Source organism: Cheilinus undulatus, linkage group 7, assembly GCF_018320785.1.
Source record: "Cheilinus undulatus linkage group 7, ASM1832078v1, whole genome shotgun sequence".
Taxonomy (NCBI): Eukaryota; Metazoa; Chordata; class Actinopteri; order Labriformes; family Labridae; genus Cheilinus; species Cheilinus undulatus.
The window spans coordinates 18,523,173-18,575,854 of NC_054871.1; the positions used below are offsets into that span (position 1 = coordinate 18,523,173).

General features: G+C 38.6%; 3 protein-coding genes across 4 annotated transcripts; 2 read left to right on the plus strand and 1 right to left on the minus strand.

Annotated features, from left to right (window-relative positions):
• The first annotated feature begins 7,565 nt into the window (after window positions 1-7,565).
• On the plus strand, window positions 7,566-9,625 carry LOC121512142 (transcription factor jun-D-like). Its single transcript, XM_041791234.1, has one exon. The coding sequence runs from the start codon at window positions 7,742-7,744 to the stop codon at window positions 8,573-8,575; it is 834 nt and encodes a 277-aa protein (XP_041647168.1). The 5' UTR covers window positions 7,566-7,741; the 3' UTR covers window positions 8,576-9,625.
• Window positions 9,626-11,959: 2,334 nt separating this feature from the next.
• On the minus strand, window positions 11,960-42,959 carry rab3ab (RAB3A, member RAS oncogene family, b). The gene is made up of 5 exons (XM_041791235.1): window positions 42,895-42,959; window positions 24,408-24,632; window positions 19,325-19,443; window positions 16,626-16,750; window positions 11,960-16,171 (listed from the first exon to the last, which is right to left on the minus strand). The coding sequence occupies exons 2-5, from the start codon at window positions 24,630-24,632 to the stop codon at window positions 15,981-15,983; spliced, it is 660 nt and encodes a 219-aa protein (XP_041647169.1). The 5' UTR covers window positions 42,895-42,959; the 3' UTR covers window positions 11,960-15,980.
• A 4,323-nt stretch (window positions 42,960-47,282) lies between these two features.
• LOC121512334 (mpv17-like protein 2) lies at window positions 47,283-52,393 on the plus strand. Of its 2 annotated transcripts, none has more exons than XM_041791554.1 (6): window positions 47,283-47,386; window positions 48,546-48,766; window positions 48,895-49,056; window positions 49,300-49,376; window positions 50,370-50,498; window positions 51,128-52,393. In XM_041791554.1, the coding sequence occupies exons 2-6, from the start codon at window positions 48,577-48,579 to the stop codon at window positions 51,227-51,229; spliced, it is 660 nt and encodes a 219-aa protein (XP_041647488.1). In that variant the 5' UTR covers window positions 47,283-47,386; window positions 48,546-48,576; the 3' UTR covers window positions 51,230-52,393. The 2 variants fall into 2 exon arrangements, with proteins under 2 accessions (XP_041647488.1, XP_041647489.1); XM_041791555.1 differs by having other exon boundaries at window positions 47,382-47,519.
• The last annotated feature ends 289 nt before the right edge of the window (window positions 52,394-52,682 follow it).

Below are 52,682 nucleotides of genomic sequence, written 5' to 3' on the forward strand. Positions count from 1 at the left end.
CTACCAATAACCACTTGGTATCTCCTGAAACCAATCAATGAATGCTGGACAAGTTAGCAATTATGATATTCTGCACAGCATCCTATCATCACAAAAGTTATACAACAGTTTGCATGTTATATATATAGTTTTCTAATTAAATAAATAAATACGTAATATTATGCTCCAGAAATACGGTTGGTTTTCAAAAGACACTCCGCCTCAAAGGTTAAATTAAAATGGCATGAGACCGTTATATTTTCCTCCATAGAAATTAATTTACATTTTTCTGTTTCATGTTTTTTGTTCCTTTTTGTCAAAAAATGGATGGAAACAACCATGAAAAACAAATCTGAAACCACTGATCATGAAATACTCATTCAGTGGATCATTTACACTGTAGCAGTTAGAAACCAGGGCTGAATACATGAATATTCTAAAATTACTACATTTTTTTATTGTAAATGTAAAACAAACAAATCAAAGCTGAGACAGATAACCAGGCTGGTAAAGCAATAATTTGGCTAATGTTATGAAATATCTTGGTGCAATCTTGGGGTAAAAGAGAGATTTGAGGAAACCTGCTACCAGAAATACATGTATTTAATTCATTAGTGGTGATGAGCTTTGAGAAAATATGACTATTACATGTTTTATCAGGATTTTTACAGCAAATTTTTAACTGAGACAATGTGTGGGCCTGGCAAAGTTCTGCAGTCAAGTATGTGAGTGTCTGTGTGTGGGCAGAATTTTTTTTTTTTTGTTTTTTGCCAACCAACAGAGAGCATATATTCTCATTCACACGCACATAGACAGTTTATGCATGGGGTTCCCACATCCTCTACGAGTATGGAACTTCACCTACGCAGTGTAAAAACGTCATGAAGCACAGTGGAGCAGGTTAGTGGGACTCACGCAAGGATGTGCATACTCCTACTACTCAGGATTGATACTGAATACTGGAAAACCAATGATCAAAGACAAAATTCTGTATTTTCTAAACATCTAACCCTGCATAAATGTTGTTCAGACAGGCATTACATTACAGAAATTTCCAGTCCCTAATGTTGGCAGTCTGGAGGGCAGATATTAAACAATTCAGAGGGTGAAAATTCCCCGTTAATTTAAAATCATGTGGTGCATTACAACAAAAATAAAGAGATAAGATAAAATTAAAAAAAAAAAAGTAAACTCAAAAAATATGTTAAAGGCGCTGCAAAGGAAATACTATCTAAGACAGTCATTTGTTTTTTATTATATTATGTTCATTAAAATGAGCAGACAAGCTCACACAAAGAAGTCACATTCTTTAAATTCTGGCAGTGTTTGCAGGATCAGGACACAACGATAACCACTCTGTGGAATTGTCCTGTGAAACTGAGACAGCATTAATGTACTCTTACAAAACCAGCATCCAAACTCAAACACCAAATTTGCAATGAGCTCTGTAAGTCTTAAACCCAACCATTTATTTAAACAAATGAAAATTGGTCAAATTAAACCAAATAAAGGCTCTGAACAGTGTGGCTTGTTTTCACTATTACCTTGGAAGATCTTTATTTGCTCTACTTCCCTCCCTTAATCATAAAGATGCACAAACCACCTACCAACCACATGTTGCACCATTTAGTAAAAAACATTCCTGATCTTTTTGGGTTTGGCACAGACCAAACTGCTCCAAGTGATGCCAAGCATTCCAGACAGCTCACTGTTCTCTGTCTTGACTTGCCACTTAAACCCAACGTCATTGAAAAAAAACAAATTGCTGGAGGCCTGAGATTACTCCTTAGTTGATGCAGACTCATGTTTGAAAAATGTAGAACATTTAGCTGTATGACACATCTACACTGTGACACACTACAGGATGATTCAGTGAGTGTTTTCAGCAAGATTTCACAATACCTTGTCAGGAATCCTCATCACAACAGATTGAATGTCAAACTTTATATAGAAGGTTCAACTTGTCCTTCAGTGCCCAACATGCATATTCATCAATACCACTACTGGAAAGTAATTCAAATGATACATGTTTAAATTGTCAAACCCAGGTAACATTTGGGCCTAGTATAGCTTAAAGGAATTTATAGTCCACCAGCTGGCATCAAACATAATGAAAGCTGACAATACGTTCTACTTTTCATAGTGAGAATCTGTCTAGCTTTGGACTAGAAATCTATTCTGTTTTATCAGTAAGTTAAAAGTGTGTGTCAGTTATTGGAAGAGGCGTGGCATCCTTATCATTAGACCTCAAAGAGTGATTCAGTGATGCTGTATATTTGTACATTAAGGTTAAAGAATATTCTTCTGTGGTTAAAACAGTTTATGACACATGCTTTGTTCATCAAGATTATCTTCAAAATGAAGACTAATTTTTCCACTTCCTTAGTATTTTTTAAGCATAAACACTGTGGCCAGAATCAAAAAGTGAACGTTTGGCTATAAAGGAAGTACACAAAGGTAGACTGATTTCAGCATCACCACCATTAAGTCTCACACCTTTACTCTGTAACAGACTTTCTTTTTGTGTCACCTGATCAGGTTAGTGTGGCTGTTTGAAATGCAAGTCCAACATTGTTTTTCTATAAATAAGTTTACATGTTTGGTGTGATGACATTTGTTGTCCCTGACTAAGTTTGACATCTTAGTTTGCCTCTTGTAGCAACCATCTTTTATAAGACATGAAAAAAGGTTGAAATATCATGGGACACTTCCAGATGTATTTTATTAAGTAGAAAAGGTGTCAAAATTAAGATATAAAATAAAGATTTTATATCAGTGATCATCAACTGGCAGACCAAGGGCCATATAAGGCCCCCAAAGCTCCCGATCCGGTCCCCAAAAGATGATTACATTCAGAAAATGTGAGGAAGAAAAAAAGGTGTTGTTTTTTACGGCATATTTTGTCTTTAAATCCCTATGGCTATCAAATCAACTCCAAAACGATCAAGACTACAAACGTGTTTTTTTTTTATTAGGAATGTCTTAATGCTTGATCCATTTTTTACAGAAATCCACCTGTCAGCTAACCTTGCAAAGCAGATGGATACACCCGTTTCCTTGTTTCTCACTGGCAAATCCATCTTGCAAAGCTCCGGTCTGAACTGTTTGGGACTGGTTAGAAAGTGACAGGACCAATCACTGACAAGGGGCAGTACTTTAGGGGGCGGCAGAGTCGTGACGTATGCAAGCAGCAACAAGAGGCCGGTGCAGATATGGTGGAAGACATTAGTGTGGATGCTGCTAAAACGTCGGTTTTATCAGAACTTGACAACATTTCTTTGTTAAAGGAAGAACAAGTAACAGCAGTAAGTTGTTTTCTTTTTAAAAAATGACAGAAGTGGTGTACTGACATGTCTGCACTTGCTATGGTTCGTGTTACGCAGTTCTCTTTTGATTTACTCCTTGGTAGCGGCTACGTCATGTGTTTTGTTGCTCTGATTGGCCTGTAAAGATGTGACAGAGCATTCATCCAATCACACTCCAAGTTTTTTTCAAAGCCTCTGTCCTTTCCCAAGTCTACGAGAGGTTCGCCAGATGGATGTGTTTCACACATCCATCTGGTGTCAGGTTACCTGTCAGCCATTATTACTGAATATGATGCATAATAAATGTGTACTCATCAGTCCAGTCCTGATTAAACCAGTAGTTTTCTGTTTCAAGTTTTCACTTCAGGCTCTTGGAGAAGTTGACTTTCCTGCCTGAGAATCAAAACAAAAAACCTGTTTCCTCTATTTGTTTTTCACCAATCAGGTCGCTGCATATTAGCAATAAATCTAGAGATGAAAGACATTGTAGTCATAGAAATATGCTGCTAAAATATTTTGATTGCCTGCAGGTGATAGGGACTGATCTCACTAAAACACTTACATTTTGAAGGAAAATACAAATACAATCAACTAAAATATGTCATTCTGACTAAATTATTTGTCTTATTTTAGTTGACTTGAAAGTCTGGCCCTCAAAGTGCCTATCAAGACCAAATCTGGCCCTTATACAAATGTTGGTGATGACCCATGATTTATATAGTATCCACTGTCTTTGTCGCTTTCACTTAGGAGGTGCAAAAATAAGAAAAAGATATTGAGTTTTCCAAGTTAATTTATTGACAATTGATATGATCATATTTGAGCAATTCAGCCTTAGTGTTAACATGTGAAAATGACCAGGAATATCCACCTTGTGGAAATAGCTCCGAATTCTATCACTTGCACAATTTATAAGCCCCGGCGTGGAAATTTCTTGGCTTAACTTGTGCAATGACAGAGACATGTTGTTCATATTAATGTACAGTCAGAAGTCTGACCATAGAGTAAATATGAAGTATATCTCTCTTTTACACATTGATGCAGGGTAAGGTATACAAAAAAATCATCTGAAAAATCATTCAGCAATTAGTGAACAATCATTTAAGAGAGCTAAATCTTAGTCAGTTAACTAGCTTCTAATATTTTGCTTACAATTTGATTTGATGTTAGAAATGACAAGAAAGTGGCCGCTAAAAATGTGATGTGTGAATGTTACATCCCTTTTCCAGCTACTGCCTGCCTTTTTTTCTTGACTTCAGGCTCAGCACCCCCACTCTGTCTACGCTGATACTGAAGACAAAAATATCTCTCCTCTGTTGGTTTACCCCCTCCTCCTACCACCATTTCCGGCACAGAGTTAGGAGATCTGACATCACAAGGTTGGTCATGTGATCCACCCACAAAGCTATGCAGTAAAGGATGGGGTCTACCTGTGACGCACATACCTACTCTATGTAACCCTTTAGAAGCCAGACAACTGTTAGGTGAAGATGTGTATGTATGTGAAACCAAATCAGACTTGTCAATAATTTGTTACACATTAAAGGACCAGTTTATTGGTAACTTATAATATTTTATGTAGTACCATATTAAATATTAAATATCTCTTGTGGGTTTTTCCAAAGTGCATTTCTGGTGGGTCACAGTGATAAGGATGACATTTTGGTAGCATTGGCCAGAAAATAAGAGATTATGGAGAGAACTTTCTGATCCAGTTGGATCAAGAGGCATAATCTGAAATCTTCAAATCCTGTATATTTCCATTAAAAGACATGACAACCAAAATGAGGGTTTCCACCTCATTCACAGAGAACAAATATACTTGAAGATACTTATTTTCAGATTACTGTTATTGACTCTAGTGGAAGTTATATGGACTGAAGTCAGCATTGTGCTTGCTAGCTTTCCCACCACAGGTCACAGTTAGCATCCTGGGTGTCCAGGTCAAAATGGCGCTATAAATATGACATACAGGAGACTGAATCTGATTTACAAGCTGCTCTAAAGTTCAAAAGCTTTTAATATGTTATTAATTGTTGAGTAAAATGTACAACATTTGTCAAAATAGGTTGAAAAGTAGCCTATTTAGATTAGCTAGCGGACTATATTCACACAGTCGGACAGCAAGAAGTTAGCAAGGTCAGCCAGCTAGCTGTGGTAGCTAGCTATGGTTCACAGATAGACTATTAGCCAAGAGTGCCTTTTTATTTAGGGATGGAGTAGGCCTTATAGATTCATGAATTGGCTGATAAAGTCATTCACAAGGTAATGAGTAAAAGGCAATGTGACAGCAGACCATCACTGAATCCTAATCACATACTTATGTACTAAATACTAATTATTTTAATCAGCAAGTGTGCATGGTGTGGTTCCACTGAGAAGTATCCTCAAAAACAGTATACTACTCACACACCCAAAAAATTGAGTGTCCAATGAACAATGGACACTTCCCACCTTCAATGAATGCCATATTGGTGATGTAGCAAAAACTGTGCAATTAACACGCTGGCTAAGGTTAGTGTTCACCAGCTAGCTAACAGTAGTAGTAACCGCAGCAGATTTCAATCAAAAGAAGCCTTTAAAGCAAAATAAGTTAATTTTCTTTAATGATGTTGACCTCATATTCAAGTGACTTAAATTCAGTAGTGAGGGAAAATGTCCAGCAAATTCTGATTATAATTCTTTAGCTTACAGTCATGTAGCACACATGTGGGTCATGCACCGTTTTGATTGAGGCGCAATCAAACCATCACAACTCTGTTCACTTTGCTTGAAAGAGCCAGATCACACCGCAGTGTCATGCAACTCTGGGGAAGCTGTGTGATGCAGCGATCACCATTTTATGAAAAATAAGCAGGACCTCCAGATATTTGTTTTCCAAGTTTCCAAGTCATGAAAGGGAGTGACAAACATTAAGAGCAAAGACTGGTTCACTGACACCCTGGGCAACATTCAGGCTAGAGCACACACCTTTAGAAGTCAAACCTAAGTTTACCTGCATAAAATAGCATCAGGTATTACAATAAATGACAGACTGGGTTCTAAATGCACTTATTTGTATGTCCTTCTTGATTGCTTTCCATGGAATTACCTGTTCTCTTTATATGCACATATTCTCATGGCAGTGGGTCACATTTTGTTGTCAAGGAAACGGCAGTAGGTCTTGATGCTAGACCAGCTGAGAACCACTGATCTAGATCACAAATGAGTTGCCACTTTTAACCGAGCTGAGGAAGTGTTGAAACAAGATCACTTTCATTTTCAACTTCTCCTATTTCATTACATGTGAAAAGAAGAGGAATCAGGGGCATAGATGGCCGAGTGGTTTAGGTGACACCCAATGTACGCAGGTGGCCTTGGTTCAAGTCTGGTCTGTGGTTCCTTCCTGCATGTCTCTCCCCAAATCTCTCATTCATGTTTCCAATTCATCCACCGTCCTACTCTCTGAAGAAAGATATAAAAATCCCCAAAATATATCTTAAGAAGTAATAAGTTTTACTAGCTTGAAATATACAATGAAGATATGTACCAACAAGCCATATACCATCATGGAATCAAACCTCAAAGAACACCTCAATGTTTGTAGTTCATCACTCTCCATGGAGATAGAAGAGCTACCAAAGATCCTCTATTGAGAAACAATGGTTGCACTGCCTAGCTCAACATCACAGTCTCTTCTGTCATTAGTGATTGTATGAAGATGCAAAACCATAGAAAGTAGAAAAACAAAGCTCATATCAGTTGTTTCTTGCTTCATTTTATCAGCTTCATTTAACTGATTTCATTTCAGTCTCAAAATGAGATGATATTTTGTGATCATGCCAGATTTTGGAAACTGATTTGGAGGCTATAGACTCAAAACTGTTTTAATTTTAGTTTGTGCCAATACTATGTAAATACTCGTGAAGTTTCCAACAACTGTTCAGAGAATAGAGAACATCCATGTAGACTAAATATTCATGGAAGATGACCTACTATTTCTACTGTAAATATACTCACTATAGCATGTATATATAACAGCATGTTTAAAGACACCATATTTTGGTAAATGTTGATAAAAGAACACAAAAGTAGCTGGTTTAGTGTCGTTGGTATTCGTAAAGCTATCGTGCTGCCTTCAGCGGCACTGCCTCCTGTTTCAGCTCCTGCTGGACACGAAAAAGCAGCACGGAGTGAGACATCTTTCTTGCTATAAATGCAGTTTCTTCCCCATGCGCGTGCTCTGATATGACATAATGGAACGCCCGAGCCTTGAAAAGCTCGAGGCGGTGCGAACTGACGTGCAGTACACTGTGACCGTGCTCGTGAGCAGAAGACAGCCAACGGATCCGTTACAGTGACAGCGATAATTAAACATAGGGTAATCCATACCGCGGTTTATTTCTGTGAGGTTATGGGCAGGGTTTCGCTCTGACTGTGTCCTGGCTGTGCTACTCGTCATTTAGAACACGGAAATAATGATGAAGAAGGATATTAATTTAAACATGGCTGAAGAGTCGGACCTCAAACCGCATCTCCGTGACGCCGAGGGCATCCTCAGCTCCCCTGAACTGGGACTACTCAAACTGGCCTCCCCGGAGCTGGAGAGACTAATCATCCAGTCCAACGGAATGGTCACCACGACACCCACCAGCTCTCAGTTCCTCTACCCAAAGACGGTGACGGACGAGCAGGAGTTCGCCGAGGGCTTCGTGAAGGCGCTGGAGGACCTTCACAAGCAGAACCAGCTGAGCGGAGCCGGACAGACAAACGGAAGCCTGGATCTGGGGGCTAACATCGCGCCGAGCTCTGTACAGCCGGATCTACCGGTTTATACGAACTTGAACAGTTACGGCAGTGGGCCTCTGGAAACCACCGTCAACTACTCCACAGATACAGTTCCCTTCCCTCCACCTCCTCCTCCTCCAACATCGCATCATCTGGGGGCAGCCCCGCCGCAGCCAGATATCTCTCGGGTCCAGCCGCCGAAGGAGGAGCCTCAGACGGTCCCTGACGTTCAGAGTTTCGGGGAAAGCCCGCCGCTGTCTCCCATCGATATTGACTCACAGGAGCGCATGAAAGCCGAGAGGAAGCGGCTAAGGAACCGGATTGCAGCCTCCAAGTGTCGGATGCGCAAACTGGAGCGAATCTCCAGGCTGGAGGACAAGGTCAAAACGCTGAAAAGCCAAAACACCGATCTGGCCTCGACTGCGAGCCAGCTCAGGGAGCAAGTGGCTCAACTGAAGGAGAAAGTCCTGACCCACGTCAACAGCGGCTGCCAGCTGCTGCCACACGAAGTTCAAGTGCACTGAGAGAATCAGAAATTATGAACTGACCAGCGTATAAGCTTCGTGGACTTCTGTTTATGTGGTTTTTATGTAGCTTAAGTTAGCCCAGATGTGTGCCGTCCACAGTGGGATGAATGACACGTAGACCAAATCCTTTACCAACAATTGACTCTTGGAAGAGATGTGAGCATCCGCAAAATACAGCCATACCTGGTAGAATAAGATCGAATAGATGAGAGGATTAAACTCCCCTTCTAAAATCGGCGAAGAAATGAATTGGATTTGTGACATTTAATATGTAAAAAAGTATTTGTAAAGTAATTGTCAGCATCCATATTGCTTCACAGTCGCCCCACCCGTCTGTGGGAACAATCAATATATATCATCCAATTTTAACCCGGTTAGCTGATTGATTTAATGCCGAAATTAAGATTAACTGGTTCTGATGTGTATCATGTTGGAAATCCCATTCTACCACGTATGTGCTGATGTGTGAACAAAAAAGTGTTATTTGGATGTTCTTTAAATGTGATCTGGCTCTCAGTTATCCTTGAGGTGAGATAGGGAAGTACCTTTTGGGGCTTATATGCTTAACATATCTAGATTTTTTTTCTTGTAAAAATGTTTACAGACTGGCTGTGTCTATTTACAGTCTCATGGACCAAACGAATTTACATTTCTACACAAATATGCACATTTATGACACAGATATCCTCGCAATATGAGGATTTGTGCTGTACAAACAATGCCACCCACATTTGATATGTAAGAAATCTCTAAACAAGTATTTACAATAGGGATCAATTTGCATGTTGTTGACATACTCGAATGTTGCCCACTGCTGGGTGTCAAAGGGTGCATTTAATCAGTGTTTATTATTTAAAAATATTTACTAAACACATATATTTATGTATTTTTTACTCTACTGTGTCCCTATGTCAGTGAGTTCTTGTTTTTCGTGAGAAGAGTCGTAACCTTTCGTTGCACTGACTGTTGCTGTCTCCTCTGGCCTACAGTTGTTTGGCTGTACGCTGCTGTGTTCTGAATTTAATGCTGCTCGGCAATAAACACTGTTTCCTCCATTTTGGCAGCTGTCATATTTTCACAATTGTAATGGCAAAAAACACTGTAGGTCAGTGTCACATTATGTTTGTCACATTAGAAACTGAATTTGGGCTATAGGCCTACAGTTCTACAAATATGTCACTGGTCAGTTCAAGGAAGACATGAATATTCATGGTATGTTCATTTACGAGAATGCTCCAGCTAAAAAAAATCTATTATTATACATAATATGTCAATGCTTTAATGGCAAAGCTCTAATTACATTTTTAAACTGATGTGCTTTTATCAAGTGGCCCTAAATAGTGTGAGAGCAGCAGTTAAACGTAGGTTTAAAGCCAGGTTTTATGCAAATAGAAATATCTAAAGGCCTTTATTGTTATACAGGTTCTTTATATTTGATCATTTACTGTTGCTCATTAGGGAATTGATAGTAACTGTCAGGATGGAGACTAAATAACTAAATTCAGCTTCAGTAAGAACAGGGTTTGGAAGTGCTTCTTTCTTTCTTGCTCCCCTCATTACATCCTGGTGTCTTACTCCCTCTGGTGGTAAATATAGATACTGCATTCAATTTTAATGCAATAATGCTTAAATGGACAGTTTGATGAATGTCTTGAAGTCTTAAGTTTTTTTTAATCTGAATCACCTTTTGGTGGAAACGACCCACAAAGCAGTGTGATGTACTGGCTGGTACTGAATCCAAGAAACTTAATTTTGGAATCAAATTAATTTTTTTATTCACAGGATGGCGTAAACCTGTTTTTTTTAGGTCTTAAATGAGCAGAGTTGGAAAAAGTACACAACTATTTTACTCAAGAAAAAGCACAGTTTATCTTGTTAAAAATTACTTAAGTAAAAGTAAAAGTCCTGGTCTACAAATATACTCAAGTAAAAGTAAAATGTATTTTATATGAAGTTAACTTTAAATACTGAGTAGCTACTGAGGACTTGTACAGTACAACAGGATCTATCCTTATTGGCAGAACAAGAGAAAAGATCTCTGACCAGGTTGTTCAGAACCCCTCTTTAATAATGTAAAATACAAAGCAAAACTAACAGTGTTAATTAAACTCATATAGAGTCAATTTTAACTCTTTAATAGTGTCTATAGATCCTCACTATGTATAGTTAAACGTTTGAAGTGTTCAGTATTTTAAAATATGACAGAGCCTCATTAACTCTTGCAAATCTGTTGCAAAGTGGTTCTCCTATGATAACTTCACTCATGGTGAAAATGTGTCTAACATCAAAAACAGTAACAGTATACTGAAAACATGAGCAGAAGAGCTCTAGCAGGGATGATTGTACAGCAGGCAATATCCAATAACACAAATAAACACGTTAATATATTTTAACTCTCTGCTACAGCGCATGATTGGAAACTATGCTCACACATTCTTCAGGATTTAGAAATAGCAGTGGACAGAGTTTAGATCAGTTCTATGTTTACAGAGTTTAACCAAAACTGGTGGATCAAAACTGTCAAAAAACTCCAACTTTTTTTTTTTCAAGTTCTAATTTTGGGCCTTTTCGTGCCTTTATTAGAGAGAGAAGGACAGTGGATGGACTCGGAAACAGGGAAGAGAGTGGGTAGAGACATGCGGCAAAGGGCCACTGGCAGGACTCGAACTCCGGCCACCCGTGCAAATGGTGCGTGCCCCAAACCACTCAACCACGCCAAAAAAACTCAAACATTTAAGATCATGTCACACATAATGGAGTTAGACTGACACTTTGAAAGTTAAAATCAACTCTCAAAAATGTTTAACCCTGAGATATCAGAACTCCGGTTTTTGCTGTGCTTGTCGGCTGTTTTAGGATGTGATGTGGAGTCATCCTCTGGGTATGTGCTACTGTACAGAGGTGGAAAAAGCACAAAAGTATAGCACATACTAAGTAGAAGTATGAGTTCCTATTTCAAAATGCACACAAAAAAGTGCAAGTACCCCCCAAAAAACTATGCTTACTCTATTACAGTAGTTTGAGAAAATGTAATGTAGCAAATTTCCACCTCTGTAAATGATTAGCTTTCTACATAACAATCATTTTCAATCACAATTCCTTCTTCCAATTACTAGATTTTTTTATTGTCTAGCAACAAAAATTAAAACATCCCCGTCATGAGGCTTCAGAGAGAATAAGAGAGATTAATAGACTCAGCACCAAACACCAAAAATGCTTTAATATATTGAATGAAACCAGGAACTCAGCTTTAATGGGTCTATTACCACATCATATATGGTCTATCTCTGGGATCTTAGCTTTTTAAAAAAACAGCTGCCACAATCTCAAAAAGTAAATAAAATCAAAACCAAGAATCAAGTGCTTGTTAGTAACCTTTTATTGTTTTACCACAAAGTACAGATAAAAACATCCACAGCATATTCTCTCGTCTTAATGGCCCAAACTGAGGAGGATTTGTTGAGGCAGTGACACGAGACCAACATGTTTCTGCGTGCTAGTAGAAGATCTAAAGTCGGCAACCTCTACCAAGCTGATGGCATTTCTTTTTTTTAGTGTAGATACTGTAGTGTGTATTGCTTTGTAACAGAGTGACACATTCATTCACAAGCAGGCCTAAAAATGAATGCAGATACAGAACAACATGGCTCTTTTTTTCTTTAACTGTCTATTTTTACTGGGGTTTTTTTCTCTCTTGCAAGCCTGAGTCAATACAACACAATACACACATATGACTCAAAGATACAGTATTTACAGATCTGGTTTATATAGAGAGGAAGACGTTTTAGAAAGGAGAACAGTTTCAAAGTTTGGATTGTACTGGAAAAGAAACAGTCACAACCAGTAAGAAGTGAAATATAAACACAGGATCAGAACAGGTTTTCCATCATCATCACTCTCTTTCTCTAAACATTTCCAGTCTGACTAGGGACCTCTTTCTAACATATTCATAGACAGGTTGCTTGTCTGTGGTTTCAGGTTGAATAAAAGCTCATTTATGTACCCATAATTTAAAAAAAAAAACCTCTTATGCAGATTTTCTGTCATCACTAAAAGTCCACAAGCTGACGGTCATTATGGTTTTTATGGTGCTTTGCCCTCTCAATCTGTTTTTGCCATCTTAATTCATCATTTGCTGTTTACTGTGATCCATGCCCAGTGTAGTCAACCAGCAAACCTGGAACCACTGCAACATGAAATTAGTCTCAAAGTACTTCAGTACACAAAGCTTGTTTTATTAGGATTGTTTGACCCTGTCATACTGCTTATTCTGGCTTGTAAAGCCAAATCCAACTACTTCCACAGCAACAGGTGGTTAAGTGGAAAAATAAATACCCTGCAGGCCAGTTTGAAATGAATTAAAACAACTTTACACACCTAAAAGTCAAATCTGAACAAAGGCATTTGGCTAATTCCTGAGCAAAATATGTACTTATACGATACTATATACTTAAATATACTATATATATATATATATATATATATATATATAAGCAAAAAGCACCTCATAGGGCCAGATAAATATCTTATTTTTAGATAAATATCTTATTTTTAGATATAACTAATACATTGGAAGCTAGTTCAGTTGATTATCAGAGTTAAAATACTTTACTTATGGGCCCCAGTTTAGCTTGGATAGTAGAGCAGCGACCCATTAACAGAGTCCTTGCACACTTGTCACAGGTTTTAATCCAGGTCCTGGTGCAAAAGCAGAAATAAGTACTTTGGGGCACTGGTAGTCTAGTGGTTGTATCTGTATGCCCCATGTACAAAGGCTGCTATCCTCAAAGTGGACAGCCTGGGTTCAGGGCTGACGGGTCATTAAAAGTAATAAACAGGAGAAATCCGTGCCAGAAAACAGTAAATTTAATCCCCAACTTCAATCTCTCTGCTCTGGCACCGAGCCAGGCAGCTGCGCTCTGACCAGAGTTCACAGTCAGGAACATCTTATTTGCTGAAGGTGTGTTTTAATCCATTTTTTACTTTAGCCCTGCATAATTAAAAGAAGCAGACTGGCTGTTTCTCTACAAGCAGAAACATTTTAACCCCATGTCTCTTAGTGCTGCGGTGCTAAGGATTAGAAATGTTTTCGATGATAGACACGTTCTTTACCTGCCAAGTCAAGACTTTTATTTTGAAGAGCAACATCAGGAAAAAGAACGTTTCAGCAGCAATTTAACAAAGACGTTTCATAAATGGGAAAGAGACATAACTTCAAATAACTGAGAAAATGAGCTGTAAGGAATACCTGAAGTAAACAGAGGATGAGAAAGTGAAACGGAGACTTTTTAGCTCTAAACTGTCTGCCTGTCATGACATAAATGTGACTGCTTCTCTGGTGGCTGACACAGAGAGCTGACAGGCTTAGTAGAGCTGACGGATGATTCCTTCAGTCAGGTTGTAGCATTTCTTTTTTTATTTTAAATTTACAAGTTTCTTGTAAATGAGTGTGGCTTTGACTCATTCAACCGGCATGCCCACTCCATCATAGAGTCTCATTTTCATGATTTTGAAGCTTGATTTTATATAATTATAGATGCTTTTCATGACTAACATCAGTGGCCTTTCCCACAACAAACCCAAATACAGTTTTTTAAATCACTTCAACACTTTTTTATCACAGATTTGAATATCTGCACTGTGCAAATATTTTGAGTTTTGGTAGCATGATAATGCTGCTCTGCCAGAGTGAGTGATGCTACAGAAACAGAAAAACTGCAGTGCACTGGACTTAAAACAAAGAAAAAACTTCTGAAATGACCCTAAACTAGATAGAGAACCTCAATAGTGACATATCCTATGGCGATTTCAGCCTCCACACTTTGTTACATGGTAAATTTTGACTTTTCATGTCACATAAAGAGTGCTAAAAACAACATCACCAGCTATACTGGAGTTTATGAAGAAGTCGGATGTCAGGATTTTTAAATCACTAGTCGATATGATTTAAAAGAGTGATAACAGATATAATCCATACAAAGAAGTGTGTCTTAATCCAGATGAATGTTGATGAATCCTCATAACAGACACGCAAATTCTACTGGCCAACAGATGTCCGTCTTACTGTGATTCACCTCTACCTGATGTTTACACTCACTGAATGGGGTTTAACAGTCAGAAAAAGGCAAAACACCACAAAAACGGTCAAATCAAGCAACATGTATCCCTTAAAACTCTCGTGTACTACTCGTGTACTATAAGAGAAGGATTATTTATTGAACTAATGATACATGCAGGCCTTAAAGTTTGCTGCAACAGAGTCTGAAGTTACATACTGGTAAAATGAGTTGTTAAAATCACAACGTTTCAACCTCAAGACTTTCACGCCTGCATTAATATCTCCTGCCAAAAGCTTCTCTTAAGTTCAGACTCAGCCATAATATTAGAGCCACTTTTACTTTTTATAAGCTTGGATTTGAAGGCTGACTTTTCAACTTGTAGTTCAGATTTAAAGGGTAATTTCACTGCTTTTTTCCTAAGCAGGAAGTGTTTGATTTTGCATCACAGACTCTCTCTTTTCACACTTTTCCTTATTGAACTTCATTCCATTAAAATTCATTTTCAGATATGCATACCTGTAGATATAATATATATTTATATATATTGCACAACATGTATATGTACAGTTGAAATAAATATAATTAAATAAAATGTGTCTTTTTGTTTTTTGCTTTTTTTTTTTCACCTAGCTCTATATTGTTCATAATTTCCCCCACCCAGTGTTTGATGTATGAAAAGAATAAACGGGGCGTTAGATTATTAGAAAAAGAAATACAAAAACACAAAACAAGGCCAAATGAAAAAGGCTCAGATGGATTATGAAAACAAATCACTTGCTAATACTTACAGTATCTGTGTTTAGATACAAGGTGAGACAAGAAATGAGACTCAGATGTTTGATTCTGTGGGGATCCTGAATGGTATAAGAAACGGTGGCCCTGTTGTACACCATAAACCGAAGCTGACATCTTTTCAAGACATTTGACTGACATGAAACAAAGTACTGTAAACATCTGAAGGATTTAAATGGCACTTGGACGCCGTCAAATCCTTCTTGTAAAACCACACTGAGGAACAGGAACAGGGGAAACAGATGATGACCTCCAAGAGCCGAGGATGCAAAGTGTCTGAAACACTTACTGAAGTAACTTTGGCATCAGACCGGCACTGATCAAGAGGAACCCCGACACCTTTTTAACTCCTTTACATGGACATCACCTCAGAGCATTTCAGACAATTTGAAACCTGGTTCTTGCGCCCCGCAGCCAATGATCATTACTAATTTACAGAAATAAGCGGGATAGTGAGTAAGAAGGATTATGATGTACAGACTCGAGGCCCTGGGGTCCAGCTGAAAGGAGGAAAAAGAGGACAAGGGAGGAGAAGGGGGGAGTAGTCAGCTTTAACATGCACAGTCCTGGTGAGGAGGAGCAGGCTGCTCTGTCAGCTGGGGCCCCTGTTTGGCCCCTGTGACGGCAGGGTCACCTGCATCCAGGCTCTCTGACATCTTTTCACAGATGATGTCGACCAGACGCTCAAAGGTCTGCTTCACATTGATGTTGTCTTTGGCGCTGGCCTCAAAGAACTCAAAACCTAAACCAGGAAGAAGGTGCAGGAGAGTGTCAGAGAGGACTAATAAGGATCAATGCAACTTCAGTGCAACTTATTTAGGGCCTTTTTATGCTGTTCAACATTTTCAGATCAGCCTATGCTTTTGTAATTTTGGATACTCATGCTTCACAACAAAGTTTTGAAGTAGGTAAACAAGGACACAAGTATTTCACCTTTAAATGGAAGAATGTCAGTGCCAAGAGGTAGCAGTATGGGTGATATAAAGAAATATTTTGAATAGTTTAAAAACAATTCTTAATCATGCAAAGCTACTACAGAAGTTTTACAGAGTAAAAATAAAATGCTGAATTTCTTTTCACAATGACCTATCTAAAAAAAACTGAGAAAAACATGTAGACAGAAAATTCCGGTGTGAAAGAGTTTCTAACGGTAAATCATAGTGATAGACGTAAACTGTAAGAGAAAAAAAACCCACCGAGGTGTTCAGACAGCTGCCGACCTCTGTCTCCGCTCACCACTCGCTCGTCATCCATGTCACACTTGTTTCCAACCAGAAGCACCTGGGCGTTGTCCCACGAGTACGTCTTTATCTGAGTCGACCTGACAGAAAAAAAAACCCACAAATCAGTCGGGGGGACAAACTGCTGCTGAACTTGAAATGAGTCCTCTTTACATGTTTTCTCACTGTTTAAAAAGTTTAAAAATCTGATAATGAAACATTTCTTTTAAGATTTCTTTTGGGCTTTTTGTGCCTTTATTGATAGAGGAGGACAGTGGACAGAATTGGAAACAGGGTGGAGAGAGACATGTGTGAAAGTGCCACAAAATCTGACACTGAAACATGAAAGTTGAATGTAATTTCCTTTTAGATATAAAATTGGAATTTGTAAACAACACAGCTTCACTGTTTTTTTTAGCCCAGTTTAAATACTTTGCAAGTGAAGTGTGCCAACTAATGGAAAGACAAGAGTAGTCATGTTTCACTCAGATCTGAAAAGGGCTGGATGAGTGTCCACTTGAGGCTGGCTGCAGGAACACCGGAAGTCCCGTACACAACACATGTTAGAAAGCCGCTTTTTACACTAGAAATAAACTGGTTTATAGCCTGGTTCAAAAAACCCAATGTGTCTCATTAGCTAATGTCTTCATGTCATCACTGTATGTCAGTTGAATATTTTTTGTACCACAGTCGTTTCGATTATATTTAGGAAAACCACACTGCGGACTGATTGGTGCTTCTCATTTGATTGACAGATAGCTTGACAGACAGATGCTATGTTTCTGTCAACCAGAATGCTAGCTAGCTAGCTGACAGGAAGTTGAGCTCAGTGGTCGGGCTGTTAGGTTGATCCAAAGTTGAGACATCAAACATCACAGATTGCTAACAATAGGGATAAATTAACCCACTGTTGCCAGCAGCAACATTAAAGTGATGAACATGTTGTATACAAATATTGTGTGATGTTCTAAAGTAGGTCTTTTTCTGCAATGACTATGACTTTGGATGGAACAAAATATTTGAACAAAGGGCAAGGACAAAGAAGTCCTGAGAGGATATGCATGCACGTTTTATTTTGCTTCGTTTTCTGGCAAAAAAAGGCAAATCCTGGCTGTTTTCTAGAGATCTCAAGAAGTAAAACATCATCATTCGGACAACTAGTTTTCTTATCCCAAGATTCTGATGGCAAAATAGAACAAACAAGTGTATATGTGAAAACATGGGGTTTCGATAAATCATCAACCTTTTGATGTATTTTCTTTTCCATACACACTGAAGAAGCTCTGCATCCCACATTTGGGTAACTTTGCAAAGCTTATGGATCATGTCTGTCATCAGGAGGATCCATCCTGTGAAGCCCCAAGCTGAAATGCTTGAGCCCAAATGAACAGACCAGTGAAGAATGAGGTGTTATAACTGTACTACAAGCCTGCAAACAATGGCAACCAGTGAAGAGACTGGAGACGATGCAGCCACAGCTGCCGTCCTATCAGAACTAGACAACACCTACCGATCAAAAGGAGAGCAAAGAACCACACCGAACACCCTGTTTTGGCATTACTTGATGCTAGCCCTTATGTGCTTAGCATCAATTTTGAATGCAAGATGTGTAACTGAGTATTTCTTGCCTGCTGTGCTATTATTGTTTTTTAAGGTGTAATGAACAACATTTTAAAAATCAAGAATATCCTAGGTATAAATTGAGTAATGGCTTTCTAAAAAAAGAGAAAAGTCAAATTACTTCTGAGTTTGTTCTCTGCTGTGTTCACACTAACAGGATTACATTTTCAGCTTGTGTGTCATCTAGAGGCTCCAAAATGCTTCATAGATATATTTTTTTCAAGGAAATCTGTCTTACCCAGCCGTAGTCCTGCCACAGCATGAAAACGAGCGACAGCCCTGCCCACTCAGGGACACTGACTACAATTCCAGGAGAACTAACAGGCTCCCAGAAAAGACTTTATTTGCTTTAAATACATTCAAAAGAAGAACCAAATCAGCTTTGGTCTGTATATGTGAATGGAGAGCAGTCCTTCAGACTTCTGCACTGTGGGAGAAATGGGGCTGAGAGAAAGGTGAAGCTATTCCCTGAGGGACAGAGGAGGCATTTAAAAGAAAGGCTTTGTTTGGTCTGAGAGACTGGTGTGACATCTACAGGACATCTTGTCTGACAGTCACATATTGATACCTTTGAGGAGAGGCTGCTCCACAGTCTTTTTCTGACTTATAATGAGTGTCATATTCTGCTGTTAACAAGCTTTATGGTTTTGTCCTCTTAGATTGCGACCTTTAGATGAAGAGCAAGAGCTGTGTATGATGCAAAGATAAGGTACATCAGGATACATTTGAACATTTTTCTGTGAGGTTGATTCCAGCTATGAGAGAGAGATCCTAAGTCCCAACAGGAGACACAAAGGAAAAGCATTATGATCTCTGCAGCATCCGGTTGATCTGCAGACACAAAGGGAAGCTGTGGACCTTGAAACAGTACATACAGACACCTGAGCCAGCTCGCTTCTTCAGCTAATCAATCCTCAGTATCTCCACATCTATTTCTAGATTGCTGCTGATTATAGATGCCACTCGATCCATCATCCACACAACGCTCTCTCTCCCAGGTACAGAAAGCACTGAGGTGTCGGTTTGCACTTTAATCATTGCAACCAATCACATACCAGTCCTGGACGGCGTTGAAGGACTCCTCGTTGGTGATGTCATACATGAGGATGAAGCCCATGGCTCCTCGGTAGTAGGCTGTGGTGATGGTGCGGTAACGCTCCTGACCCGCCGTGTCCTGGAAAAAAACAAGGAGCAATTTTTTGGGATGTTTTATTAACCCATTAATGCAATTTCATAGTAATTTCTGACTGATTTGGTGTTTATTTTTGTCATTTCTCACAATAAAGATAATAAACATCAAGGATATTCCATTTTCTACTGCAAATATTTTGCAACAATAACAACGTGCTAACATTTCTATAAATGAAAACCTGACATTTGTTTCCAAGTTCAACAAAACATGACATGGAAAATGCAAAATTCCTCACTTCTCCAGCAGGGTACACAGCTAAGAAGTGAATCAACTCTAAAGTCTAAAATTGAAACACGTCACATACACATCCACTCTGAGATACATGCCAGAAGGTGAATCTCTCAACTTCTGCAAATATTGCCAAAAACTAATCCCGTCTCTCCCTCTCCTCTTGGCAACAAACCTAGGTGAGACTAAATGTCGGTGCTAAGCTCTAATGAATGCTCAGGAAATTAAAGCTCCATGTTTCTGATACCCAACACCCTGAGACAAGCAGCTTCTGGTCCAACAACCCTCTGTTCAGAGTGTTCAGATCAGCAGAGCAAGACTGACATCTACTGCAATAAGTAAGGGAAGAAATCAGTCACCGCTTCTACTGTAAGTATAGTTTTTAAAAAATATTTGCTAGCATTGAATTTCATTGTATTTTCAACCCGGATAGCAATGGTTAATTTTCTTTTATAAAGACACCTTCAAACATGGTCATTCAGAGGTCACAGGAGTATTGTGTGACATCTGTTTTCAGAGAGCAGTAGCTCCATATCATTTATTATAATGCTCTGTAACCACAGTTCACGTCCTTCTCATCCACATTGCTGCAGGCCACTCAGGATGAGAGCATCAGCTCTATACCTAAAATGTCAGTGTAGGTAGCACTGAGTGCTGTTATGTAATGCACACAATAGAGTACTCGTCTTTGTGCTGCTGTGAGCCTGGAAAACAGTAAAAGCACTAAAAAATGTCAGACTACATGTGACTAGGGATGTTAGGGGAATCATGACTAAAGATGTAGACGAGTCTGAAGCTTGGAGCCAAGCAAACATTTGACAGTGTTGCAGTGAATATAAAGAGTTTAACCCCTTTACTGATTTAATGAATCAGTCATGGTCAGTATGATTTGGCTGTTTTGACCCAAGAAAATTTGGAAAAAAAAAACAAAAAAAACTTATTTTCTGTCAAAATGAAAAACTGATTTCTACAAATAAAATGTCGATAAAATAAAATATGTAAGGTAAAATAAGTGACTGCATGAATATTCACCCTCTTTAAGTCAGTATCTAGTAAATGCATCTTTGGCTGCAATCACAGCTCTGAGTCTGTGTGGATGGCTCTCATTGAGGATTGTACATCTGGACTCTGCAGTTTTACTCCATTCATCTTTGCAAAACTGCTCAAGCTCAGTCAAGCTGTACGGGGATCATGCTTGAAAAGCCTATTTCAAGTCTAGCCACAAATTCTCTATTCTCAGTTTGACCCACCTACTACAGAACATTCACCTTGTTGTCTTTAAAATCTTCATTTTACCCTATAAGCCATTCGAGAAGCATCCCCACAGCATGATGCTGCCACCACTGTGCTTCATAGTGAGGATGTGATTGTGGTGATGTGCAGTGTTTGGTGTCCGCCACACATAACGTCTCATCTGATTGCCAAAAAGCCCTATTTTGGGCTCATCAGACCAAAGACCTTTCTTCCACTTAACCATGGAGTCTCCCACATACCTTTTGGTGAACTCTAGTCAAGATTTAATCTGAGTTTTCTTCAACAGTGACTTTCTCTTTGCCACTCTTCCATAAAGCTTTGGCTGGTGAAGAACCAGGGCTACAGTTGTATGCAGAGTCTCTCCCAGCTCAGCTGCTGAAGCTTGTAACTCCTTCAGAGTAGTCATAGGTGTCTTGGTGGCCTTTCTCACTAGTCTCCTTCTTGCACGGTCACTCAGTTTGACAACCTGAACTAGGCAGATTTGCACATGTGCTATATTCCTTCCATTTCTTGTAAATGATTTAACTGAACTCTGGGGGTTTCCACTGCTAACCTTTTCACTCTCAGTTGCTTGGAGTATTCTTTTGTCTTCATGGTGTAATGGTAGCCAGGAATACTGATGAACCAGTGACTGGGCCTTCTAGACACAGGTGTCTTTATACTACAATCACTTAAGGCACATTTGCTGTCAGTCACTTTAAAGAAGGTAAATATTTATGCAGTCATTATTTTACATTACATATTTTTATTTGTCTATTTTTTGTATTTAATTTAACTTCACAAAAACTAAACGTGTGTGAAATTATCTTCCTGTTGCAGATTTACAGACTGTTCCTTTTTTGTAAACATTAGTATTTTCTGTTTAGAAAAATCCTGTTTAACTTGTATTTTGCTTGCAGCATGAACGTGCCACTATGAATGCAGTTGATGCACTAATGTGTTGCAGCAGCAGGCCCACAGCCAATGCAGTGTCTACATATGTAATATATCCGTGGTATAACCTACTTCTGATTTGCTAAGACAAAGACAAATATGGTGGTCATGATATGGTTTGATTATGGTGTGATCTTGAAGAAGCTGGAAATCATGGTCTGGTATTACCATGGTAGTACTACATTATTACTCATGGACATTACAAGATTATGTAATAAATGGGATTGTCTTATTTAACTGCTGTAGGAACAGTAAGATATGTTTAATAATCATCAAAATAACTTACCATTCTACTGACTCTATATAGAAGGGCTGATTAGTACACTTTATTAAAAAACATTATACATTTTCATGCTCTGTGTTGACCATTTCCATATTTTCTCCAGTGGAGTAACAGAAGGATGGGGGATGGGTGTGTGTGGTAGTGTATGATGTGTGTGCAGGGAAGGGAAAACGTGTAGTAATGGGGGAGGGGAGAGCAGAGCCAAGTCATTCGTTTCTCATGCTCTGATTGGCCGATGGTCTTTCTAACCAGAAACAAGTCCTGGCACTGGCTGACAACAGACAGCTATGCACACACAGCACACTAACAAACACGCATACTACGCTTCCCTTCACAGCCTGTGTAGTAAAGACTAAACACACACCATGATGCTGAAGCACCAGTGTCCTCGGGGAGCCGGCTGTCTCTACTCTGCCTCTGCACTATGACTGTGTTTACAGTTAGGCCCTCAGGAGCAAACACACAACTGCTGCAACAAAACCTCAGAATGAACACCAACAACCTGAAGGTGCACAAATGTTACAGGCTGACTTTTGGACCGTTGTCAGTACTTTTATTGATCCTGCTCTATTCAGCTTATCCAAGGGTGCAGAGAAGGCAGCACTGAGTGAAAATATGTATGTGTCTGTGTGTTATCTCAATAAAACTGCTCTAAAGTTTTTTTCTATATATATCTAAAAGCATGACTAACATTCAGGTTTTGTTTCAGGGATAAAAGTGAGAATCTTAAATATCCAGCACTATATCTACTCTTTTTATCCCAGTTTTAAATATCCTTCATATTTAAGAGTTAGAGCAGCACGGTGTATCAGTGGCGAGCACTGTTGCCTCACAGCAAGAAGGTTCTTCATGTGGGGCCTTTCTGTGTGGAGTATGCATGTACTCCATGTTAATGCATGGGTTCTCTCCAGGTACTCCTGCTTCCTCCCAGATTCCAAAGACATGCTCGTTACACTGATTGGTGACTTTAAGTTACCCATAGGTGTAAATGTGAGCACGCCTGGTTGTCTCTTTATGTGATTGACTGGGAACCACCTCTCCACCAATGACAGCTGGGATTGGATCAAGCTCAAGGGCTTTGTCTGCTATTGACTAAAATAATGATGAAGAAGTTATCAAGTAGTTTATACAAAGGTCTTTTTAGGCTTCTAAGCTTTTTTTAGGGTTTTATCAGTGAAACAATTTAAAACTATGTTGATTTTTGGTGGCAGTGTGTCACTTCTTCTTCTCTCTTGGGTCCTGGGGGGGGCTCCGCTTTTCTTAGGTACAAGTAGGGGGGGTTCAAGGTAAAATGTTTGGGAAACACTGGGGTAGATAATAGATAGATGGATTAAGAGTTACCATGGGTTTGCCTGAACATTTTATGGAAATATTAGCACAGCCTTTTTGATAATTCTCTGAGGGGCAATCACAGCTGCAACTAAAAACTGCGGGTATGATGTGTAGTACTTGAACTACTTCACTTGGGGCAAAGACACCCTCCCTGCCCAGGGGAAGCAACCCACCATATTAAGAGAGCCATGGCCTCAGACTAACCCCCAATTTCCACATGCGATGATTGCATTATGTACTGAAGTACCGTGGGTTTGCTTGGACCGAAGGCGAGTGACCTCGCCCACTGGAAGCATGTCAAGGAGCACTGCGCCATGGCGTGCAGCCCTGATCAGTGGGCAGAGATCACAAGGGAGAACTGCGATTTCACACAGGAATAGTATGTCAGCAGCTGACTATTTTACCTTTTGGGATTAATTTATCATCCATTCCGGTGTCAGACCAGGATATTATTCCTTCCACCATTTGATGAGTACATTAGGAAATTAAAAGGTTAATGTTTGCTTCAAGGATCTTTGGTTTTATGTAAAATTCTTTGGCTAAATGTCCTCAAAAGTTAACTTTTTCTTGTCAATGGCGCTGTTGTAGCTCTGTCATCAACTGACCTCCAGGTGAACCTTTGCTCTCGCTGCAGGATGAGATGTAATGTTGATATGGTGGTGATTTACGACTGGGAGTCCGTGCATTGTGTTGTATTTTGAAAGAACTGGATATTCTACACTTTTGACTTCCTGTTTGGAGCTTTCTGATCGACGGGAACTGACACTGAAAATAGACCTGCAGAATATTACCAGCAAAGCGCAGCGGAGTGGCGATTCAGGGACACGCCGGTGCTGGACTGGAGAGCGGGCAGTGGAATAAAGCAGAAGACGAGAGCTTGGGTAGATCTTAGTTTTACATTGCCTCAGCATCTTACCCAGATCTGTAGCTTGATCCTCTTATCGTTCCTGTAGATGGTCTTCACCTTGAAGTCTATGCCCACTGTACTGACGAAGGCTGGCGTGAAGGAGTCATCAGCGTAGCGGAACAAGAAGGAGGTTTTGCCCACACTGCTGTTGCCAATGATCAGGATCTTGAACATATAGTCAAAGTTTTGGTCCGAGGACTCCTTCTGCCCGTAGGTCGCTGTTGCTGAAGCCATCTGTGGACAGAGAGAAAGGAGAAAACAACCACTCAGACAAGAATGGACATTCCTACTACTCATCAGATCAAATCAAGTGTGGGCCTTTATAAGACACAATCTGGCTGTTTAAAAAAATGGCTTTTTACAAACGTTTTTTTTTCAGTAATATTAGTCATATTTAATTAGTGAGGCGGTCTGCGTGGTGGTATTTATTTGTGATTTTACCTCTTAGAGAAATAACAGAGATGTCACTGCTGAGTTTGCTGCCAGGAGAGGAGCAGAGATATGCTCATATTATTAATTCTAATTAGACAGTGGAGAGGCTGTCTCATTTGTTTCAGTTAAAAAAGTTGACAGGATTTCCCATAGTGCTGCCATATTAATGTGCGCTAACATTACTTCTATTTGGGTTCACCTGACTTTAAATTGATTCAATAAGACTAAGTAAATATTGCCATTGGGAGTATAATGCCGTTTCAAAGTTATGCATTATTGTGCTGATTCAATTCAACCTATATAACATTTTGTATAAAGCTGTTGGACGTGTTTATCCTGTTTGATACAAGCATACTCACGATGAGCTGTGCACTATGGTGGAGCTCTGCACAGGCTGCTACTGCACACAGCTGCATTATAATGGGGGTCATTTATAACTGGCACCTCTAGTCATTTAAGGCATTAGGAAACCAAGTTGACTGCACTGAGTGCTGTACTTAGTATTTCGCTGCTGGCAGTAAGAATGACTGGGGAAGAATAAGCTATAAGGTAAGAGGTTGGCAGCACCTCTTTTACAGCTTTTCTCCCTAATTACCCTTACCATGTGATGAAAGCTTTCTGTACTTTTTGCCATCAGGTGTTTTCAGGCCACAGAGCTGAGATGACCGAACACAGCATGCTGCTGCAGTGATGCACAAGAAGGCCACGCTAGCAAAAGGTGCAGTGATATTGGTCCAGTTTTTGCAACATTGATCATCATGTGTACCAAACATACAGGTGGTTCAGGCGCAGCACAGAGATGAACTTGTAGGAAATATAACTCATCATGAAAGGACTAAAGACTCCTCGAAGCTGTTAAGAGCAACAAGAAATATCTATGACAAAGTGAACACGGTGGGTCGTGCCTCTCTTTTGGATTTAAAGTATCTTTTGTCATTATTAAGCTGTGGTTTGTTATTATTTTGAGGTTTATTTGAGTGGTTCTCAGCCCAGGGACTGTCAGAGGTCAATAAGGTTGGTAAGAATCTTCAAATGACAGAATGTAAATAATTTGTAATGGTTTAATTCATTTTCTATAAAATGGCTATATCTGAATTAGTTTCAGGCTCAGAGGAGAGGCTAGTATGGGGAAAAAGTAAGGATTGTTATGAATTATTTAAGCTGTTTACATTTTCATCAAACGACAGAACAAATACACAATGAGTGCTTTTACAATACAGTCATGCAGACACACCACCTGTGGCACTGAGCTCAAAACAAAACATCATGTCCCTCTATTTGGCACCGAAAAAGTTGGCAAAACTATAACCAAGGTCATACATGACTGGTGATCTGTTTCCTTATATATAGAAAAATCTCACATGAAACACAAATGAAATGCTTTCCATTGAGTTATGCTGCACAGCTTACAAAACTTGAGCCACAATGGCTTTGTTGCTTTGGCTTTTGTGGTGTGTGTGACTGTGCAGTTTGCACAGAGTCTGAAGCAGCTCTGATGTCAGGACTTTAAAAATAGATGACAGTGACCTTTCCTGAAAGTACAATTGAGAATTTCCAGGGTGATCCACATTCTTTCAACGCTCTTTCAGTCTAGGTAATTAAAGCCTACCAGTGAGAGATTTGAGTCCACATAGAAATCTAAGCTGTGGGCAAAGAAGAGAAAAGTATAAATCATAAAAAAGAGAGCAACAGAGCAGAGTGTCCAATCTAATTAACTAAAGGAATACAACCACACTTTAGGTAGATAAATTTGAAGAAACATTGCCTTAACAGAACAAAGGGAAGTATGATAATTGCATTATTAACAGTAATATTGGCAGTTTAGACAAAGACGACAAATATAAGGAAAGGTAACTGTCACCAGTAGTCAGTCACACACAAGAACCACTACTGCTCAAAAGGCATAGATGCTTAGACAACAGTTTAAATGCATCTAAGCTGCAATGAAAGGTTTTTAAGTCTTCATGAACTATTTTGATAATTGATAAATTGCATGAATCCTTTTCTGTATTGCTGCTATTCTTGGCCAGGTCTCCCTTGAAAAAGAGATCTTTGATCTCAATGGGACTAGCCTGGTTAAATAAAGGTTGAATAAAATAAATAAATAAAAAATGAAACTGCATGATTTCAGGTTTAAAATCTGCATCTGTGTCTCATAAATGTATACTGAATATATTTGGGTCCTGGGTTGTTGAACTGAATCAAATTGGCTACTTTAATATTTCTCTTTGGGAAGAAGGAAACTAGAAGAGGTTTTGCAGAACTGCACAGGCTAAAACAGCATGATTGACTGAGAAAATAATTGACAAAATGCTGAAGGACTTCTTGAATTAGATTCAGATATGTCGGTTTACTTTGCACAGTCGGGGTGGGGGATGGGATGAGCTGCTACAGGAAGCCTTCCTCAGGCTCATCTGCACCACTGATGTAGTCTTGGATACCATGATAGGGTGTCCAAGTCATTAACAAAGCTGAGCCTGCCCTCTGAAATAATGCCGTCCTCCTTGGAAGCCAAAAGTAAAAAATAAATGTGTCTACAAAATGAGTCCTCCAGAGAGCAATCAGATAGTTTTCAATAAAGAAAAGGTCAAAGTATAAATATTGCTTGTTCAGATAATTGATGAGATTCAGCCAGCATCAGTTTGAGTCAGCATAGCAGATGATAGTGATTAACTAGTCAGGCTTTAACTTTGAACATTTGCTTGGTGGTGATAAATCAAAGCAGTGTTTTGCAATGCTAAGGGGAAATGCATCAGAGTATTCTCTTTTTGGAGAAAAGTGGAGGGCAATTTATTCAATCTGTCACAATCAGCTGTGGATGTGTGAGGAATTATTCACCCCACAAACAACCGCAAAAGAGACTGAAGTTAGTTTGAAGTTTACGTTGGATTTTTATTTTAGCATCTGTTAAAACCAATAACTACGTATATACGTACATCAGAGGATCAGTTGAGCAAACTTTACTAACAAGAAAACCTTCAAACCTTTTTTGGGACTTCTAATTCAATGTAGTTAATAATCGCTTTTCATGACAGGAGCCCCTTGGTCCCAGCTGGAGTTTCAGTCAGAGAACATGACACACGCACTCACACCACTCACCGGTAAGTATATGTCAGTGGAAACTTAAGAGTCAGTAACCTACAGAGTATCATGGCAGGTAAGTCAGCCCCAAAAGCTGCATTAGTCAGAAAGTGTAGAAAACGTCTGCAGAGTTTCAAGAAGACTTTTTTTAATTGATGTTTGGGTTTGAGATTTCTTACATATAAATTTCATTCTTGCTAAATCTGACATTTTCCCTCCAAGAGTTCCAGATTACAGCAACAACTGCTTTACAACTGCTACGGTGAATCTCAAGGGACACACTGTATGACTCAAAGAGGCTTGTTAGCTCCAGTTAGCACATGCTGTTTGTGATGATACCAGGGCAGAGAAGATTACTGGTGACTACAGATTTGTAGAAGGAGAAGGCCTCAGCCAGCTGATGGCATATCATCAAGTTGAAGAATCAACCATTCCCTCAACTTTCTCAGGGCTGAAGTTCTCCAGGCTGCAAATTGGCAAAGGGAAGAAAGTTGAAGTCATTACTTTCCCAATTTCAGAAAATTATTGAAGCATCTAAAGATTTAGAGGAACAAGTTGTCCAAATGAATCCCGGTTGACTTTCTGAAGAGGCAAACTGACATCTTCTGCTTTGGGCTTTTCAAGTCAAACACACAGCTACAACAGCAAAACTTTCAACATTTGCTGCTCTGCTATTTGTGCTGGCTACAGACAGGTTACAGGAAGTTGGGGCTTCAAAAACGAAAAGGATTCAAGAACCTCCCCCGGCACATTGACTTGAGCCCACAGGCCTCTGAGTCTCTGCACCCAGCTCTATATTTAGTGTGTTTATCTCCACTCAGCTGCAGAGAAAGACGAGAACTCACAGGGAATAAAGCACAAACAAAACAACTGCACCCTCCTCACACAGCTCCGGACGATCAGTTTACACGAAGAAACACGGAGATGCTCGATAAATAATGAAGAAGCACAGACTCTTCCTCGACACATTGGTGGTTTGTTTTCTGCACGGAGGTAAAGCAGGTAGAGAGAGATGTGAGGTCTCAAACCTGCTACAGCCAACCTGAACTGAAGGAGGGCTTCAAACAGGAAGTGTAAAAGAATGATGACATCATAAATCAGCCCAAATGGTAATGATGAATTTTGGTCTAAACTGCTTAATTAAGGATTTTTCCCCATGTTTCCTCTTCAAGGACAGAAGTGTGGTTGTTACATGGTGTTTGGTTGATGGCCAGTACTGTTCAGCCTATGTTATAAAATCTATTCACAAATTTGGAGCCTAGAGGTCCCATGTACATTTAAAAGACTTTATGGTTTACTCTAAATATTATTAAGAGATACTGAGGACCTGGAAGATACTAGAGGCATCATGGGAATAAAATGACTTACTTTATAAGGAAGTGTATTATAATTTATAGTAGTTCAGGTACGATACGACAAGAGTCGATACAACCTGATACGATATGTTACAATTCAGTACGCTACGATACAATACTATATGATATGATACGATACAATACAATACAATACGCTACGATGTGATAGGATCTGTTATGATATGAACAAAACAATACGATTACATTACAGCACAGATAAATACAACATAAAAAAGTAAAACTTGGTTGAATAAAATTACACCCAACAAATGATTGGTCCTGCAGATAACATGAAAAGCAAAAACCTTCCCTGTATCTTAAAATCATCTTAAGTTGTGACAGGCTCCTCGTTGTACCCTTCTGGTAGTCTTAATGACCTTAAAAATCATCATAACAAGCTTTATGAAACATTATTAATTTTTTCTGTCCTCACTATGTTGTAAAAAAACTAACAACAGACTGAGAGACGATCAGCAAGCACCTCCCTTTAATCATATAAATTCTGTGATCATGGCACAATAAATGTTTAGCGCTACATAACCTACAAAAACCTCTGATAATTATTTAATAATCTATAAAGATAACTATTAACAGGGGCACTTGTTCCAGTCTGCTCTGTCATGTATGACAATATATCAGACAGCAGGCAGCGTTTATTTACTGAGGTAAAGGGGGAAACACTTGCTGGTGGGACTTAATGACCAGGACACATCGTCTTTTCTCTCCTCTGCTCACTATCTGTCTGTAACAGACACTCATGCTGATGTTCACATTTAAATGCAATAATAAAGGGACTAATAAATACCATGTATTTGTTGACTGGTGAATACAAAAATGGGTAGTTGAGGCTCAGAGCATCACCCGCTTCTGCATTTCCTCCCAGAGATTGTCTGACCAACAGGAGTTTGGTTGGAGGAGAGGTCATCGACATTGGACAGTGTCAGGCCTTATAAAATGATGGCACATCATTTCAACATGTTTAAATACCCTTGTGTGAAGGTTTTCATTGTTGTGAATAAACTTTTAATCAAAAAAATGTGCAAAGATTATATCCATCATTTTACATTTTGCAGTTAAATTAAACACTATGTGATTAAATTAAAAGTTGACCATATTTAAGTCATGTGTTTAAGCAACATTGATAAAAATGAAGCAAAATATAATCTAAGACTACATGTTACTATCTTTCTTACTCTAGCATATCTGAGTGCTGATAAATGCTAAATTTTAAATTTGACCTCTCATATTTATAGTGCTCTGGAGTCTTCTAACAATTTTGTTTTAGTTAAGAATAAATTTAAAGATCTGTTAAAGCCGGTGAATGACAAAATCTTAACATCATAACTGGGTTTTAAGATTAAAATTAAGACTAAGAGTTAAAGCACAGGTGTGATGTCTGTTTTAAAGCTTTGTCTCCAACTTTACCAGTAGAAATTTTTTTTCGGCAAAGGAACCCAAATATGATGCATGAACATTCATTTATATTCATGTTTCTCTCCTCTCTTCCTCCATAATTCACTATGAGCCAGATTTTCTAAACTGTTCATCTGTGTTAAATGTAAACAACTCCAAATTAACTGTGACCTCATGCTGAACCTGCCCGTCATCCGAACATGTCTTTGGGATGACTGAGAATGTGAGTCTGCAGTGAAGTGAGCTGCAGTGTGACTCACTGTGGGTGGGAGTGTAATCCACAACAACAAACAAAACAAGAACAAACAAGAGACACACAAGCGTGTTAACAAGCAGAGATCCCGCCTGAATAGCTGATCATATCGGTCAAACAGAGTTCAGTGAAAAGGAAAAGACAGGTGGCTCAGTCTGGCCATTACTATCACCCTAAACAAACACGGGAGGGAGAATTCATTGATCCCTGAGTAATCAAAGGACACGCCTTGAAACTTAGGTGCAGTGCATCTTCTGTCAGTTCATTTAGGAGTTTCATTGCAGGAAAAGGAGATGCTCTTAAGAACGATCTTCTATTTTTCATCAAATAACCAAAAAACACCACGTTTGCAGCGAATACTAAGATTGCTTTGTAATTCACTTGTTATTGTCACACCAGTGGTCTTCTTTGAAATCTAATGGGGCAATAAAAGGAATGCAATTAAATGGTACTAATAAAAACAGCTAGAGGAGCATTTTGCTACTAATAAGGTCTATTGGCTGCAGGTCATGAGTGTAAAAGGAGAATTTTGGAGAGGTAGAGTCTGAGATGTTCACAAATGTGCACAAAACTGTCTAAAAATTGTGGAACAATATCAGAAAAGTCTTCCTCAACCTAAAATTGTCAAGACTTTGAATATCCCACCATCTACAGTACATAATATCATCGAATGATTCAGAGAATCTGGAGAAATCTCTGTGCACAAGGGACAAGGCCAAAGGTCAAAAGGTCAGGTTTACTTGGTCTTCAATAGATACATCACCTTTAACTCTTAATTTTCTTAGATACCCAACACTTCCTGTTTTTGTTATCTATGTGAATGTGCCCACTGACCAACTCTATTTATCAAGTGAAAACAAAAACGTTCAAAAATGTCACCTGACCCAGCTCTACATCCACCCTTCAGGAAGTGAGCTCACACTTGATCACAGTCTGGGTAGGGTGTTTGATTTCATCTTTGGCCAGCCTTATTAAAAATGTATCTCCTCGTGTTACTGTTGCACGAAAGTGTCGACTCAGCTTCGGCCCATTTTTTATCGACAGATTTCTTTCTGCTGAGTCAGCGGTGTTTCAGCTACAGCATATTAGGCTAGTTTCAAACTTGGAAGTAGTAGTTCAGCCAAGTCATTACAGCATTTGGATTGTACTCTTCCTCTAAACTTTAAACGACCTTCCTGAAGTTGTCGATTGGAGAGCTGGTTTGATATTTAAAAACAAAACGCTGGCATGCTGAGGTTATTAATAGAGCAGGATACAAATGACCAGGAACAGTGTGAGGTCTGGATCTTGTCAAACACACTCACACATTGATGCTGTCTTTCAGAGGACTAAGCCGAGTGTCTGCTGAGTGGTGAGATTAACGCAGCCTTTCTTCTGTGTCTCACAGATTAGCTCAGAGAAAAGTGAGTTGTCTTAACGTTCGCTAAACACTCATTTGATACAGAGGCAAACTCTCATCATGGAAATGTCTCTCTGGCTGCAGGACGCTGCTGCTGCTTTCAAGCAGCCTTCAAATCACAGCACCTTTAAACAAAGCTACAAGTCAAGTGGACTGAACAGGGAGAGGAAATTGAGGTTCTGATCTGACCGATGATTTAATGCTTTGATATACATTATAATCACTGATGGATTGTATAGACGGGCACAGCTAAACCCTCTCTCGCTTTCTAATACAATAAAGATGAATGCTTTTTTTCAAATAGACTAATGAGTACTTTAAATTTTGGCAGCAAACCAAACCTCATATTTCTAAGAACACATGCACATTTTCTTTAATCTTCAATAACACTGACCCTGTTATCCCAATCAGTAGTCAAGAGAGTATGTGGGTCTACATGTAGAAACATCCAGGCAACAGTTGACAATGCTGCCATCACAGATACACCTGCATGACACTAGAGGCAGACAGTCAGTAGCACCTTGTCACAATGCTCATGCCTGCACATCTGCTCCATTAACGACATGGGTGTGCAGTCAGTTGTTTACATCACAGCTGCAGTGTTTTAGTCACTGCAGCTCATCATGGTGAGGTTTTGTTTAATTAGAAGTAGGCATGTAAGAAATTATCAGTGTGATATCAGTTTTGGCAGATATTAGCTTAAAAGTTAATGATCCTTATCAGCAGATAGAAACATTTCTGCTGATATTTTCAGCCGATAGTTTGGTAATAAAAAACTGCCTTTATCAACTATAAATATTGGCTGTATGAGCTAATAAGATGGTGGAGTTCTATGTTAGGGGAAGTCTTTTTCTTTATTCACCATCAGCCCTTACTCTCTTAAGTATGTTTTAAGGATTGATTTTTTTTTAAATTGTTCATCCTCAAACTTTAAATTGTGTGTTTTAAGGACTGAAGTATTAGGTCTGAACTACGTGTAAATATTTATCAGCATATCGGATATTGGCAAAAACTCAATATCCTGCATCCTGCAATTAGAAGTTACACTCAAGGTGTCACATAGACACAATAACAAGCAACAAGTTTACTTAAATTTACAATAAAACATATGGAGGGAGAAAAAATATTCCTCCTCCTCTGTGTGTTCGAGTTTATGTGAGAGCCGGTGTCAGAGGGCTGTGTGTGACGAAAATAGGAGGTAGTAGTCCAAAAATTGACTTAAAGACCCAAATGCGACAAAAAAAGAAAGATTGATTAAAAAGTGATTAATGTACATAAAAAGATGCTTCATTAATCTGGTTAAGTTTCATTTTTTATTTCAGAAAATCTCTCTTTAAAGCACTGTCGGAACTTTTAGTTATGTTTGGGCCAACAATTGAGGCTGAAGTAAGGCGTAGATGTGGAAAGTAAACCATCCTGAGGGCATCATCAGGAAGGAGGATTGACACAACCATGCTGTCTGGATGTCCTTGAATATAACCAGGGGCATGGGAAAACAAAATCCACACCTTTAGGACAAAGTGAGGGATGGACGTGGCAGGCCATGTGCCCCTGGTCATATTGTGCATGTCCCAAGGGCCCAAAAACCACCAGCGGACTCCAGTTGTATCACCAGGGGCGATAAAGTCTGGGCAAAAGAAATGCCGTCGAGCTTGACCTTGGCTGCCAACTGACATGTGTGTGTCGACATGTGTCACACTTTACACTGGCCACCCTTCCCCCACTCTCCAGCCCCAATTTGTGGCACACCAGGCCCCAAGATGAATCCTTAGTGCCAATATGCCCTAGGTTAACATGCCAAGTCCTTGACTTGCTTAGACTTTGAGATCATTACAGTTAGTGTAACAAATGTAGTTATTACAATTTAACATTGGACAAGTATCTCTAAATAAGACCCTAACTATAAACAACAATGGCATTCAAAATCATAATACTAGTGCTGTGTATTTATGTTGACTTTTTTGTTTCTAGATTTAAATAATGATGTGCATTGTCATGACTCTGATAGTTTAACATCTGAAAATAAAAGATAACCTTTCATCTCATCCCATTCTTTCATATCACAGTGACCGCCACATTAAAGGTCCTATCACAACCGCCCTGAGATTAAAACCCTCTCCTGTGGTTTGAGTAACAGAGCACGGACACGGAGATGAGACTGAATGTCAGGACGGACGTGACAAAGACGACAAATCGACCTGACAGAGCTGCTGAGGAGACCTTGGCTCCTCTGTCATGCAGGAGGAGGGGGAATGTGGTTTTATCGGGGGTAGAATATTCAGGCTATGTAGGCAGAGAGAGCTGATAAATTTACATCTCTGACCTATGATAAAGTGTTAATTTTAGTGTTAGACAATGAGACTGGTTGCCAACATCTCCAAGGTCACAACACTAGAGTTTAGTTCAGCAAATATATATGAGAATAAACATAGCTAGGTTTGCATATAAACCACTGATTGCATTTTCAAAATGATCTACATACATGACAAAAATCCTGAGAAAATCGAACTTCTATAGGGAAAGCAATGCAGTCAAATGAATCTACTAATCCTAATCCAATCATGACTAAGAGATCTGAGTTTCTGTTCTGGACAAAGACTTCATCAACGCTCCTATAAAGCTGTCACCTAAAGGAGATTGACGTCCTACAGGAGCCTGATTGATCCAACACTAAGTGCTGCTTCAGCCAGCTAGTCAGGCTCATTTCATCAGGAGTAACTGGCTTCCTGTTGACTGACAGCTAATCCACAGCTGATCCCTGGTCATCAAAACACCTTCCTGTTTAAAGACAGCGTGAAAGCTGCTGAGACACCTAACAGAGGAGACATTCACTCCTATAGAGCATAGAAGAGTTTTACTTAAAACACACTGGTCATGATCCTATTTGTTCTTGTTACTGCTGGCTAGATTAAAAAAAAACTAACTAAAGAACTAAATATTTAAAAAGCTTGCACACACTTTGCACTTTTGTACAACTCTGAGGTATTTTTGTGCATTTCAACAGGAAATACTTTACATTGTACTTCACATTTAAACGATATCTTTACTTATTTTTTCAAATCCCAGCCTTTTAAAGTCATTACTGGTATTCCCCAGGGTTCTGTTCTAGGGCCCCTTCTGTTCATTATCAGTTTACCTCCTCATTTTCACACATTTTCTTTAAATTAAGCGCAAGCTTTATTGCAATGCAGATGACACTCAGCTCTACCTATCCATCAAGCCTAACTCTGCCCTTCTTCTTTGCTGGTTTCCAAATTTTCCCTCACAACTGATCATTCCTCAGTTTTTCCGTCCCCTCATGTTAAACATCTGGGTGTCTTCCTTGACAGCACACATTCCAAGCCCAGATCAGCAATGTTACTTATTTCTAGACAACATTAATCCCCTACATCTGTCCCTCACACCCTGTTTGCTTTTTGCACTGACTACTACAAATCTCTCCTTTTCAGTCTTAGTCGACTACCACATTGTTCAAAGATTATGCTCCTTACATTTATGGTTAAGGTTATCACATAAACAGAGATTTAAACTTTGATCTGATACTGATAGCAAAAATCAAACAATATCAATACCTGTTCTGACACCAAGCAACAAAAAAAAGGCACCCAATATTGGGTAATTTCTGTGTTGTGCTGTACAAGCATGCTCCTGCACAGTCTAGACTGCAAAAAATATGTTGGCAATGTTTCAGTATCAAATGCTGCCAGTGTTTTGTGCAAATTAGAGATAGTGCTGGAGTTTGCTTCCAGGGCTTGATGAAATCATTCTTCTCCTCTGCAGCTGTCCTGTGAAATAGAAGCAGTTTTAAGTTTCCAATCTTTGGACACCATTGATCATAATAACTGAGACTGTATGGTTTTAAAAAATGTGGTATAGAAAAAGTATTTAAAATTTTGGCAAGAAGTAAGATAGGAGAAGGTCGTTGAACTTGTATAGCTTTGCCCAGCAATATAAATATTTCAGATTTAATTGAAAGTGTGAGCTTTTAAACTGATGTGATTTTATAAATAATGCATCAATCAATCCGAAATTCTGATTAAAGTGGACTTTGATTTAGTGTTTTTTTATGTTTAAACACTTGCTTCTTTTTCCTTGAATTTCCCTCAGAATCAATAAAGGATCTCTGTAGTTTATTTAATTTAATCTTTTTAGCTCCAGTTTAACTCTGCATACATTAATTATTTGTGACAGATTTGCTTCACTGTGACTAGGGATGCACATTATTGGATTTTTTGCTGATATCCAATATCACAATATTTACAAATTCATTTTAGCCGATATCGATACTGATGTTCAAATATGTATTTCAGACCTAAAACTTCAGTCTTTGGACACATTTGAATGTATACGGATAAGGAAAGAAACACACTTGAGTACTTAAAACACACTTTAACACACTTAGCTTGGGAATGAACAAAAACTTACAGTGGCTATATGCTTATATTTCACAGCCAAAATATCAGTTTTAATTATCGGCAGAAATTATGATATCAGTCAGTACGGATAATTGCCTTTTTAAGCCAATATCTATCAATACAGTTATCAGGCTGATAATATTGTGCATCCCTTACTGTGACATATCTGCTTTCATAAAGTAAAACATTCAGTACTTTCATCCACCACTGGTTGCTTAAGGCTCAAAGATCAGTCAGCCAAAATGGCTATGATAAAATATCTTGCAGATGTCAGATCTCTTTCTTGTTGCCGGTGCTCAAAAGCAGCAAAATCTGGCACTTCTCACAGTCACTTTTGATAGTTTCTGTATGGGTTTCTTACATTCTAAAGCAAAAGAAGACAGTATCCTGCTAAAAGTAAGAGTTTTTCCATCCTAATATCTTCTCAGTATGTCACATTCAGGAGAGCATTAGAAGGGAGTTAAACTCAAATTAAGTAAAAGATTTAGTGTGTTTTCCTCCTGCATGGAGGTTATATTGAAATAACAAACCACTCTCTTCTTTTAAATCTAGGCCCTTCAGTTTGAGGGAAAGACATTTTTATAACTGTATAGCAAACAATAACTCCACATTGGTTCTACAAGTTTTTACCATTCAACTTTATTTTAAACTTCCATCTTTGTTATTACATTGCATATAGAGCTGAAATCTTGCCCTTGATATTACTTTTAATGAATCTGGAAACTACATCTTGGCACAGCTAGGTGCACTTGTATTGTATGAACTTAAAATCAAAAATGTCCAAGAATGAACAAACAGCAGCAAGAATAAACTTTCACACCAAGCACATATATGTAGGAATGAAAAATCATGTTTCATTAGCATTAGTAACACTTGTCTTCTCCCTCCATCTACCATGCGTCCTTTTACTGCAAAATAATCATCATTCTTATCCCGTCCTGTTTCTCTGATTAGGCATTATTGTGAAAATGTTGCTAGAAAAAGCATCATCAATACAGCCTGATCTCTGGGTTAATACCACCATCACTAGTGTATCATACATCAACAAGTGTTGCTGTCTCATTGATCAAGAGTCAGCCTGACTGAACACAGAGGTCGACGTATTTGCAACTGTAAGCAACAAAATCTTGCTCCTCTCGTGATTAGAATAAAAGGAAGTGGGGGAAACATATGAAGAATATCTACTGTTAAGCACTGAGTAACTGAATGCATACCCAAACTTCAGTATTTCTTAGTAACATACAGCTATTTTATTTGAAGCAACATGTTGAAATCTATTTTAGTGCACATTAGCGCCCACAGAAGGTCTCTGAGTCCACCTGCACTGTCATAAAACCCAAGTGTTGGGATGCAGATGGCCTAGCAGTTAGGTCGTGCCCCATGCACGCAGATGACCCTCATCTCTTGTAAAATAGGCATAAAAAGTGCAAAAATACATCTAAAAAATGCCCTCTGCATCTGCCTTTTTGACAACTTGCATTTATTAACAAGCAGACAGTGGCAACATTGTGAGAGAAACAAAGAAACATGCCAGCTGAGGTAATATTAGTTGATTTTGCTTAAGTAGGACTCTGCTAGCATCTACAGCATGTTGTCTGCAACCTGTTTGAATGTGAAGGATGTGTATTCATCTGCTGCCATGATGTACATAGTCTGTAGTTAAATGATGACATTTGAGAGATAAATTTATTCCACGCTAATTTAGACATGTTTGTAAATCCTTAAAAAATTCTGGCGCCATCTTATATGCATACAAACCATTGTCACCATTGTTGTCTATGGACAAACCCCCATTGGTGGTGGCTAGATGTGCATGGACACAGTGTGGCTGGGGGAGTGATTTCCTAACAAAGCAGCCATTTTGTCCATCTCAGCTGCCGTAGTAGAAGCTCTGTTTGAGAGCACAGAAAGAGAACTTTAGAGCCATCTTTTTCTTCTAGGTGTAGATTAAGTGGGAGGCCTGAGCTGCTGGAGAGATACTACCGCAGTGAGGTGGGGAGGCAAACCCAGAGTGGGCTTTCGGCTCTATCACACCCCTGGCCCAGCAGTGGTAGGTGGGGAGTTTGACCATTGACATGCTGCAGGTGGTGTGCGCTAGGGAAGGCAAATGAGGTGTATCATATGATGCAACAGTCCGGTAGTGTGTTTCGGGCTTAAACTTTTAAAACTAAGGTTAAGGTCAACAAGGAAATAGAAACTTACTGGTGCAGGATGGATTTATTTATTTGTAAGCAAACCTGAGACATGACTTGGCTTAGATCACTTTCTGCACCTGGTAAAGCTGCTAAACATTGAGACAAGAGATGATAGTATGAAAAATATCTGTAGGAATGCAAAATCTGCTTTAGGTTTGTTTTTTCAGTCTTCTTGCACATTCACTCGTCTTGGCTTCATTCATTACTGCTCTCTTCCATCTCTTAGCCTCAGCTCTTGTCTCAAACAGCAACAAGATGGGCCACCTGGCTTCTTTTAAGCTGGAGACTGGTGTGTGAATCAGTGCTGTGAAGCTGTATGCACTTCTCAAGAGAAAAACGCAACCTGCAGCCAAAGTGACATAGTGCTGAAAGCAGGCGACCGGGGTGCTCTGTAGAACTGAAATAGGCATCATTCTTCCTCTTGAAAGTTATCATACAACCAGGTTGACTTTAAAACTATTATTTTAAGGTGGAAAAGTTGCATATTGTGGTTTTAAAGTAAAAATTAGAATGCTCCATCAATATTACAAACAGCCTGAAAGCCATTTTGCAAATTAAGCTTTAAAAGTAAACAAACTTGAATCCTTGAGGATAGAGGAAGATTTCACAGATCTAAAATGTTTCACCAAATGTGGAAAAATTCACACCCAGACAACAAGCAGGGCCAGATCTTGGAAGCTATATCCAAAGATGGTGAGATAAACTAGCAGGACTGTGAGGAATATTGTGTTTATCCACTTCACATTCAGTCTGCATCAGCCAAGAGGCTTATAAAACTAAGATCAATTTAATTTGTTGGGGCTTCAGGGGGTTAAAGTTGTTTAATATCGTTGTCAGCAGCCATTTGATCTCTGACCCTTGTAGAAAACTGCATGTGTTTGCATCTTTCCTTACTCTGTGCTGCTGCTCTCTCTCTCCTCAGCCTCAATAAATGTGAAGTATTTAGCATTTTGATGCCAAGTGCTAAATATATGCAGTTTGGAAACTAGTTTACTCTCCAGAGTGAAAACTGGGACTCTGAACTGGAACACTGAAATACAATCTGATTTTTAAAAAAATGCACAAACTCATCCAGACAAATCAGACATCAGGATTTTAAGGTTTCATTACCTCCAGCTCAGCTGGCTTATCATTACTTCTTACATTACACCACAGCCTCCTATAAATCAATAAATAATGATGTAAAAACATGTCTCTATAAAGCAGCAGTGGTGTTGTGTGCAGCTGCTGCCAGGTTGCCTGAGACGGCATTTTCCCCCTTCTCCTCCAATCACGTGCCTCCTTTTCGAGGAAGCGTGGGGATGCAGATGAGAGGAGAGGAGGGGGCTCTAAAAATAGCATCACTTCTTTCTTTTTTTTTTTCTCCTCCACAGCAAACAGAACGCAGAGAGGGGAGAAGGGACGATGTCAGGGATGTTTGTTGATGTTAAAGTGTGCAGGTGAATCCAAAACACTTTGGATGAAAACATCCTCATCGTGACTGTCAGTCAGTCATTTCATAATCAGATATTTTCTTTTTTGTTAACTTTCAAATGTCATTTCTTTAGGTTTCATCCTTTTTTCCTTTTATGTAATACTGTTTTGACATGATAAAATTGATGATACTTGACTTTTTTTCTTGTATTTGAGCACTGAAATAACCTTGCAAAGCCGATGGATTTTCTAAATTCCCTGTGTGTCATCAGGCGGATCTATCGTGCAAATCTTCAGTGTTTGTGTCAGAGAAAGACAGGGCTTATCGGCATAATTTGAAGAGAAAGAGGCAATCGCTACAGGTGTGGTTTAGTTGTGCTGCAAACCTACAAACATGGCAACCAGTGAAGTGATTTGCATGGATGCAGCTAAAGTGGCAGGTTTATCAGAAATGGAAACAATTCTTTACTAAAAGAGAAGCAAAGGACTGCACTGAAAGATTTTCTTGGTGGAAAAGATGTTTGCTTTTTCATGACTAGCCTTGACAAGAGTTTAACTTATCAACTGGTTCCACTAACAGTGAACGACCATAAGAGTGGCCGGTTGAGCTTGTGTTAAGATGGCACAAGGCCACTATATCATACACTGACTATGGGCTGTTTCACATCCAGATTGGTGTGAAATACAGCACAAAAAGCATCCGAAGCAGCTTTAACCTGCAATTTTAAAGTAGCTATCTTACAATAAAGGTACCAAATGTTTTAATTAAAAAGAAAATCAGAACTTAAACTCATTTTCTGCAACTGTGTTCACACAAGAATCTCCTAGAGACTCCTAACTCTAACAGGACTAATATGTGAGATGCAATAAAAAATATTGATCCAGCTAGGCACGGAGGTGGTGTTTGTCACAGGACACATAAATTTGTGTGTTCCTGGAAGAAACAGCAGATGCGTCACTCGTGCCTTCAGGTCTGGTTGTCAGTGACATCAGTGTCAGCAGAGGCAGTGCAGATGCAGCCAGCAGATTGCCAGATCACATTTAGACTCTCGAAAAAAACTTTGCAGTATTTGTTGCTGAAGCAAAAACTGAAACACCAGAATTATTAATGTAATTGCTTGAATATATGACTACTGTTGTGTATTGTTCATTCACGCATTCATTGCATTTAGTGGCTTTATTGATTTTTTTTAAAATCATTTATTTGTGATACCGTGGCACTTTAGAGTCATGGGCTAAGGTAGGCAGTATCAGCATTGTCACTTTCTGGAGCTTACATGTACATTTTGCGCTGTAATGGCCATGAGGTAGAGACGGTAAGATCTGCAGGCTGGCATGCTGGGATGTTAGAGCTAGCATGGAGGGGAGTGGCTCTGGGACATCTGGCTCACAGTTCAGCCACCCTGAGGTGTCATGGGACTATATAAACTAACTCATTTTGACATTTAGGGACTGTAACTGTAATTTCATTGACAACAAAACTTTGTATCTGTATTTATATTTATGCCTTACAATCACTGGATCACCAATCACAACTTCACAGTTTCAAATGCTGTGTATAAATGCTAAGCTTTGATAGACTATGGACTTGGTTTTAGATAAAAAAAAAATATGCACTGACCTTCTTATTCAAGTACAGAGAAAGTTTCTGTTTCTGTTGTTGGTATCATTCATATAAGATGCTGAAAATAGGAGCATTTTATGTCATCTTACCTTTGAAGAAGAAGGAGTTGCTTGTAGCCTGTGCAATTTTACTTTGTAAATCAAGGAACCTCTAGGAAAAATCAGAATTCTGTTGCTATATGATAACCAGTTTTAACTCTATTCCCTTGTCTTCTTCCCCAGCATTTTCTGGGGTGGGTGTGTATATGCCACTGCAGTCTAAGAAATACATGCTCGCAAGGATGAATTAACTGATTGGTTTAAGATTGCACATGTCTTGACAGAAACATTGTATACACACAGCCTACTGAGCTCCTTAATTCATATATTACTCATATAGAAATCCAAATACTAGAACTCATAGTCAGTTGTGCTCATTTCTGACCTTACGTTATTTCATGATCATGATCATCTTTAAAATATCACAAGAAAACGCCAACTCTAGATGTATGTGTGAATGAGAATATATATATTCTATCTATTGACGCTTGTTCTGGATGCCAAAGTGTGAGTAATTCGCTACAGTTTCTGCCTCAGATACATTTAGAGCATTTTTCCTGATTCAAACCATCGGACGAAGTGAAACGCCTTTCCTGCAGGACAGGCCCAGAGTCCAAACCAGATCCACTCCACCTCAATCAGACCTCACGTCCACCCACTCTGATAACACGAAAAAATACACACCTAGTACGTCTGTGATGGTTTTAACAAGGAAAACAGCTGTTCTACAGTAAGCATCTTTTGCCAAAGGCTCCAGAATCTAAATTCATTTTCTTGTTATTTCGGCATTTACGCTTAGTTACAAACCTTCAATTAATGACTGGTGTGTATTGATGAGGTTTTTCCCTGCGTGGATAAATAAAGAAAAAAAATCCTACCTTTACAGATTTCTATCCGGCTGCTTTCCACCGCGTCCAGCACCCGCAGAAACAACCACACCTGTGAAGTCAGAAAGGTTTTGCACAGTATCCGGCGATGAATTCCAAAATAAAAGCCGCAAGACACGCGACTTGCTTTTTTGACATAGTGACGATAAAATGGAAAAAAATCGTCACATGAAAAATAAAATCATAAGACATTGATTCACCACAGCACTTTCTATTTTTGTGTTTCTTTGAAAGGCTGTAATGTCATTTACAGTGCTGTCTGTGCTAAAAATAATACGGTAATTTTTCGAGGGTTTAATTTTAATAGAAATAAGTTGTGCAGGGGAATATAGCTTACATTACGTTTACCTTTTAAAATCCCTAATGCCAATAGTACCTTAGCTACAACGTACCCTTAAACGGTTCAAATGAGGATATCGCTGTGTGTTTATGCTAGTGACGGCTAATGTTGCACCCCCGCCCCCGCTACTAGCCTTATGCAAAGCAAAAGAGGCTACCTATTTCCGTTTGATTCTAAACCCTACATTTTCTATCCTTTGTTTTCAAGTCCGACAGAGGCAGACTCAACGTGAATACTCTAAACGTTTTCATTTACTAAGTATAGGCGCTTGGTTCGTTTTATTTTGAAGGTGAAATATTTTCCTGGAACATCTGTAACGCTGCCATCTTTACGCAGCTTCAGACGTTGGACGTTAAATGAATGACAGGTGGGCGGGATTTTGCAAGATTGACAGCCCCCCTGACAAATCCGACACCTTGCCGTAGCAACTGTCCTGAAGCGTCCCTCCTCAAATTCTCAGCCTTTCATTTATTATTGATGCGCGCTGCTGGAAGGGTTGAATTATTGATCAGGGGGTCAGCAGTAACCACTACAGCCATTTCCACCGATTATTGACAAGTATGCCTTAAAATATAAAAATATCACTGCAAAAACAAACATCACTTTGAAAGAAGCAACAAGCTTCCAACGAAAATAGGGTTATGTGTATACTGTTCATTTACAAGCAAAATTGCGCAAGGCTGTTATACTTGTTTGGCAGTCTAAATATGCATGGGCTAGAAGTGTTGTTTTATACTGACAATAACGATCGCACCAATATATCTGTCTTTTATTAGCTGATTTAAAAAGCTGTTTATGTAGAATAATATGTTTTTTTAAATATATGAACAGTACTGGAGAGGTAATTCTTTAAAAAATGTTATACACTCTTCGCTTTAGTCTTGTTTATAAATCTTTAGGTTAAGTGCTTTCTAATTTTCACTCTACTTACAGGTGCATCCAACCATTTGAAAAATATCATGAAAAAGTTCATGCTTTCTTCCATATATTCTAGATTCGTCTCATAAAAAGTGAAATATTTCATGACTTTTTTGTTTTAATGTTGATGATTACAGCTTACAGATCACACAAATCAAAAATAATTGGTTGGAGCTCTTTTTGAACAAATTACTGCATCTATGCAATGTGGCATGGAGCCAGTCAGACTATGGCACTGCTGGGATGTTGTGAAGCGCAGGTTGCTTTGATAGCAGCCTTCAACCCATCTGTATTGCCGAGTGTAGTGTCTCTCGTCTTTCTCTTGACATCTCCCTACAGATCCTCTACAGGGTTAAGGTCAGGCCAGTTCTACTTTGTTTGGCAATCCTCTGAAGGTTGAGCTCATCCTTATTGCTTGTGCACCTTTTCTTACCACACTTCTCCCTTCCAGTCAACTTTCAACGAATATGCTTTGATACAGCCTCTGAAAACAGCCTGCTGGCAAACACTGACCTTCTGTGGCTTATCTCCTTGTGAAGGGTCAATAATTGTCTTCTGGACAACAGTCAAGTCAGCAGTCTTCCCCGTGATTGCAGTTGTGAGCCAGAGTGAGAGAATAAAGGCTTTACAAATTGGACTTGTCCACAATATTCTAACATTTTGAGATGGTGGAGTTTTGATTTTCATGAGCTCTAAATGGTAATTATCAAGATTGAAACAAAAAAGCCTTGATTCATCTTTTGTATGAGATGAATCTTGAATGTATAGACCACACTAAATTAACATTTTAGATTATGCTTTTACAATAAAACACTGGTTTCAATAGTTCTGTTTTACTGTCATCTCATGTGTCTGGATCTTCTCTGACTCTTGTCTCTGACCCTTAAATGAATGAAAGCATATGAGCTCCTTCAATCAGATGATATCTAGCAGGGAGCTCCAACTCCTCAGGTTACAACAGTACACTTACACACCATTACAATGCAATGATAACACTGTAATTCGGTGTAAAGGAGTGTATCACACAGGGATTTACATATAAATTAGTTAAGTAGCTTTCTCTGGTCTTTCAGCTAAGCTCAGCATGGTCCATGTTAAATAAACTGATACATTTAGCACAGAGAAGGGCAATTTAAATGATACATCAATTATTATTTACTTTGACTGACCTCTATTCATTCCAATGTTTTGGGAAGCCCTTCGTAACATTTTCCATTGAAGACCCTCAAAGCTGACTTTCAGTAGAGCAGTTTTACTTTAAAGTGGTGTTACTTCATGCTCCAAAAAGTGCTCAGTATAGTATAAACTGATTTATGTAAATCAGCAATTTTGTAGCTGAATGTCATTCATTACTGTCAGTATTAAAAGAAAAAAAATTGTATGCCCTAGACGTATTTTTTAAACAGCCCATTGAATCCTTGTTATACTGTTCCACAACAGACGGTGTCAGCATTGAGCTTTGATTCCTCTACGGACCTGACCCTTGCTCCTCCATAAGGGTGCTGTCTGAGTGTGTCCTTGGTGCCACATTACCAACAAAGCTCTGTACCACTGTGTAAAGAGGATTGTTAAGGTGCTGTGTTCCTTTAGCCTTACATGGAGTTGCAGGTTTCTCACAGTTTTTACATTTTTGTGAGTTATATTGCACGTTTATTTATTTTATGAGAAGCTTTCAATAAAGTTAAAGCCAGACTATAAATCAAATGGACAAATCATGGACATAAGCATAAAAATAAGTAAGCAAAGATGTGGTAGATATGCTGGCAACTGTGAGAAGAAGAAATGCCAAGAAATAGCAAAACAATAACTACATTAGCTAAGCCAATCAAGTGTGCAAAGTCAGCAGGAAAAGCTGCAGTGCAGTGAGTTAATGTGTCCCAGAGGATTAGATGTTCTGAGAAAGAAGCTGTGAACACAATGAGAACAACAAAAAGCAACAACAAATCCTGTGGGGCTGACAAGTGTGTTTCAAAGAAAAATGCCAATTCTAATGAAACTTTGGAAGGAAAAGGCACTTTATCATCAGTCAGTATGGCAGTCCTTGCTAAAGACTCAGATTTGGAGAAAGATTAAAGCTTCAGGTGGGCTGACACAAGGGTTAATAGGTTTGGTGTGGTGTTTAGGGAATTGTGTGGGAGTAATTAAATGGATCTTATTGGTTTCTTATTATATGTTATTGTTGTATTGCACACTGTCTCTTGTGCTTTATTGTGCCGTTTATGCTGCTTTTATGATTAATCTGGATGTATGTCTTGACTGCTGGCTGCAAAACAAACTGCCCTTCACAGGGATAATAAAACGAACCTTGAACCTTGGATGCTATAAGTCTGTAGCAGGAGTATGGATTGATGTGGGTTTAGTGTGTGATAATGATGGAAATGTTCTGAGGTGTATGACTACACTGAATTCATTTAGGATCATTTATGTAGCCCATAAGGCTGATCACCAGACAATATTAACAATATCAATGTTGCTTTTTATTCTAGATTTAGATTTCTAGGTGTTCTTCTTTCTGTGTTTTAATGAAGTTGAAAATTTTAATACATTATTTCTTTTGAATAAATTTTTATAACACTACTTAAAATGCTTTTATAAGTAAGGTATAGTGGCAATTTTAGCAGAGTTGAAAGCATTCTGTTTATTCTATTGCATATTGAATAAAGTGTAAATCTCACTACCGTTGTGTTCGTATGTTAACTTATGAAATGTTTGGTGTTTGCAAAAATGTTTAGATGTTGGTCTCCAATTCAGGAAAAAACACACGCACATATTTTTTGAAGCTCTGAATGGGCTGTAACAGTAATGAATGTGGGATTAACTTGGGTTTTAGTAGGGCCCTCTCTGATATCTATATCAGCCACCCATAAGGGGGGATAATGGGGAGAGCTTTCTGGGGCCAAATCAAATTGGGGGGGCCATGAAGTCAGGAAAATCATGATCCAATATGAAGTATTTCATTTTTAACATGAATGATAACCACTCTCATCAAAGCAACAAAAGGGAATGTAATTTATTTACACCGTAGTACAATAACCTTTTCCAAAATGTAAACCTCTAACAGCCCGTTATCGCCTGTTCTCACAACTGTACCTCCACACCAGTAGGCGGCGTCAAAACATTAATTTAATTTTCTGTAAAACCGACCCGGTGTCTCGTGAACAGTTGGAAAGTGTTTCCATTCTGTATTAACGGTGTTTACTGTCCGTAATTGTGACAAAGAATCAGGTCAGTCAAGTAAAAAATCTTTCTAAGCTGCCTATATTTCTGTTTAGCCAGGGCACTGATAGCAGTTTGGGGTCGGGTTAAGGTAAAAGGAACCGACTTCCGCACACCACAGGTTCAGATTCAGCTGTCATCGGTACGTAGCATGTGGCGTTATACAGGATGCAAATGTATTATTGTGTTGTTCTAAATTGAGTAAGCGCTACAAACAATCGTCTCCTGCTTCATAAACGAGGCGGCTAAGCAACAAACCCTTATGTTAAATCAGAGGGGCATCCGGGTTGTAGCTGACTAGCCGGCATAAGCTAGCTTCTGTTGTATGCTGTCTTGGTGTTATGGTCTAGAATGTAACCGTGTTAACAGGTGACTTGCAGCCGAATGGTTGTCGTACATACCACAGCTGTTGAAGAGACGAGACGACTCGCGAATGTTTCTCTGTATTGTTTGATATTGAATACACATCCAGTACTTTTATTTTTTAATCATGACGAGTAAATACAGAATCATTCGTGGGGCCTCCAAGCTTTCAAAATCAGTGGTAACTACGACAACCACTGACGCTTTCGGATGAAATTCGTCAGTTAACTTAGGCACCTGTTAGACCATAACACCAGAGCTAACCAATGAGTCCTGGGAACACGATTAACTGGGATAAAATAGTAGTTAGAACCGTTTTGAGAAGCCGTGTAACTGTAATTACCATTTAAATACATATTTAGGTGGTCGTAGGCTTTATTATAAATACCAATACCGTTATTATTTTTTAAAGAGAGATGCGATATTAACTTGAAAGGATCAGGTGTACTATTTTTTATATTCTTGGTCCAGCTTGCGTTGTTTAAGGTTTAAAATAGATTAATCTCTAAAGGCATTTATATTCGAAAAAATGAATGGAATGGTAGAGTTTTACTACGATTAAATCGATTAATATTTACATGGTCACACAGGATTTTGCTTTTTTGTTATAGAAATTTTGAGACATTGTTTTATTGTGTTGTGTACTTTTCTCCCCTCTATCTGTATTGCTATTTATGTCTTAAGCTCACATTAAATATCTGATTAAGACTCAGCCTTCTTTTATTTAATACACAGCCACTCTAAAACTCTAGGTCAAACGCAAACTACACAGTGAATTACATACAGAGTTTTTATTCTCCCATAGATGACAGTACTCCCTCTGCAGTCCAAACATCATGCTTCCACAGGGGGGTAAGGAGTTTATGGTCCGGATACGGTTCTTCTGGCGTCCACTTTTCCAAGGCAGGAATCTGCTGCTCACAAACACGCTGAGTGCAGGAGGCATGCTGGCACTGGGAGACATCCTGCAGCAGAGCCGGGAGACCCGCAAAGAGCCAGGCAGAACCCACAACTGGAAAAGAACAGGTAAGTGGGAGACAGAGAGGAAGTGGAGATAGAGAATTTCTTGCAAGGGCACTCATAACTGAAGGACTGGCTTACGACTCAGTGAATGATGACAAGATTAATTTCTGTCAATTTTCTTTCCTCCAAAGGTCACATGTTCCTGGTAGGCTGCTCTCTGGGTCCAATGATGCACTACTGGTATGGCTGGCTGGACAGAGTTTATGCGGGCCACGCTCTGAAAACAGTTGGGAAAAAAGTTATAGTGGACCAGCTGATAGCCTCACCAACAATGGCCTTATGGTATTTCATAGGTGAGAAGAATTTCAGAGTTTATTGGCTTGTTTTCTCTAAATATGGCTAGAAACACATCTGAACATTTGCTAGAGTGTTCTTGTTCAAAATCAGTTTCTGTATGACATGCACACATTCATAAGGGTCTAGAGAGTCAAAGGTCATAGTGAAAGATGTAAGAGTCTGGCACTCCTCCACTCTCTGATCTTATCTAAAGTTGGTGTTCGTGACGCACATCTGGCAAACAACTCTGTTTATTGCAGGTATGGATGTCATGGAGGGACACTCTTTACCTGAGGCATGGGCGGAGTTTAAAGACAAATTCTGGGAACTTTATAAGGCAAGTACAGCTGTTATAAGTCTGACCTGCAGATCAGTGCACTCATACTGACCTTATTATTCATTGCACCTAAAGCTCTTTATTTTTTATCCAGATATAAGGGTAAGGGTTAGGGTTAGGGTAGGGTTAGTGTAAGGGTTGGTAGGGTAAGGGGTTAGGGTTAACTGTTAACTTAAGCTTGATTTTCAATTTTAATTTACAGTTTTAATTTAAGCTGAGCTGGACTGAGATCTGTATTAAGATTGACAACATCAACATTTAAACACTTGTACCATGTATTTTCAAACATAAAACCTCTTTTATTTTAATGATCAAGTGTATCTGAAGCTCCATGGCTTAAAAAAAACTCTTGCACACTGTCTAAGATGCACAAATCCATGGCCAAGGTTACAGTGAGGAATAGAATCAGTGTATTTGTGCAATTAAGACAGGAGGCTTCCTGCAACTTTGATGATTAGAAAAAAGAAATTACATAAAATTGCATGCCTAAGACATACACTTTTTTTTATCTTTCTACCAAAACAGGTAATGATATTATTTTGATTCCACTAGAATCATATTTGGGTTTAAAATTCTGGTATTGTGACATACCTGATCGATGTTATATGTGTCATTTGGCATGCATTAACACAGGATTTATTCAGCTTTTGAATTTGAATGTCAGTCCATATTTTTCCCCAAAAACTTTCCAAACTTAAAGGATAAATATGCTGAATTCTGCACATATTTAGTATAGAGGAAATGTTCTTTTGTGATGAAATAAAGCAGATAAAAGTAAAAAGACAGATGCTTTAAAAACTTCAGGACATAAACTCAAAATAGTCTTAGCTCAGAAATAATCAGATTAAGGTAAAACTTCTCTAAAACATTGTCATAATCTACTGAGAATTAGTTCTTCTCTCTTTCTTTTGGCTATGTTCCTGGCTTTTCCAGGAGGTATTTGTGTTATATAATCAGGTTTGTTTATGCTAATCTACGTTGTTCTTTTAACAGGCTGACTGGTGTGTTTGGCCTGCTGCTCAGATGATCAACTTCTACTTCCTCTCGCCTAAATTTCGAGTTATCTATATGAATTTTATCACCCTGGGGTGGGACACGTACCTATCCTACCTCAAACACAGAGTAAGTCAGCCTCACAGGATATAAAATTTTTGATTTTTTGTGTGTTTTGCTTTTTGAAACTCATTAAATTACCAAATTTAAAGCTTTTTTAAAAACCTGATTTATGAAACAGACTAAAATTGGTGCTTCTATTTGATCCTTAAAAGCAAACAAAATGATTTATGAGAAGGTTGTTTATTTCTAAAAAGTTATTCTTAATGCCTTAGCTGCAAGGGGCTCAGTGTTAGATGAGGAGATTAATTTCATGGCTTTAAAACATTTTTCAAAAGATAGCAGAGTGAAAGTTTTGCACATGTAAAGGCTAACATCATCTGTACATGGGGCACCAAAATCAAACCAAAAGTTTCTCAGAGGGGCTGAACTCAGTCTCTGAAGGCAAGCGGAAGTAAAAATATGAGCTTTTGTCTTTTTTTGAATAATGCAAAGTTACTGCAGAGGAACCAGAATACAGATACAGAACTACAAAAAGATGTTACAAGATCATTTTATCACTCTATGTTATTTCCACTACACACTTTATTTCAGAGTTGTCCAACAGTTTTTGGCTTATGTCAGTTTTCCATTTACTCATACTGAAAAATCAAAATGATTGTTAAACTGATGCAGGTTTTCGTATCTCTTGTTCACAGGTTGACAGCCCTCCTGCTGCAGATTCATCAGACAGCAATAATGTAGACTCACAGCAGGAAGCTCAACCAGCAGCCAAACCTCTGGAACAGAAGATGAGTTAGCGATGGAGTTTAGGCTTATTAGCAAAACTTGAGAGGGTTGCGGCATTTCAGCGTGTTGAAATTGTTGTTTTGAGCTTGAAAATATTTATGACTGTGTCTGAACTCAGAGGATTTGTAGATGATGAAGTTAAAGTGCTGGGACACTTTTTTCTTCATGTCTGTAGAGTTTTAATACATCTCTGTCCTGTGTCTTTGTTTTATTTATGTCTGAATGAGGTGTAAATCCTTTTGAAGCATTCAGGGATAAAAAGCTGGTTCACTGCCTTTAGTGCTAAACCATCTGATGGTAGTGATCTTCTTCTTCGAGCAACAGAGGCCTGAGTTTCTAAATGCTGTTATAATTATCAACAAGCCACTTTATGACAAGTCATAAATAACTCTCTTAAGTCTACTATCTCTTTTTTGTTATTACATCCAAAGATTAACCCTGTGGGATCAGTAACACCGAAGCTTTTTTTCAACCCTGTGCCATTTTTTTGGTGGTAATAATTGAAATGAACTCTGTTAAATTAACAATTATAACTTTGCCTTTGTTCGTAGAGCAGTGCTAAGCTGTGTGCCAAAGGGCCAAATAATCCCTCCCCTCTTTTGAGGTATGTATTAAATTATCGCATGATTGTCATTTATATTAAATATGAACTCCTCTATATTTTTATCATATCAAACTGAAGCTTCAGTTGTGTTTGTAAACTTGATTTGTGATATATTAAATATGTGAAGTTATTTTCGAAACTTGTGGTAGTTTAACACCAGTGAGTGTAAAATGACCTGATGTACTGTGCTTTATATCAAATACAACATAGATAGAAATGTGGTAATGAGTTAAGGCGAGCTGTGCTTTTCATCATTTCATTGTGATTTTTAAAAAATATATATATCATCAAGAAAGAGGAAATCAGTCAAACAATGAATGCAGAATATTTTTCAATTCCATTGCTATTTGATGCTGCTATTTTGTTTGTGTAAATGATTTTCAAGAAATTTGTAAAAAAAAAAATGTATCCTGTAATATAACTGTATGTTAAAAAAAGTGAAGTGCAAGCAATAGACCATAAGTCTTCATGTGGTTTTGCATTCTTATGAATATGTTTTTAGTGCTGAATTTCAGCTTCAGAAGATATTTAAAATATTGCATAAGAACTTGAAATGACATAACACTGTTAATAAAAATTTGCTGAAAAGTATTAAATGTAAGACCAGACTTTATTGATCCCAGCAGGGAAATTCTGAAAACTAGCTTATTGCCTAAGTATGTGATGACCATCCTTTAATGCAGAGACTATCAACTGGTCTAGCCTCAGGACTCACCAAAACCTCCTCCATGAGAAATCGTGACCCAAATTATCCAAAAATTTTCAACCACTTAAATGTATTTGATGAAAAAAAAAGACAAAACAAAAAAATGACTTTCACATGACCAGAACATGTGTAAAAGAGCAGCAGGGCCAGTAGA

Excerpts from the sequence above, each read along its gene's own strand:
- LOC121512142 (XM_041791234.1), top strand. The coding sequence starts at position 7,742 with ATGATGAAGAAGGATATTAATTTAAACATGGCTGAAGAGTCGGACCTC.
- rab3ab (XM_041791235.1), bottom strand. The coding sequence starts at position 24,632 with ATGGCTTCAGCAACAGCGACCTACGGGCAGAAGGAGTCCTCGGACCAA. Across the intron at positions 19,444-24,407 it reads GGATCAAGCTACAGATCTGG|GACACGGCGGGTCAGGAGCG; the intron begins GTAAGATGCTGA and ends GTTTTTTTCCAG. Across the intron at positions 16,172-16,625 it reads GCAGCTGTCTGAACACCTCG|GTTTTGAGTTCTTTGAGGCC; the intron begins GTGGGTTTTTTT and ends TTCCTGGTTTAG.
- LOC121512334 (XM_041791554.1), top strand. The coding sequence starts at position 48,577 with ATGCTTCCACAGGGGGGTAAGGAGTTTATGGTCCGGATACGGTTCTTC. Across the intron at positions 48,767-48,894 it reads CCACAACTGGAAAAGAACAG|GTCACATGTTCCTGGTAGGC; the intron begins GTAAGTGGGAGA and ends TTTCCTCCAAAG. Across the intron at positions 50,499-51,127 it reads TATCCTACCTCAAACACAGA|GTTGACAGCCCTCCTGCTGC; the intron begins GTAAGTCAGCCT and ends TCTTGTTCACAG.